This window comes from Amblyomma mixtum, chromosome 10, assembly GCF_055824585.1.
Source record: "Amblyomma mixtum isolate Tamu chromosome 10, ASM5582458v1, whole genome shotgun sequence".
Taxonomy (NCBI): Eukaryota; Metazoa; Arthropoda; class Arachnida; order Ixodida; family Ixodidae; genus Amblyomma; species Amblyomma mixtum.
The window spans coordinates 165,501,990-165,574,078 of NC_143021.1; the positions used below are offsets into that span (position 1 = coordinate 165,501,990).

General features: G+C 48.5%; 1 protein-coding gene and 1 pseudogene across 1 annotated transcript; both read right to left on the minus strand.

Annotated features, from left to right (window-relative positions):
• Positions 1 to 13,235: 13,235 nt before the first annotated feature.
• LOC149327633 (neprilysin-4-like) lies at positions 13,236 to 48,317 on the minus strand (annotated as a pseudogene).
• On the minus strand, positions 14,271 to 18,306 carry LOC149327634 (uncharacterized). The gene is made up of 4 exons (XM_089563473.1): positions 17,289 to 18,306; positions 16,746 to 16,985; positions 16,073 to 16,340; positions 14,271 to 14,587 (listed from the first exon to the last, which is right to left on the minus strand). Exons 1-4 carry the CDS (start codon positions 18,144 to 18,146, stop codon positions 14,271 to 14,273), a joined length of 1,683 nt encoding a protein of 560 aa, XP_089419599.1. The 5' UTR covers positions 18,147 to 18,306.
• Positions 48,318 to 72,089: the final 23,772 nt, after the last annotated feature.

Consider the following 72,089-nt stretch of genomic DNA (forward strand, 5'->3'; position numbering starts at 1 on the left):
CCATTCCTGTCGTCACACAGTGCAAAGTTCTTGGCTTCCCTTTGCATGCAGCCAAGAATGCGCAAGCCCTCTACCGCGCTGTCACCACCTACCACTCGGTAACTCACCTCCTGCGGCGCGTGGTCACTCGACGCTCAAGTCTCCACGAGGCTCACGCGTGCCGAGTTGCCCACGCGCTGGCCCTCAACAAGGTCTTGTACTTTGCACAGTACGCTTCCTTCACTCAGACTCGACTCAACGCTCTTCAGACTGCCCTTGTGGGCCTCTACAAGGCAGCGCTCAACGTCCCTATCACTACGTCTACCACTAAGCTCTTTGCCACAGGCCTCATCCATCGTCTTCGTTCTCTTAGTCTCCATCGTGACTCGCAGCTTGCCCGGCTTTCCCTTACCCGTCAGGGTCAGTGGTTATTGAATCAAGCGGGTATCTCGCCCATTCCAATCTCCCCGTTTACCTCTCCTATTCCCAACCCCGCACCCAATCTTCGTATCCTTCCCCTCCCGACCAACACGTCCCCCGTCCTGCACGCCGGCCGTCGTCTTGCGGCCGCGCAGCTCCATTCCCCTCTCTTTGACATCCAGGGTGTAGCCTACACGGATGCCTCCTTCGTGGCTCCTCGAGGTTCCTGCGGCTACGCCCTGTACCATCCACACCTCTCTGCTCCTGAAACCCACACCAGCAGCCCGTATCTACACCCTCCAGACGCATTATCCCTCAAGGTCCTCGCCATTGCGCATGCTGCTCAGCAGTCGGGTTCCTTCCCCCCACCCTTTCTATCCATCACCACCTGGCTCGACTGGCTTGGCGCTGAAGGGGAAGAAGAACAGCGGCTTCTGGTCGCCCAGGCGGTCGACATGCTCGGCATATAAATTATGGTCGAATAAAAGTATTTTACTACTATTACTACTACTACTACTACTACTACTACTACTACTACTACTACTACTACTACTACTACTACTACTACTACTACTACTACTTATATCCTAACTATACAGCTTGACTTCACCAAAAAAGCTAAAAATTACCGTGCCCGAATTACTGGCTGGGATAATCTTGGAAAGCACTGAGAGACCAAACATTAGAATCCCCCTTTAACCTCGACACACGGATGACAGAGCTGAAACAGGATGTCCAGGCATTGACGCAAACGGTACACGCCACCCCCGAGACTCACGTTGCAGATGGTCGCTTAGTGCACCTACTCCAAGCTCAAAAGAGTATCCTCACACGCTGGAAAACCCAGACACAGAATCGGAAACTTAAGCTAAAATTGGCGCAACTACAAAAACAAATAGAAGAGCACACTGCCGCACTCAATAAATCTAACTGGCACCAATAATGTGAAGGATTACCAGGTAATCTCTCCTCTACTAGGGCCTGGAATCCTCTCCTCCATACGATAGACCCCACTGAAGCTAAAAAGCAAAGCCGGCTTGCACTCAAAAGACTTACCCATCAAAATTGACAAAATCATCAAGCAGTGCTACGTCAACTTCAATTAACTTATATCAATGTGGGCCAAGCTGCATCATATCCCGACTATGTAGGCTCCGATCAACCCTCCCTTGAAGCCCCCATTATGGAGGTTGAAGTCAGAGCAGCCCTTATAAAGCTCCGAAACTCAACACCTTGGAAGGACAAAATCACAAATGTCATGCTCAGAAATCTAGATGACCTTTCAATTTCCCTTCTCACCGACTGCTTCAATGAGTGCTGGGAAATGGGGGCGCTACCTGCTGAATGGAAGCATGGAAAAATAATCTTCATCCCTAAACCAAAAAAGCCCCTTAATGCAAAAATATCCGTTCAATTTCGCTGCCTTCGTGCCTGGGGAAAGTGAGCATGTCATCCTCACCCGGCTCACGCAACACATGGAATCCCATGGACTATATCCCCATACTATGGTAGGATTTTGAACCCATCTCTCGGCACAGGACGCCCTGATGCAGATTTCGAACGCTATCCTCAAGGACATGTCACATTACACCAGACCAATCCTGGCAGTCGACATCACCAAAGCATTTGACAAAGTTACGCACAGCGCCATCCTGCAGGGCATCCAAGAGCTGCAGTTGGGGGGGAGGGGGCCTAAGACCTACAACTATATCCGGATCTTCTTAAAAGATCGCACCGCCTCCCTATATAGATGATATACAGGCCCCCTCGTTCACCCTTGGTAACATCGCTACCCCGCAAAGGGCGGTGTTATCTCCCTTCCTCTTCAACCTCACCCTCATCCCCCTGGCCAAGGCTCTCAGCCGCATCCCGCACTTAGGACACACACTTTATGCGGATGATTTAACGGTTTGGACCAGATACGACTCGGATGGCGAAATAGAATCGACCCTCAGGAAGCAGCCACAACTATAGCTGCTCAAGCGGGAAGCATTGGGCTTGAATTCTCCCCCACAAAGTTAGCACTTTTCATAATGCGCCCGCGGAGCGTCTCTACCACCCCCCTCACAATTTACCTACATGACACCCCCATACCGCAAACATCTACCCTCCGCATTATTTGCCTGCATATACAGGACTCGGGGAAAAACAACCCTACCCTGAAAGCACTTAAAACAGTCCACGTACTCCGTCATCCATCTTCTTAGAAGGGATTCACATTCACGATCCGGCCTTGATGAAGCATACAATCTCAAGGTGCTGCATGCCTGTCTGCTTAGTCGCATTCTTTACGCCACTCCTTACCTGAACATCTCCTGTGCGGATAAAGGTAAGATCAATACTCTAATCCGCATGGCTACCAAAGCAGCGCTGTACCTACCAAAGAGCACTAGCACAGACGGGCGCTTAAAGTTAGGAATTCACAACACTATACAAGAACTTATAGATGAACACCTCTACACAAAGTACCTTCGTTGTGGCTGGCATGGAAACCGGACGCTATATACTGGATTCTCTCGAAATTCGCATACCCGCACACACTACAGACTTCATCTCTCTCCCTCGCGCCGTACACAACGCGCTCATCCTAAAACCCCTTCCTAAGAATGTCCACCCTGAATACCACGCCGAGTCACGCGAGCCAAAGCTCTCCATAAAGAATATGGCACTTCAGAGGATGTGCGCTGGGTGGACGCCGCGTATGGTCCAGACCGTTGAGTAGCTGTGGCTTACCATCCACCAGCCACCCCGCTTACTCATTTCATAGACCCCCTCCACCTCCTCCCGGAAGAAGCAGAGGAAGCAGCTATAGCAATAGCCATTTCCCAAACCGAGGCGGCTATATTGTTAGTGATTCCAAAACAGCCATTCTTAACTTCGCCCGCGTACGCGTGCATCCCCCGTGTGGCAGATATTGAGAATGTGTACCCTGAATTCCGATAGGCGTATCGAGCTCGTTTGGATGCTGGCTCACTCTGGCAATCGTGGAAATGAGGCCGCCGATAACATAGCCTGAGAACTTATTTGCCGGGCAAATGGTGACCCCAGCCGGGATTCCTCGAGGCAGCGGGCACACACGTTCTCAGAACTGACTCAACAAGCACGACTTGCTTGTCGACTCTATCCACCTCCCCATTCCCAACAAATCCTCTGGAGGCGACTCCAGACCCGGACTCTTCCTAACCCTTAGCTTCTGTCCTACTTCCGCCCCGTTTCCCCCGAGTGCACTATCTGTGGAGAAGCGCACGCCACCTTGGACCACATCCTCTTCGGCTGCCCTGCCGATCCTCCCCCGGAAGGACAGCCCGCCATCGGAACATGGGAGGAATGGGAGGTCCTTCTTCCATCGCAGGAGCCGAACACGCAACTTCGCTGTGTGAACCGGGGTGCCCGTGCCATGGAGCTGCGTGCCCTGGACACATGCGCGTATGTGATGGCTGTGGGGTGGCGCTGAGACCTTGCACAGTCCAAACTCGCTTGCATAATAAGTTTTCCATCCATCCATGCATAACCAGCGTAAAGTGACGCTGCGGCCTATTGCTGCTGTGCTGCGTGTCTGCCACGAGGTTGTCAGCGCTAATGCATGAAGCGCACATCTCTCCTCACGATCCCCACGTACCTCAAAGCGCGATTGACGTGTTCACCGACCACTCTCGTGGAAGAGGGCGTACGTATTCCATCCCAGTGGAGATGCGCCCTCCACGTGCGCCCTCTTCCCGCGAACATGAACCGTGAGGACAATAATGGCCGGCGCCTGGCGTGGGCGGAAGCCCTGGCCCGCCACTATGGATCGAAACCCGGCGTATTCTACGTGGATGCCTCCGGCCCCCACCATGGGGAATGGTTCACGGCCGCAGTCGTCCACGAATCCAAAACAGTGAACGGCCTTACTTTCCGAGCCCGTGACATAACACATGCGGAGGAAGTCGCCATTGCGTTGGCTGCATCTCATTTCAATTAAAAAAAAATTATTTCCAACTCGAGAGGGGCATGTCGGAACGTCGAGCAGGGCTGGGTACCGTATCTAGCCTACCGCATTCTCCAAAACAGCGTCTATATCAGGGACCCCGCTCACCGGCGTATCGTTTGGGCTCCTGCTCACGTGGGCCTTGAGGGAAATGAGGCAGCTGACGCCGCCTCCCGCGCGCTCTCTGATCGGACATTCCCCTCCGACCCCGACGATCAGGAACTCGAATTCAGTCCAGCTTACTCGTTTAGACATTTCTTTACTTTATCAATCTGGCCATAGTCTTTATCCCCGCCCGTGTAAAGGTCTCTCAAAGGCGGAGGAGCGGCTTCTGCTTCGCCTATATACAAATACTTTGCTGTGCCCCGCAGCTCTAAGACACTTTGACCCTTCTTTCTCTGGCAGCTGTCCGCACTGTGCGGAGAAGTCTTCGGACATCTACCACATGGTGTGGGCCTGCCCCTCCAACCCTGCTATCCCCCTCACCCCAACCCAACCTGGGAGGACTGGGAGGCGACCCTGCTCGGCTGCTCTGACCTGCAGGCCCAACGGGCCCTGGTCGCGCGAGCCCGGGCAGCGGCTGACGCCACTGGGGTCCCGAACTAGGGACCTCCACCTAGTACTTGTGAGGGCTGGCCCCCTCTGGGTCAGCTCATGCCTGACCTCGCGAAGTTTATGTGTAAATAAATGTTTTCCACCACCACCATCCAGGAGGCCAGTTATGTGCCCATCCTTTCCTCAAAATCATCAGAGTGAGGAACGTTTTCAACGAAAACGCCTACGAACACAATGAACTTCGATGAACTTCGATGGTGCTACGTTTCTGCCACAACATTCTCTCTTTATTGTTTCACTCCCACCTTCATCCCTTTCCTTACGGCGAGGTTCATGTGTCCACCTAGATATTTGAGACGGATACTGCGCAATTTCCTTTCCTCAAAAACCAACTGTTAGTGCCAACGCATCCAGTGCACATCTGTTACTTCAGAAACGTAGCTTAAAGCGCGACTGATGTGTCCAGTCTCCCAAGGGGCCACTTATGCGCATTTCCTTTGCAGTCGAACCTTCCGCTCTTCATCGGTTTCGGCTGCCCGTTTAGCACGTTTAAGCTCCTTAACGATTGCTAAATTTCCCGCACGTTTGGAAATGGCGACCGGGCGATCAGATTCTGCCCAACGTCTGCGAGTACCCATCTCCGAGGACGTCGGCTCCGGCTGACTTGCTAAGTTCATGCCGAGACACTGGACAGGGAGCGCGGAGCGGTCCGCGCAGCGCTGCGGCGACGGCAGAGCGCACGGCTGCAGCTGCTGTGAGTCACGTGGTGCACAACGGGGTTGCCTCCGCAGCTCCGCTTCTCCTGTTCAACACCGTTCAAGAAGCAGGCACTGCGGAATTGGCACAGCTAGGCCAGTAAAGTTTCCGCGTGTTTGGAGCGAAACCTCCACTGCTCGCGTACAAACCTTGAAGGCTATGTCCGACGCATGTATGACGATCAGACGGCCTCAATTATTATAAAACATTTGGTGCGGTTTAGCTACTGCAAAACTTGGTTAGGCACCGAAGGGTATGGCGTATCGGGCAACTATACGCAGCTGGGAGTCTGTAGAAGGCGTTCTAGACATTGGATAGGCAGCGCGCCTTCCTTCCGCCTGGTTTACTTTGTTGATCGAGAGAGTTTGCTCACCGAATGAACGTGGCGCCTATTTCTGCAGTTCCGCGATTCCGCCACAAGGTTGTCAGCACTAAAGAATAGAGCTCACATCTCTCTCGCCACCCCATTTACTTCGAAGGCCCTGTTCAGGCGCCCACTGACCCTGGGACCCAGTTAAAATGATCGCTCTAATATGTTAAAGCCAACCAACACAGTGAATACCGACGGCCTATCGTTTCTGTGCTGCGTTTCGGCCACAACGTTGTCAGTGCCAACGCTGCAGCGCACATCTGTCACTATAGTCACGTAGCTTAAAGCCCGACTGAATTGACCGCGGCACCAGGGGCCCAGTAATGCGCCTTTCCAATGCTTTCGAAGCTCCCGCTCGTCACATGTTCCGTAGCTTAACGCGCGACTACGGTTGTCCCAGGGGGCGGAGGGGGGGAGGGGGAAGTTATGCGCCGTTCTTTTGCTTTCGAAGCAGCCGCTCTTCATCAGTTTCGCAGCTTCAAACGCGACTCAGATGTTCACTGTCCCAAGGGACCAGTTATGCTTTCCTTTGGTTTATGTGTTAGCAACCTGGCGTGGACTTTGATCCCTCGAAGCGAAGTGCTGCTGTCCCGTCCATTTTATGAAGAGGCACGAGCAGAGCAGAAGAAAAATGGGACGGCTTCGCTAACCCTGGTTAAGGAAGCGAAAGTCACGCTTGCATAACCAGCGTGAAATCACGCTGCGGTCTATTGCTGCAGTGCCGCGTGCATGCCACAACGAAGTCAGCGCTGACGTATGTAGCCCACATCTCTCTGACCATGCGCCGCGGTGGCTCAGTGGTTACGGTGCTTAGCTACTGACCCGAAAGACGCAGGTTCGATCACCGAAAGATATCTAATTTGGATAAACATTGCTCAAAAACGAGAAAAACTGGATGATGACGTCACATCAGACGAAAGATGGCGAAGCAGTGTGATCCGCCGACAAGCAACAACTGCCGACGAGCTGCACATGCGCAGCGTGACGTCACCGCTTCCTCTCGCCACGCTCCTCTCCTCTGTTGAGAAATGAATTCAAGCTCAGCAAATTCAAATCAGTGCAATGTGTGAAACACCTTTCGCATTCCCACACTTGAGAGATATCTAAGTGCCTCAAACGAATTTTTTGCGTCAACGGCGGCTGCTATTTACGTAGTTAACACGGCTGGAGTGGTGACGTTGCGCACGTAATTATGCGGGCTGAAACGAGAGCCTACAAGATCGCCCATAAACCACTCACAATCGTCGTGAGTGAAAATGGCGGCCGTTTCGCGTGAGCAACGGTGTGTTAGGGTACTTGAAGGCGCTGTTGACGTGCGGGACTGCACAGTGGCTTGGCGACGAACTCGCGGTTGAAGTGACAGGTGCGCGGGTGAATGCGCTGTCATTACAGCGGCAGGTGCTGTGCGCGCTCGCTGCGCTTCTTCGCCACCGGTTGGTTTCGTGGTTTCAAGGCACCATAAGTGATGAACACGTCGGCGGAGCCCAACCGAGTGTGAGCAAGTGTTTACAGCGGGTGGTGGAGACCACTGTCTGCGTTGGGTCTCAGAAGGGGTGTGTTCGCTTCCCGGCGAGACCCAAAGAGAAGGCGGCGGTGAAGGAGGGCTTCCTTCGCTTAAACTTTCACCGTGGCAGCATCCTCGGCGTAGTCGGGTGTGTTGATGGCACACTCATGTCCATCAAGGTGCCGCTGGGCAGTGGAATCTATGCTGCAAACATGATACTGAGAAGACATCGGCCACTGTTTATGATCGCGTGAGTTCGGTTACTAGTACGGGCCTGGGCAACAAAAGTAAGTTCGTGCTGTACACGACTTTCCTGAGGTCTGTGCGCGAACGTGCGCATTCTCGCCGTGCACACGCGCTGGCCCGAATCCTTCCACGACGCGTTCGTCCGAGGCGCAGGAAGGCCTGCTGGTTGAACGACGGCGAGTTTTTCTGGGTAAGCAGTAAACAAGGCGTGTAAACCGTCGGGCGACATGTCACATATGTTGAGCTGCAGCACTCTGCGTTTGCCCGTATCTGCTAGTCCTGCTAGTTACCTCAATGCAGATAATTTACAATAGGATACAGTGCAATGTAACCGTTTTGGCATTTATAACAGCAGCAAAAACATAGGATACATATAATATTGTTGAAATACACGCTATTTCTTGTCTAAGAACCAAGGCAAAGTGCACCTGACGGCGCTTGTGTTCTATCAGTGTGATGGTAAGAGACTGACCTTACAGCAATGATCACTTATACATCTCAATCCTGGGTTGTCTGCATGCTCACGAAGGTCATGTTCAGCAGAGTGTGTGGGCTACCTGACATGAGTCCTCCATTGTATATTAGAACGTCCTGTAAGGCTGTTCAGATCACCGAGAAAAGACATGCTTAGGCAGGATTGAAGAGCGCACACAGGACGAGGACGCGCTCGAGTCTTGTCGCTTCTTTCATGTGTCCTCAACCTGTGTGCGCTGTTCAATCCTTCCATGCACCAACTCTCCGCACTTTTGAAGCATATTCTTAACTGCGTCATTTTTTGCTATGCAGGAGACGTCTACCCACTTTTGAAACTGGGGGAAAAAAACCACCTAGGCGCAAATGATTTCACGACACAAAAAGAGACGAGGAGACAACGGACAGGTGGGATTTTTTCCCAAGTTTAAAGATGGACAACCAACTAGCCCGTCAACATGCCTTACTGGTCTACCCACTGGAGCCAGCAATTTCTGCTTGAACGAATGGCACTGGCGTGGTGCTTTCAAAGACACCGGACGCACCACTGCCAGTGGAAGTGAACAGTAATCATCAGCACCGTGCGTGCCGCACTTCACAACCTCTATTTGGAGGTGTGCGCCCATGTCAGCAGAGGGTGCAGGTGGCACTGCCACTGACCCAAGTAACAAAGGGCTACCTCTACATGCTGGCTACGTAGTTGAGACAGTATCACTCCTAACCTACCTCCAGGGGAGAGCAATGCACAACTGCATTTTCTGCCTCTTTAGGACGACCCGTCTCCATAGGCAGGCATGCCTAGGAAGGGTGTGCGACAGTTGCGATGGCAACTCTAGGGACAACTCACCATGCTGGTATGACGACACACTCTCCGCATATTTCCGTGCAGCATCCGCCTTGTTATCAACCGGAAGAGCGTAACACGGCTACACCCTGGACTGCGTTACCGATAAAACACAGCGCCACCGCTGCGTCGCCCGAGGCATGCTTCGCCCACGGTGGCTACAAAAACGGGCTGCCCGTCTGGCAAGGGCGGCTTTTTTCCTTGCGCTTCCGAGACGAGCGTAGCGTTGCTGTGCTCGTTCGCTGCCACCGCTAACCGAATAAACAGTTATGTTGGGATTCGTCCTTCAGCAGAAACGACATCCCACATCTGGTTACCCGGTCCACGGACAATAACCCATCGCCATGAACTAGCAAGAGCAACTGCTTCAGAAACGACACGGCGAACTCAACGCTTCCGTGCAGCGGCATCCCGCCAGCTCCGCCGAGGACGTCAAAACCCCGGCATACGGCATCCCGCACGCCGCCCTACACGGCGTCTGGCGTGCCGCTGTCAAGCTACCGCGGTTTTGGGCCGACTCGCCCGAGGTATGGTTCACCCAAGTCGAGGCCCAGTTCTCCCTAGCACACATCACGCAAGACCAGAGCCGCTGCGGTAATGTCGTCGCCCACCTCGATGTCCGCTACGCCTTCGATGTCAGGGATATCGTTGCCAATCCAGCAACGGCCAACCTTTAGGAACACCTCCTGACTGAACTCATCCGCCGCCTATAGCTCTCGGAAGGCCAGAACGTGCGATAACTACTGTCCACAGAACTTGCCGAGCGCAAGCCTTCGCAGCTCGTCCGCTGCATGCGCGGTCTAGCGGGCAACATGGAAGTGCAGGACTCCTTACTGCAAGCACTTTGGCTTCAAAGACTTCCACCGCACGTCCAGGAAATTCTGCAGGCTCAGCTTACGCTACCTCTCGACCAACTTGCCGAGATCGCTGATGGGGTCATCCAGGTCTCTTTGCCACTTTTGTCGCCCGTCGTCCAGGCTGTCGCCGCACCGCTGAACACCACGGAGCTTGCGCATCGCATCCACGATATCAAACGACAGCTCAGCTCCCTTCAACGACGCCTCGATCGACACTTGCCGGCGCGCCACTCGCAAAGCCATGACCGTAACACCACCCCGTCGCGGCAGCCTGGTGACGACAAACGGTGCTACTACCATCGACGCTTCGGGGACAGAGCACGACAATGTCGAACACCCTGCTCCGCTGGACGTCGGGGAAACGCCAACGGCAACTCGTAGACACGGCTGCGAGCTGCCAACCTGAGTGCCGTCGCATCTTCGTCACCGACCAAATTACAAAGCAGCAGTTCCTTTCGACAGCTGTTCTGACATCTGCTACCCACGAGCCCACCTTGAAGGTAACCGCCCTCCTACATCTTTTGAGCGCGGCACGGAAAACTTGTCCGCAATCAAGACTTACGGCTGGCTCCGCCTGCACGTCCATTTTAAAAACCTACGCCGTGGCCCTTATTGGAATCTTGTCATCACCGACATCATCTAGCCAGTCATCAGCTCAGACTTTTTGGCTCACTACAGCCTCCTTCTGGACTGCCGCCATGACTGTCTAATCGACGCGACAGCGGGATATTTTTCGCCAGGACAGCGAACGACTACCCACCAGCCAAGCATCAAAGTACTCGGGGGTGAAAATCATTCACCGTACCACGCCATCGTCGCCGAACTTCCCGGTTTGACGCGCCCTCGCGGGTTGCCACGTGATGTGCAGCATACCACTGTGCACTACATCCGGACCACCCCAGGCCCCCAGGTTTTCTGCCGACCGGTCGCCTTGCCCTGGAACGCATGCGCATAGCCGAAGCAGAGTTCGAAGCCGTGCTCCGTGAGGGAATCGCCCGCCGCTCCGACGGCCCACGGGCCTCGCCACTTCGCCTTGTCCCGAAGAAGACCGAAGGCTGGCGGCCCTGTGGGGACTACCGCGCCGTCAACGCCGGCACCATTCCGAACAGGTACCCCGTTCACCACATACAGGACTTCGCCCATCGCATTTATGGCTTCCACGTTTTCTTCGTGCTAGACTTGGTGAAGGCCTACACGCAGATACCCGTCAACCTAGACGACGTCCCGAAAACCACAATCATTACCCCTTTCGGCTTGTTCGAGTTTTCCTTCATGAGCTGAATACATTTGTCTCTGCTGAGCACTGTTTCAACAGGTTGCCTTTTGAGCCTAATAAGATGTCGCCTAAAACGAGGGATATCCTTGAACCTGTACGCGCACTCCTCTGAGATGTCACCGCTTCATGCTGTCTGCTCCGAATTCACCAACCAACTCGCCCCCAATACGTGCTTGGCACTCGAGTTGTGTTTCTTCATCCGCTGCCCGTAAGCGGTTTATTACGTCATAGCTTAATAAATCGTGATTGAAGATAACACCTAACACGTATTCCTTTAAGACGCCATAATCTCCAGTATGCTCAGATTACCTTGAGCCGCTTCACAGAAACAACATTGACACACAACAGAAAATTCAGAGCCGGGCCCTTTGGCGCTTATAGCGCTATGAGAGAGCTCGCACTGATAACATATCAGTTGTTATATGTAATGAAATTCAAGTCCTATGATCCAGATGCAAGTTCCTACACGTAACTTTTGTGATAAAGCCATGAACTATAATTTGACGCCGGCCCACGTTTAACAGCGCTCGCAAGCCGGAAGCGGTACACGCATTCGCTTTTTTTAATTTTTTCTTCGCCAGGATTTAGTTCGACCTTTCTTTATCTAACATAAATATTAGAACCGAAGTTATCCGATGAGCCTGCTCAATCGTCAAGTACGAAGCAAGAAATAAATAAATAGCAGAATTGACAGGCTGGTCAGATTGTATAATTACTCTACATTTTGTTCTTGCATTTCCTGCTGAAAAAATTAATGAACCTTCACTGAATATGCTGTTCACTGCCGTAATTCGTCGAGTACCGAGGGCCTTTCAATCAGCGCCGAAAAAGCGCGTTCAAATTCACCACACAAAACGTGCCTACTTATCCGTCTCGTTGACAACATATTCCGGCCACTTGGCCTGCTCTTCTGCACCACAATATTGAGGTTCAGATGCGCAGCGCGTGGAAATGCGTTGCGCGGTCGGCACACGGTCAGTAACCGCAGATGAATGCTTCAAAGGTTATAGTGTGCAAACATTGCGATGAGTTTTTTTAAATGTAAACTGACATTACATGCCGCGTTAACATGAACACTTTGGGACAAGTATCATAAGTCCATGGTTGCAGTCCGGCGCACAATGCACCCAGTAATCAACGGTGGCTCAACTTGAGCTGAAATACCACAGACATTTTATCTACACGGCTAGACGACGAGTAACTGGAGTCAAGAAATCAGTGTTATATGCGTTGCAGTCCTGCTATCTAAAAATGCGAAAAAAACGGTACACGTGCTGAAGGCAAAAAAATACTCGCCTTTCTGTAGCACCTGCAATAAAGTACCAATATTCTGTGAGTCATAGCAGAGGCCATTCCTACTTTGCCTACCAAGCTACCTACGGTGCCTCTCACTGAAAGCTTTTTGTGAACTTCCGCTGATTAGGCAGTTACTTTCACATTAATGCCGCCTGTATATGTACCGATGAAGCCAGAAATGAAGGCGGCCAAGTTGTCTCTGCAGGTTCATCAGTGACGACAGAAATGTTTCAGCAATGAGAAGCCAAAAGGTGCGTGATTAATGAAGGATCGTGTAGTAGGCAGCCCATTCCTTAGTTCAAAGTGGCGTCTTTTCGTGCTGCTGCACTACAATTATCGCAAACTGAACTATTTGCACTCTTTTAGCAGCATGTTGTCCCAGTCAATGTAAAATTATGAACGCCACCTGTGAAGTCGGCGAAAAGGCTGTGGTAATACTTTACTCGCACTAGTATACGTTACATCAGTTTAACTCGCGAAAATGTGATATATTTTATGCCCTACTGCTTTGCTGGAAGACACGGCCTGAAACTAGCCTCCAGTCGCAGCACATTTCGAGTGGTCACAATGAAAAATTTCGCGAATTCCATGCATAAGGCACGAAGGAGAAAGGTCACATATATCACAGGATGCGGCACCACTAAGAGGGCATCGTGAATGGAAACCGGAAGAGCAAACGGGCAAAGTCACGTGGTCATTCGAAAAAGGGGCACTTTTTGGTCGGGTTCATGTCTGAGCCCACGGGGCACCGGAAGGTTTTGGCGAAGGGAGCAAAGTTGGCCATCGCCTTGTTGCAGTCCCCGCCGTAGAGGTTATCAGCGTCCGCCTTTGCGCAGCTGAAGAGGCAGGCGGTGATGAAGAACACCTTCTGCTCGGTCAGCTCCTGCGACACAAGAGGGAACCCGCAAAACTTTGCGAATACGTTCTGCTGCGAGAGAGTGTCTGGGAGGATCTACGAGGCTATAGAAACAAAAACCAAATTATTGGCCGAGGATGTTTACAACATTCGATTAACTGCGAAAGCTCGGCCAAACACTGCTCTACTGATATTACATGCACGGATGATTGGAATGAGGCACACACATGATGACTGATTCAATCTGGTGACCTTTTTTAGCGGACATGCAAAAGTTGATTTTCCTCGGGCCAGAACCTCAGTGCTAAGTAGAAGACGACGATGAGTGCGCAGTGCCCCAGGACGAAATGCTCGTGTTAGGCACATGCAAGCGAGAGACGATTTTGCTATGCTTTCGACGTCCGGATTGGCGCTTTCGGCTGCAAAAGGCAAAGGTACGAAGCAGTGGGCTACAGAGTGCGGTTGTATCCTGTGTTCTCTTCTGCTGCTTTGTCTACTGCTTTTTTTTGTTGATTTAATATCTTATGACCTGGCCTATGATATACCCTCCTAAGCTAGTTGAAGGCTAAATATTCATTGCGCGAAAGTTTTGCATTTTTCTGTTTTTTTCTGTTTGTTTCGTGTGGCGCTGACCTCATAATTAGAACGCTCGGTTCCAATTGTTGTGTATCAGACGGACGCCAGGCTGGAACTGAACAAACGTTTATTGATACAGTGCCTTTTTATAGGCCGATGAACATGTGATCTGCCGACGACTGCTTGCGTGGCTGATAAGCGATACATGAAAATGCAGTGTTTAAAACATGCGCTTGCGCTATCAGTACACCACAATCCTTTCTCCTAAGATTATTTGCACAATCCAAAACTGACTAGCTAGACATCAATGCCATAACGCAAGACAGGTCGTCGAACACGCGTTGATCTTCGCGGCTCGACCGGTACTTGGGTGGCTTGGCCTGGACTCGCCCCAGGGGTTGCTTCTGGGTTAGCAGACAGCGGCTGTGGCTGCCTAGCTGTAGGAGGAAGCCTGGCGTGGTAGTCCTCACTTGTGGCTGGGTCAACTTCGAGCCGCGTCCAGGCGCTCCTCAACTGGTTGCGGTGCCTGTGATGACGCTCACCGTTGTTTAGCTGTACCACGTACGACACCGGACCTCTGACTGCCACAACCCTGGCAGCCTTCCACCTTGGACCTGGACAAAAGCTTTTAGCGTAGACCGCGTCACCGACACGAAACCTCTTAGTCTCCGGTCGTTGTAGCTCAGGCGCGTGTTGCCGGTCCGGATGGAGTCTGTCTAACGCTGACCTCAGTCTTCGTCCGAACATTAACTCTGCTGGAGATTTTCCCGTGACCGAATGTGGCGTCGTGTGTTGCTTAAACAAAAACCGGGAAATCTTGCACTGCGTCGAACCTTCCTGCTGTTTCTTCAATGCTTCTTTAACTTCTCTTACCATCCTCTCCGCCCTACCATTGCTGGCTGGGTGATAAGGTGCAGTGAAGATAGCACGTACGCCATTACACTTCAAAAACATTTGCAACTCTGTGCTAGTGAAAGCTGTGCCGTTATCTGAAACGATAACGTCAGGTACACCATGTGTCGCAAACATCTTCCTTAAGCTGTTGACGACAGCCGTAGCTTTCATGGATGGCATGATTTCGACTTCAGCCCAATTGCTGTACGCGTCTACCACGACTAAGAAAACTTCTCCTTTCACTGGGCCAGCGAAATCAATGTGCAGTCGACTCCAAGGCTGATCTGGCTTGATCCAAAAATGAACTGGAGCCTTGGGATCGCTTTGACGGTTACTCTGGCATGGCTGACAGTGCCGAACAAACTCCTCAATTTCGTGGTCCATCTTCGGCCACCACATGAGCCCTCTAGCTGATGCTTTCATGGCACTCATCCCTGGATGATTTGCATGCAGGAGCTGAAGCACATTCTCTCTTGCTGCGGTTGGAATTATGACACGATTCCCCCACAGTATGCAATCACGATGCAATGACAACTCCGACCGTCTCACCTCATAAGGCGCAAACTTGCTGTCCACTTGTGTTGACGGCCAGCCACTGAGTAGCCATTCCTTTACCCGGGATAGAACCGAGTCCTTTTTGATCAGCGCAGCAATGTCCGCCGCTTGCAGCGGTGCGCAGTCGACCGCTTCCAACAAGAGCACGTCCCCAGGCGGTCTTGGCTCGTCCTCGTCTCCCGGGGCTGGTAGACGACTGAGTGCATCGGCGTTGGAGTTGTCTTGGCCTCGTCTGTACTCAAGGTGGTAGTTATACGCAGACAACAGTAAAATCCAACGAAGCATTCTGGGCGACACAACTTCGGGCACTCGCTTGTTCGTGTTAAACAGGCCGAGTAATGGCTTGTGGTCTGTTATCACTGTAAATTCTCGCCCAGCTAGGTACTGGTGGAACTTTTTTACGCCAAAGACCACAGCCAAACCCTCTCTATCAATCTGAGCATAGTTGCGTTCACTGACGCCAAGAGTGCGAGAAGCATAAGCTATGGGCTGCTCCTTCCCGTCATCCGCACGATGGGCTAGCACTGCTCCCACCCCCACAGGCGATGCGTCGCAGCACAAAATTAAAGGACGCTTGCAATCGTAGGGCACAAGTACGGAGTCTGAGCTGAGTAAATTTTTCAGTCTCTCAAAAGCCCGCTGATGCTCACCTGTCCACTTCCATTCGTGGTCACGGTCGAGCAGTCGATAAAGCGGTTCGGCCGCTTCCGTCCTGCCCTTGAGGAAACTGCTGTAGAAATTCAGCAATCCCAAAAAGGCTTGCAGCTCCTTTTTGCTTGCGGGCGCAGGCGCTTGCCGGATGGCGTCCGTCTTGCTTCGGCTGGGATGTACTCCTGAGTCATCAATCCTGTGTCCCAAGAATTCGATGCTCGTTTGGTTAAATTCGCACTTGTCCTTGTTCACTCGTAGCTGTGCCTTCTGCAGACGCGATAGCACAGTCTCTAATCTCTCGGCGTGCTCTTCGGCGTTACATCCAGAGATTAATATGTCATCCAGATAAGCTTTCACTCCGGGAATGCCCGCTAACAGCGTGTCGATGACTCGTTGAAACACCCAAGGTGCGACCGAAATTCCAAACGGTAGCCGCTTAACCTTGTACAGTCCCTTTATCGTGTTAACTGTGAGCACCTCAGCCGTCTCGTCGTCTAGCGTAAGCTGCTGATAAGCTTGGGCTAGATCCAACTTGGTAAAAAACTTGCTTGAACTTAGAGCTGTCAGCATTTCAGCTGTAGTGGGCAAGGGGTATCCACTGCTCTTAATAGCTTTGTTTACGGTACTGCGATAGTCGCCGCAAAGACGTAAAGTTCCATCTTTTTTTCTTACCACTACCAGTGGTGTTGCCCAGTTGGAGTAGCTGACGGGCTCCCACACACCTTGTTGCACCAAGCGGTCCACTTCATTGGCCACGTCGTCCTTGAGGGCCAGTGGAACTGGTCGACTTTTGAGGAACACCGGTTGGGCGTCATCTTTCAGTTCGATGTGAACTGGCGGTCCGTTGAAGCCAGGAAGGTCCCTGCGAAACACTTCGGGAAATCGCGAAGGCACGTCCTCCACGTTTACTTGCTGTATTCCCCGCAAGCCAATACCTAACGGGTTAAACCAGTTTCGCCCAATCAGGCTGTTACCTTGCTTCTGTACTACGAGCAAAGGTAGCTTCGCCTTCCTGCCTTTGAATTCCACCAAGACACTTGCTTGACCCAGCACGGGTAACGCCTCCTTTGACCAGGTTACGATAGTTGTTCCAGAATCTTGCAGTGGTATTTTACCGTGATTCCTTTCAATAACCATGAACGTATCTTCACTCACAATTGAGCACGATGCGCCAGAATCAACCTCCATCGGAACTTTTTGCCCTGCAATCATTACTTGAACCATGAACTTCTGTTCTTGCTCATTCACTTCGCACAGGGAAAACAACGCACTCATTTCGTACACGCCCTTGCGCTTATCTCCTTTCTTCTTTTGCTCATACGCTGTCTTCCGAGAAGTTCTACTATCGTCTTTCGACCGACAAGCCTTAGCTATGTGTCCAACCCTTTTGCAGTTGAAGCATGTCGCCTTTCTAAAACGGCACAAATGTGGAGCGTGCTTACCGTTGCACCGGTAACAGCTGGACCCCTCCGCTGGGGTGCCTTGCTTCGCACGGGTTGCTTGTACCATTTCCTGGCCGTCCGTCTCGTATCGACCGTGCTTGCGTATGTCTCGCTGTTGCTTAGCGGTTGCTTCTGCAGTTGTGGCCAAGTCATACGCAACCTTAAACGTAAGGCTGTGTTCTGCGAGAAGTCGCTGCTGAACCCCTTCGTTCCGGAGTCCGCATACGAAACGATCCCGCATCATGACGTCCAACGGGAGTTGGGCGCTGCCAAAACCGCAGTCTTCGGCTAGCTTCCGTAGCGCCGTGACGTAGTCCGCAACCGTTTCCTCGGCAGCCTGGTTTCGCCTGTAGAACAAAAACCTTGCATACAGCTCCGAAGGCTTTGGATGCAGGTGCTTGCGAACGGCAGTCTTGATTTCTTCGTAGGTTGCTGCTGTCGGTCGTTGTGGCTTCACCAAAGTTACGATGAGCCCGTACACTTCTTCGCCGCAGCTGCTCAACAGGACTGCTCTTTTCTGCTCTTCTTTCGTTATCTGGTTCGCTTCGCAGAACATTTCCAGGCGCTCGACGTATTCGTCCCATGACGCGTTCGTGCCGAGACGATACTCGCCGATCCTTCCGACGGCCATCGCCGTCGCTGCCTCGTCGCCAACTGTTGTGTATCAGACGGACGCCAGGCTGGAACTGAACAAACGTTTATTGATACAGTGCCTTTTTATAGGCCGATGAACATGTGATCTGCCGACGACTGCTTGCGTGGCTGATAAGCGATACATGAAAATGCAGTGTTTAAAACATGCGCTTGCGCTATCAGTACACCACACATTGCGCGAAAGTTTTGCATTTTTCTGTTTTTTTCTGTTTGTTTCGTGTGGCGCTGACCTCATAATTAGAACGCTCGGTTCCAATTGTTCAGATCTTTAAGCCTTCAGCGCCAGTTTGTGCAAAACGTGAATAAGTAGGTAGCTTAAGAGCGTGGTCACAGCAATTGCGAAGCTGAAGTGGGGACAGCCTGCCATTGACCAGCTATCTCGCCACTTTACAATAACTACAGCAATCACGCCACTTTACAACAATTATTTCCAGGAAGCGGGAAGGATGTGCGAACAGAACGTGCTATTAAAAGCCAAACAGACACAGTCAACAGAAGTGATGAGATGGCTTGGGGAAACGGTGCTGTTAGGATACACATATGAAGGAAGCCAAGAGTCGCTGAAAGAAAGGGCAGCATGTTGCCTTCTTCACTTCCAGCCCAACGTACTTACGCAAGTTATTTCTTACTGACAAGCCCGAAAGACAAAGTAAAACGACGCTATTTTAATTTCTCTTGTTCCGTTCCATACACACAAACAAAAAAAGCTACAGAGAATGTTTACTACATTCGAATCGGAGCGAAAGGACCCATTTGTGCTACGTAGAAGACGACAGTGAGCAGGCAGTGCAGTGGGACGGTGCAGATGGAAGTTGATGAAGACAACGCTCTCCAATGCACAGCGCGAGACTGTGGTGCAGTTCAACAAACGTTGAGTTCAACACGACGCGTGTTGGCTGTGGCGATAGCCTAGTGGCCTCGCTCAGCGTTCCTTAAAGGATATCTGTTCACGCAGCCACGGGTTCGACTCACTCATGGATATTTATTAAATTTCTTTTTCTCTTTTTCATGGTTTGACCACTAACTCAGCTGAAGGTCAGAAAAAGGCACCCGACTATCAAATCACGAGATCCGTTAGTGAAGCTTTCGCTTTAAAAAACTGATACTATTACGTCGTTGAGAGCAGATGTATGCGTGAAATGCACAGCACAAAAATCTTACCACCAGCAAAGACGGCTCACAGATACCGATAGCTGCACACAAGTCTTTGGGAGCGTCGCCCACCAGCCACTTCACTTCTTCTTCCTTGAGCTACTCTTTAAGAGCCACAGCACGCCTTGATTTCTTTCGCGCGTTTTGCGTAAGGCGACCCGCGCGACTGTCGCTCGCCGTGTGCTAAAGAAGATGGGCTGGCACGAGCACGGGCTACACAAAACGCTGGGATATTCGTTGCGGCTGACACCGCCAGCACCGCCTCCGCCGACCACCGCGTCGAAGAACCAAGCATTGAGCTGGTTAGTGGCCCGGGGGATAGATGAAGCCACGGGATCTGTGTTTTAGGATTTGCGCGCAAGCTAGGGTTTGCAAGCTAGGTGACGCGGAGCTACCGCAGCGGAGCTGTCACTTAGCTTACCAAGTGCCACCAGGACTGCACTTTCGCCTCTCAGGCTGCACTAGTTTTTGTGGTTGACCTAGCACCAAGCGGAGTTAAAGCTTCGCCAAAGTTCGTTTGTATCCGCCGCGGTGGCTCAGTGGTTATGGTGCTCGGCTGCTGACCCGAAAGACGCGGGTTCGATCCCGGCCGCGGCGGTTGAATTTCTTTGAAGGAGAAATTCTAGAGGCCCGTGTACTGTGCGATGTCAGTGCACGTTAAAGAACCCCACGTGGTCGAAATTTCCAGAGCCCTCCACTACGGCGTCTCCATAGCCTTAGTTGTTTTGGGGACGTTAAACCCTATAACCCAAACCAAAGTTCTATCTGTGCTCGCGTACGTGTTCTCTGTTCTGGCGCCAAGGTAACTCTACTGCCACGTATCATTGTAGTGTACGTTCGTTTGCGCTCAAGGCCGCACGGAAGGTGTGTTATCAATTTTCTTCGTGCCGCGAGAATCGACCGGGCAAATCTCGGTTGATTACAGCCATGAGGAGCCGCATCTGCGTTTTTCCAGATTACTGTAGATGATTTTGACCTATTATCTCGAAGTTTCCTTGCCGGCTTTAAAGTGAGCGATGCCGCGAGCGGCGGGCATTCGTAGTTCGCCGACTGACGAACACGTTTGTTGCTTACGCCGCAGCCGAGTGATTCAGTTCTTTTGCGGGCTCAAGTCAGCCCAAATAAAGAGCTTCGTTTACAAGTCTTGTTGCTTTCTTCTTGACCGCTGGACTGCCATTACTACAACGTGACATCTGGTGGAGGTGCTGGGTAGCGTTTCATGTACCGGTCACCCCCTCCAAATCGTGACGCCAGCCCTCTGAGTCATTCACCGAAGGGCCTGAGTTCAGTCCACCGCGCAAGCCGACGTCGTCTGCTAGGGGACGCACCTCAGTTCGGGACTCTAACGGAGTCTACCCGGAAGCGAAACCAAACAGCAACGTCCGCCATGAGCTTTGTCCAGACGTCGACTCCAATCATACTGCAGCGGCCCCGGGTGCCACCAACCTTCGACGCTTCGCCTGGAGCCGACCCCGAAGAATGGCTGGAACAGTTCGACTAGGCAGCTATCTTTAACAACTGGGACGATGTCATGAAATTTAGGTACGTCTCCTACGCCTTGAAGGAACCAACAAGATTCTGGTTTGAGAATGAGGAAGCTAACCTTACGAACTGGGAAACCTTCAAGGAGCAGCTTCTGAAGATTTTCACAAACATCGTGAGAAAGGAGACAGCCCAGCAGCTGCAACAGTCTCGCATACAAGATACAAACGAGACCATTGCAGTGTGCACTGAGGAGATGAAGCGTCTCTTCCGGCGTGTCGACGCGAGAATGAGGAAGAAAAGGTAAAGCTTCTTATGCGAGGAGTTAAAGAGCAACTCTTTGCCGGCGTCGTACGAAGCCCACCTAAAACCGTCGCGTAATTTTCAGAAGACTTATCCGTCGTGGAAAAAAAATCTTGATGCCAGAGCCCGCCAGTATGACCGCCAGCAGCGCGTTTTCTCAGCAAGCTGCCTGGACACCGCTAACGACGACAAGCTGCGGAAGGTTATGCGTCAAGTTTTGCGAGAAGAGCTCCGACGATTGCTGCCAACGGGACGCAGCCGCAGCTTACAGCGCTCACTGACGTCATCTGGGACGAGGTTCAACAGGCCTTGCGTGTGACGCCGAGAACCACGCAGCATCTGCAGCCCCCAGCCATAAGTTGCGCCGCAGCAGTGCGCCGTCCTGCACCTCGACGACCGTGCCCAAGCCACTATCGCCCTCAGCCAGCTGCGCCGGACCGCCGCCCTCTCGCTCCAACCCGCCCGTCCTACGAGCGTCGCACACGGCCGAGGAAATGCGAAGAGTGGAGAACTCACGACCAGCGCCGCACACTATGCTTCCACTGTGGCGAAGGCGGTCACATCCTCCGGCACCGCCCATGCAGAAGAATGGGTATCCGAGGGTTCTCTTACGATGCCCCGCTCGAGGAGTTTTTGCGTCGGGAAGAATGCTCATCGCCGAGCCGCCTATCACCTCCCTGTCTCCATCGTCACCGCGCTTTGTATGTCCTTGCCGAGGTTACGCCGTGTGTGGACGCTCCCCCAGCGCCTGAAGGTTAAACTGAATAAAGCCGCCTCTGGGGGTGAGGTTGCTTCTGAGCGCAAGAACAAAGATCCTCCACCGACGAAAACGCAAGAACATGCCTCACATACGACGACACGGCCAGACCTGAAGCTTTTACCGCTGCCCAGAGAATTAACGTCGGAGTACGCCCACCGCAGCCTCACTACTCGACGAAGCCGAGATCGGGCACCGATGACAACGTGCAATACGAGAACGCGAACAAGTGACCTTGAAGTTACGGTCGACGGTCACGCGGTTACTGCCTTGGTCGACACGGGAGCTGACTACTCCGTCATAAGCTGGCCACTGGCTGTCCGACCCAGAAAAGTAACAACAACTTGGGATGGCCCCTGATCCGCACCGCAGGTGGTAACGTTATTATGCTGTGAGGACGCTGCACAGCGAGACTTAGAGTAAATGGGCGAAGCTATGCTACAACATTCCTGGTCCTACAGCAATGCTCGCGAGGCATGATTTTGGGAATGGACTTCCTGAATGAACATCGGGCGATCATCAACCTTCGATCTAAGTCGATCAGGCTTTCCATGGACAAAACCATACCTGCTGCGACATGCGCAACTCCTCACGCTGCCTAAACGTCCTCGACGAAGCATTGAGCATGCCGAGCCGATCGAGTGTCGTCGCCTGCATATGTACTGGAGTCACCGAAGATGCCGATGGCGTCGTCGAGGGGAACACCCAGTTATTCCTGGATCGAGGACTAGGCGTCGCAAGGGGAGTCGCCCTGGGAGAGTGGGCAGGACGGCAGCAGCCTTTACAAGATGCCTAATCGTTGCACGTTCGTCGCGCAGATCCTCACCGCTGTTGCTGTTTCGCTTTTTTGCGACTTCGACTCAAGAGCGCCGGCGCAACCATCAAGCTTGCGGCACGTGGATGGGACCACCAGTTTTGCTGCGGACTGCCATGTCACCCTTGTTGGTGATATACCTGGCGTGCTCCCTTGGGCACCTGAGGGCTTCCCACGTGCCTGTCTGCATCGTGCAGTCACCATCGGCCCTTGGTCTGCGTCCATTCTACCTCGGACTATAAATCGGACCGCACCGGCTACCGCTTCAGTGAGCAGGACGGCAGAGGCCTTTACAAGATGCCTAATCTTTGCATATTTTTCGTGTAGGTATGTTACCACAAGAGTGTTCACTGCGTTCGATCTCATGATCGTTGTTTGATGCTGTTTTCCTGCCCACAGAGATTTGCTAGCTTCTGTTCAAATGCTGTATTTTGCTTCTCTCGCCTTCTACAAACGGGTACGTTGAATAAAACCTAGGCCTCCCTAAACGATCACTCTCAGCTAGCTCGTCTAAACATCTTAGCGGGAAGCGGGCAACGCGTTCCAATACTGACTTGTCTTCCGCTCTGGAGGTGGGAGACGTGCTTTCTCAGCTCTCGCAACTGCTTGCTGGTCAAAAACGAATCGCTAGTGACATTACAGATATTAAGAAATCTTTTTCCGCTCGTCTTGATGATCTTGAAGCTCGTGTCTCATCATTCGAATCATCTGCAACTCTTTCAGCCTCTGAGTGTTCGAGCGCTAACCTGCGTTCGGACATTACCTCCTTAAAAAACAATATCCAACCTGGTTGTAAAGAATGAAGACATGGAGAACCGGTCAAGGCGGAACGATCTTGTTGTGCATGGTCTATAAGAGAGTCCTTATGAAGATGGCAACAGTTTATTGTATAAAATCTGCAAAATATTTACTGAAAAGCTTCGCATAGAATGTCCGCGCATTGAGCGTTGTCATCGCATCGGCAGACCCAGTGATGGACGTACACGTCCTGTCATACTAAGGATCCTTGACTTTAGTTAGAAGATCGTTGCCATGAAGAACCTATCGAAACTCAAAGGGGAAGATTTTTACATCACAGAGGATTTCTCTTCGAGTGTCCGCCCCTTCGTAAGAATATATGGAATGCATTTTCCTCGCTTCGTGATGGTGGTACGAAAGTGAAGCTTCGGTACGACCACGCTTTCATTGATGGTGTCAGGTACACATGGGATGAAGCCTCGAGTAGCTTGAAACAGGACCCCCACAAGATGTGACCGAATCTTCTCAGCCTCCTTTGTTGTCGTGCCACGAAACTAACGAATCTACTGAGCTCCCTCCGTTACCACGTTGACGTTCACCTAGCTCTCCAACCAGTCTCGTTGTCTTAAATCTTCATGCTAGAAGGATCCCAAACTCCCTTATTTCGCGCTTGTGTCCTCTCATGACCCTCACACTATTGGCATCACTAAAACCTGACAACACCCTGACATACTCGTACATGACTGAATTTACCCCACCTGGTTACCTTGATATCCGTGCCGACAGGCATGAGGGTAAAGGCGGTGGTGTAGCTTTACTTTTGCGTTCATATCTTAGACTTTCTGTACTACCTGCTCCTTACAACACAGAGTAAATTTGGTGCAAGCTTTATTTAGAAAAACAAACTGTTATTAATCGCGTTTTTTACCGAACCCCTGGAACCTCTGCTGATGTACTGCACTCTGTTGGCCAGTTCATACATAGCTTTTCAGTATCACACATCATGTTCATGGGTGATTTCAACGTGCCAGGTATACACTGGCCATCGATGTGTTATTCTGGCGTGAAGCTTCTTTAGCAAAAGAGATGGTGGATACATCGTTCTCGGTTGGACTCACTCAAATAGTTACGCTTCCCACCAGGGTAAATTCACTGCTAGGCTTAATCTACCTAAGCCACAACCTAATAGAGACCGGGTTTCAGTGTACGGTTGTCGATGGTATTTCTGACCATGCAGCAGTTCTCCTTACCCTGCCCCGCTTCTCTAGTAACACCAGAGTACACCTTCACGTCATTTCTGGATATCCATCATTCTGACGACATCTCCGTAATCGACAAACTGGCTCAGTGCTTCGACTCCTTCTGCGGGCTCAGCCGTGACGGCGACCGTAATGACCTTGCTGAATATTTGGAAAAAAATTTTAGACTGCACATTAAACTGCCTGTTCCCGTCAAAACGAAGAAAGGAAATCCTGCTCTCCCTTGGATTAATCGCGATGTTTTGCAGATGTCACGTCGTGTGGCCCGGCTGAGGCGCATGACACGTAACAGTAACCCTGACGCTGGTGCTCGATTTAAAGCTGCGAAAAACAAACTTCGGAATAAAATGCATTCTGCTAAAGATTTATACTTCCGCGTTCAGCTCCAAGGGCTGCTAAGAGATAACCCTCGTAAATTTTGGCGCTCTGTTCTACCCTCAAACATTTCATCCACCTCATTCGTTATTAATGAAGAAATTGTGACTGACCCTGTTCAAATATCCGATGCGTTTAATGCCTACTTTCCCTGTCTTTTCACGTGATAATAACATGATTCCATCCTTCAGTCTTCCTAATCATGATCATTCTATCTCTGATATCACGGTTAGCACTCCGAGAATTTTAAATCTTATCTTGTGCCTTCACACAAAAAAATGCGCTGGACTGGACTGTATCTCAAACATCTTCCTCGCACGTTATTCCCTTTGGTCACCTTGATATCTCTAAATTATTTTTCAAAAATTTCTATCTACTGGCATTGTATCTTCCTCATAGAAACTCGCCAATGTGCTCCCTGTCTATCAATCCGGCAACAAACAACTTGTTTCTAACTATAGGCCGATCTTTTTAACTGCAAATTCATGTAAGATCCAAGACCACATTATTTGTAAACACATTATGGAATTTCTTGAAGCAACTAATCTTCTTCATAGGGCTCAACACGGGTTTAGTGAGGGGTTTAGTACAGGGACTCAGTTAACCGAATTTGCACATGACATTCTTATCAGCATAGATGCCGGTAACCAAACTGATGCCATAGTCATCGATTTCTCAAAAGCTTTCGACACAGTCCTTCACTCTAATTATTATGCGAACTAAAAGTAATTCTCAGTGACTCTCAACTCGTTGACTGGATTGCCAAATTCCTCTTGCACGGCTCCTAGTTTGTTCGCTTCAACTCCGTCGATTCTTCCTTAGCCGATGTAAACTCAGGTGTTCCCCAAGGCTCTGTCATTGGCCTTTTGCTGTTTTTGCTCTACATTAATGATTTACCTGACAGTATATCAATAAATCACCTTTATTTCCTTTGAGAAGGAGGAGTACGGGACTAAAGGCTCGGACAGCTTGACGAGGTCCCGACCCCTTACTAGTTGGCAAACAGCAAGATGACGGCCAGTCATACATCAAAGTTACAAAACATAGAAGTATCAAAGACACACTGAAGGTGGCAAACACAAAAGAAACACAAACAACAATGCCAGTACAAATAACTAACAGTATAAACAGAAGCTGTCGCGAACAAAATGGAATTCTTATTTTAGTCCTGCAAAAAAAACAAGTTGGCAACAGCGTTTGACGGTGTCGTTTCGGTTACAGGTAGGATCAAACTCCGCACGGTTTAGTAAATTTAGCAATGAAGGCAGCGTGTAAGCTATTGTTCATCGTAGGATGTCCTAGGGGTGGGCACGGACCATATATCTTTGTATCTGGTTTGACGATCACTTGTGTTCACCTGTAGTCTTGCAAGACGAATTGCATAATCCATATGAAATTTAATGAAAGCTTTATAGCGTACAATCAACCTATAATTGTATAAACAAAACACATGAAGAATATCAAACTTAAAAAAAAGAGGCTTCGTGGAGAAAGTGTAATGTACATCAGCAATATAACGCACGGCTCTTTTATGCAGTAAATGTAGCCTGCGCAAATTGGTCACACCAGTTGTGCCTCACATCATGTTACAGTACTGCATGAGAGATAGCACTAAAGCATTGTAAAGCACAAGATTCACTTTATAGTGAAAGATCCGTCTATACGCCGATGATTGCGTACTGTACCACACTATCAACTCTGTCAATGATCGCCTCCTTCTGAATGAGTCTTTTGGTATGTTCCGTGACTGGTGCAATACGTGGCAGATGAACATCAATTTCAGCAAAACAGTTGTCACGTCTTTCACCAACCGCCTATCACCTTCTAATTACGACTATGCCTCACTGCAAAGGGTTCATGCCTATAAATATCTTGGCGTCATTTTTTCTCATAATATGACATGGTCAAAACACATCGATTACATCACAGCTAAAGCTCTTAAAAAGGTAGGTTACTTGAGGCGCACAGTACGGGATGCTCCTAAAGAGGCTAAATTGCTCATGTACAAAACTCTAATTCGCCCTATTCGTGAACACGCTTCTAATGTTTGGAATCCATACAAGCAATACGAAATTGAGCAAATAAAATCTGTACAACGAAAAGCTGTAGGATTTATTTTCCACCGCTACGACTTTCATTTTTTACCCTCACCTGTGATGTCTTCCTTAAACTTAAGCCCGCTCGCATCCCGCCGGAAAACTGAGTCCTTAAAACTCCTCCGCTCAATAGTCGATTCTGGTAATTGCCTTTCAGAGGGTAAGCATATCTCGTTTTCAAAACCATCTGCAACCAGGAGCCATTACGATCTTAATATCCAACCTTTTTTTGCCCGCACTAACGTTTTCAAATACAGCTTTTTTCCGTAAGCCGCCACGGTGGCTCAGTGGTTACGTTGCTCGGCTGCTGACCCGAAAGACGCGGGTTGGATCCCGGCCGCGGCGGTTGAATTTCCTTGGAGGAGAAATACTAGAGGCCCGTGTACTGTGCGATGTCAGTGCACGTTAAAGAACCCCAGGTGGTCGAAATTTCCGGAGCCTTCCACTACGGCGTCTGTCATAGCCTTAGTCCATTTGGGACGTTAAATCCCATAAAACCAAAACCAAACAGCTTTTTTCCGCGCACTGTGGAGAATTGAAATTCTCTGCATGGCAACATTCGTGCATTATCAATTTGTGATTTTCCGTCTGCAATTGAGTCGTAGCATTGTAGGGTGCTGTTTTCAGCGTTTATATATGTAATGCTTCTCTTGTACCCTTGTATGAGTGAATTTGTTCCACATTTTATGCACCCACTCCTGCTATTGCCCTAGAGTGGGGCTACAGTATTTTGAAATAAATCAATCCGAAATGGCCAAGCCCTGGTGCTGCTAACTAATTTCACCAAAGAGTACCGGGATCTAAACAAAGGTACAACGATTGCTTTTCTCGACGTGCAGGCAGACATCAGAGACGCAATTGCCCTCCCTGATCAACCCGTAGAACCATCTGACCGGAGCCAACAACGTACGTTTGATATCAACCGAGCATCGCCATGGAGCAGACAAGACCAAATACGCAGCCTTCTTCAAAGGTACAGTGATTGCTGCTCATCAGCATCGAATGTGCGACGAACCCGGCTTGCCAAGCACCGCACTGTCACAGACCAACACGCCCACCCACTGCGAAAGAGCCCCTACCGCGTATCACCGCTAGAACGCCAAGCTATCCGCAAGCAAGTTGAGGAAATGCTTCGTGACGATGTCATCAGGCCATCAAGGAGCCCCTACGGAGCACTAGTCGTACTAACGAAAAGAAAAGACGGCACCCTTCGCTTTTGCGTCGAATACCGCCGCCTGAACAGCATTAAGAAGAAGGACGTCTAACCCCTCCCCTGCATGGACGACACATTTTATCGGCAGTGCAACGCTAAGTACTTCTCATTGATGGACCTGAAGAGCGGCTACTGGCAAATTGAAGTCGACGAAAGAGATCGCGAGAAGACTGCGCTCATCACTCCAGACAGACTCTTCTAGTTCAAGGTGATGCAATTCGGCCTCTGCTCTGCCCCAGCGACGTTCCAGCCAGTAATGGATACAGTGCTCGCAGGCTTGAAGTGGCAAATTTGTCTAGTCTACTTAGATGACGTTGTTGTCTTCTCCTCAAACTTTGAAGACCACCTCAGAAGGCTTCGGATAGTGCTGGAAACAACCAAGTCTTCAGGCCTAACACTGGAACCAGAGAAGTGCCACTTCGCCTACGAGGAGCTGCTGTTCCTTGGTGACGTCGTAAGCAAGGATGGAGTTCGCCCGGACACTCAGAAGACGGCTGCGATCGCAGAGTTTCCACAGCCTAATGACAAGAAAGCTATACACAGATTCCTTGGATTGTGCGCTTATTACCGGCGATTCGTCAGGAAGTTTCCGCGCATCGCTGAACCTTTCACCCAACTTACCAAGGCTGACGTGCCTTTTAAATGGGAAACACCGCAAGTGGGTGCTTTCGAAGAGCTGAAGCGCCCTTTACAGTCGCCTCCTGTGCTCGGGCACTTTGATGAAAACGCCGAAACCTAAATTCATGCCGATGCAAGCAGTGTGGGCTTAGGAATAGTCCTCGTTCAGAAAAATGGTAGACAGGAGAAAGTTATCGCGTTGGCTTCCCGTTCACTGTCGAAAGCCGAGGCCAACTTTTGGACCACCGAAAAAGAATGCCTCGCCATTAATTGGTCCATTTCGAAATTTCGCCCCTACCTGTACGTACGACCATTCAAGGTTGTGAGTGATCGCCATGATCTGTGCTGGCTAGCCAATTTGAAAGATCCCTCCGGCCGCCTTGCTCGTTGTAGCCTGCCCCTTCAAGAATTCGACATAACTGAGTCAACAAATCTGGCCGCAAGTATTCCGATGCAGACTGCTTGCCGCGAGCCCCCGTCGACGCAGCACCAGAAGAAGAAGACGGCGACGCTTTCCTAGGACCGGTAAGCGCCAGCAGTTTCGCGCAGCAGCTGTGCTCGGATCCTGAGTTGCAAAGCCTAGGTGATTATCTATCTGAAGGGCAAGACTACATCGCCTCCCCGTAGGTTCAAGCGCCAGTTGTCGTCCTTCGTCTTTCACAATAATGTCCTCCTGTAGAAAACCTTCGCGCCGAACAGGGCAGTGCATCTTCTTGTAGTACCCAAAAATCTCAGGCAAGAAATTATGCACGCACGTCATGATGGGCCGACTGCAAGGCATCTCTGGATTGCTCGCACGTTCCACAGCATCCAGGAGAAGTAGTGTTGGCCGCGGCTAGCTGCTGACATTCCCCCTAAACGTGAAAACGGGCCGTGAGTGTCATCGACGCGAAACGTCTCCGATTACGCCAGCCGCACTCCTGAGGCCCATAGCACCTCCAACTAAGCCCTTTCAGGAAATAGGCATGGACTTCCTTGGCCCCTTTCCGACTTCATCATCAGGTAACAAGGGGATCATCGTGGCCACCGACTACATGACCCGCTACGCCGAAGCAAAAGCATTGCCTAATGGTACCGCAACAAAAGTCGCAAAATTTTTTGTCGAAAGAATTTTCCTGCGACATGACGCCCCCGAAGTGCTCATCACAGACTGAGGAACGGCGTTTACAGCAGTGCTGACGGAAGCCATTTTAAACTACAGTCAGACATGCCATCGGAGGACAATTGAATATCATCCGCAAACCAACGGACTCCCAGAGCGTCTGAACAAAGCCATCGCAGACATGCCCTCCGTGTACACCGCCGTCGAACACAACACGTGGGACACCATTCTGCCCTACGTGATCTTCGCCTACAACACTGCCGTCCAGGAGACAACCAGGTTTGCCCCATTCTAGCTTGTAAACGGCAGGGAGCCCACGACAACACTCGACGCAATGCTCCCGCACGTTTCAGACGAAGACAACCTCTACGTCGCCGTCTACCTTCATCGCGCCGAGGAAGCCTGAATACTTGCGCGGCTTCGCATTAAAGACCAGCAGAGCACAGACGTCCGACGCTACAATCTGCGCCGACGAGACACGCATTACAAGCCGGTGATATTGTTTGGATATGGACGCCAATTCGCCGCCGTGGATTGAGTGAAAACTTGCTGCGACGCTATTTTGGCCCAAACAGGGTTCTCCGTCGCATGGGTGACCTCGACTATGAAGTCATCCCCGACGGCACGACCCTATCTCAGCGACGACGTACACGCCCGGAAGTCGTATATGCCGTACGCCTTAAACCATGTTACGAACGCTAAAGGACACGAGGTTTGCATTCTCCGTGTTTATTTCCATTTTTGAAGGACCGAGGCGATGCTTCTTTGGGAGGTGGGTAGTGACACGTATCATTGTAGTGCCCGTTTGTTCCCGCCCGAGGACGCAGGAAAGGAGTGTTATCATTTTTGTTCGTGACGCAAGAAGCGACCAGGCTAATCTCGATTGATAACATTTATGAAGAACTTCATCTACGTTTTTCCAGATTACTATAGATGATCTTGACCTATTATCCAGAAGTTTCCTTGCCGGCTTTAAATTGAGCGATGCCCCGAGCGGCGGGCATTCGTAGTTCGACGATTGACGAGCACGTTTGTTGCTTGCGCCGCTGCCGAGTGATTCAGTTCTTTTGCTGGCGCAAGTCAGCCCAAATAAAGAGCTTCGTTTACAAGTCTTTCTGCTGTCTTCCTGACCACTGGACTGCCGTCACTACAACGTGACACTACCAAAAATCACCCGCAGCGCGCCGACAACGGAAGCTAAAAGCATTTCATGCTTAATACATGAAGGCAACGTAAGTGCTTGATTTTGTGACCCGATGCTACTTTCATATGCAGTTAAAGTATTTGTATCGGCACCGTCGTCAACAATTTGACACCTTCTATTCGGAATGCTTGCATAAAGTGTTCACTTTCTAGGTAAGTGATCACTTGTCGCCCGTCAAACACAGCCCTTGTCCTGAGCTACGTGGCGCTGTCTTATCGCGTCGCATCTAAACGTAGATCATCTTGCTTGCGATAAGTGCACTTGGGGACAGTGGGTTCTAAAAAGATAGAGCTGTAGAAATTTTAATTTGGAAGCCCAGTCCAGCGCTCCCAGCTGTGTGTGAGGCAGTGATCTACGAGCACATCATGGCCGCCGTGACGTTCCTGGAGCCGCTTAGTTCCAGGAAAGGCACATGTGACGTTGTCACAAAGTGCGTGCATGCTTGTCCTCCTTTATTGTTTTGCGACCGAAGTGGCCACGGCTGGCCACGGCGCCGGTTCTTCGCAAACATGTCGAGACGCGGTGGCGATAATTTTGCACCCCTCGCGGGGCCAGTTGACCGCTCGCGACACTGGAGGATCAAGGCCGCTCCGCCCCCTCCCCGGGATTATGGTCGGGAAACGAGCGATTACACGAGGTGGGGACGGGAAGTGGCCGGTTGAAGGCCCCAGCACCGTTCCCGACCTTGGCAGGGTAGCATATCTTTCCTCGTTAGGACCGTACCTTTCCCTCGCGTCCCCTTCAGTTTCTTCCGTTTATTGTCCCCCATTTTCAACATCTGCGAATTGTTTGCACACTGTGCTTTGAGTTGTTGTTTAGTTGTTGTTTGTCACGAGAACGCAGTGGCGGGAAAACCGCGAGCCGGGCAGTTGGCTTGGAGATTTCGGTGCGTGCGGACGTGTGTGAGGTCAGCCAGGGAAGCGTTCGGCAAGCGAGCTAAGGCGGGTGTCTGGCGCGTAGAGCGCGGCGACGGCGGCCCCGACGACGCGTGGAAGACACGTGGCCCAAGTTCGTCCGTAGCCCGATGCTCCCTGCGACCGGACCTTGCCACTACGCAGCTAAGCCACCGTTTCTCACCACTCGCTTTACTCTTTTCTTTTGTCCTGTCACTCTTTCTTCTCGTAACCTTTTCTACTGCATTGTTTGTTGTTGTAACGTGCCGTATAGTAATCGCCCTGATGTTTCCTTCTATGTGTTAATTGTATTGTTTGTGTTCTCATTCTTTGTTTATATTCGCCTCGCGCCTGTGTATTTCCGCAATTTTGCTTGGTTTGTTTTGTAACCGTTTGTTCTTACCCAAGTAAAAGGGCTGCTAAAGAAACTTGCCTACGCCTCATGCCTCCGGTCAACGGCTAATCAGGCGTGGCCCCTATCGCCGGTCAGCAGTCGATCCTCATCTTTTGCACGCGGGGTGGAGAAGTTTGCGGCTCCTCCCTCTCCGAAATTACGGAGAGTCCAATGGTGGGCAGGTTGGCTCGATTAATTATAATTTCAGCGCCAACCAAACATCAAGCAGTCCACAATATCGCGACAGACGTGCCGTTCCAGTCAGCATGCCACGGGCATGCTGCATGCAGGCATAACAGAGGTCTTCGTTGCTTTTTGTTGCGAAAGCAACATTACGCGAGTCCCCGAGCCATTTCACGGAGCTGACGAAATGCCATACTGCGCACGCGCGAGGAGCAGCGACGTCACATGGCGCACAGCTAGCGCGCCGCCGCCGTCGCTGCGCGGGTGCCTCAGAGGCGCCGCCACCGCGCTCGCCAGTGGCGCATGAGCAGAAGCGGCGCATAGGTAGCGTGCCCGGGCCGCCGCCGCTGCCGCGCGCTCTCCATCCCCCCACTCTTTCTTTACGTACAATCCTCCAGAGCTAAACCACTGCCAATTTTTTTCTTCACTCAAGGCAACTTGTGGTACGTTGCGCGACGAAGCGATTGCAGGGTGGTTCATCTAAAATTTTTACGCACTTTTTAAAAATAAGCTTTTTGAGTTAGATGACCGATGTTTTCGGCATAGTATCGTCAGCAGTGAAGCATATCAGAATACAGAATACGGAAAAGTAGACTGCCATCAACATTCCTGGCTCCGAATGCCTGTCCGTGTCACGCATGTGGTTCCTTCAATAAAGTCAAGCACTTATCACATCACGAAAACGTATATTGACCAAGGCACCACGCGCTACGGACATGAATTTATCGGAAACTCCTCTGGAATGAAATGTGTGTGCGTGTTTGTGTGCGCGTGTGTGTGCGCGTGTGTGTGCGCGTGTGTGTGTGTCAGTGTGTGCGCGTGTGTGTCAGTGTGTGTGTATGTGTTCCGGCGTTTAGTGCTATGCCCGAAGTACGGCCACTGGACACCCTTGTGGGGTATGATTCAACACGGGCCAAGCGGGCATTTCTGTAGAGCTTTTTTTCTCTGTCTTTGATCTATATTTTTGTGGGGGGAGGTGGGGAGGGGTAACACAAGCGCATTCTCTAAGCCCTTCAAGAAACGGCAGTCAGTGAGTGTGTGTGTGTTCTGGTGTTTAGTTCTATGCCCTAATTACAGCCACTGGACTACCTTGTGCAGTGCCATTTATCACGGGCCAAGCAGGCGGTTTTGTAAAGCTTTTTTCCTCTGTCTTTGATCTGTTTTCTTATGGGGGGGGGGTTAACACAAGCGCATTTTCTAAGCCCTTCAGGAAACGTCAGTCAGTGAGTGTGTGTGTGTTCCGGTGTTTAGTGCTATGCCCGAAGTACAGCCACTGGACACCCTTGTGGAGGTGTCATTTATCACGGGCCAAGCAGGCGTTTTTGTAAAGCTTTTTTCTCTGTCTTTGATCTGTTTTTTATGGGGGGGGGGGGTTAACACAAGCGCACTCTCTAAGCCCTTCAGGAAACGTCAGTCAGTGAGTGTGTGTGTCTTCCGGTGTTTAGTGCTGTGCCCGAAGTACAGCCACTGGACACCCTTGTGGAGTGTCATTTATGACGGGCCAAGCAGGCATTTTTGTAAAGCTTTTTTCCTCTGTCTTTGATCTGTTTTTTATGGGGGGGGGGGGGGGTTAACACAAGCGCATTCTCTAAGCCCTTCAGGAAACGTCAGTCAGTGAGTGTGTGTGTGTGTTCCGGTGTTTAGTGCTATGCCCGAAGTACAGCAACTGGACACCCTTGTGGAGTGTCATTTATCACGGGCCAAGCAGGCGTTTTTGTACAGCTTTTTTTCTCTGTCTTTGATCTGTTTTTTTTATGGGGGGGGGTTAACACAAGCGCATTTTCTAAGGCCTTCAGGAAACGTCAGTCAGTGAGTGTGTGTGTGTGTCAGCGTTCCGGTGTTTAGTGCTATGCCCGAAGTACAGCCACTGGACACCCTAGTGGAGCGTCATTCATCACGGGCTAAGCGGGCGTTTTTGTACAGCTTTTTTCTCTGTCTTTGATCTGTTTTTTTATGGGGGGTTACACAAGCGCATTCTCTATGCCCTTCAGGAAATGTCAGTCAGTGAGTGTGTGTGTGCGTGTGTGTGTGCGTGTGTGTGCGTGTATACACACAGACACGGGGCAAACTTCGATGAAGCTCGGAAAGCCGCCGCGGTGCCTCAGCGGTTATGGCGCTCTATTGCTGATCCGAACAACGCGGGTTCTATCCCGGCCGCGGCGGTCGAATTTGCATGGAGGCAAAATTCTAGACGCCCGTGTACTGTGCGATGTCAGTGCATGTTAAAGCACCTCAGGCAGACGAAATTTCCGTGGCCCTTCCCTACGATGTCGCTATAGCATGAGTCGCTCTGGAGCGTTAAAAACTCCAAAAAACCATTATTCATGGGACGTTGCTCGGGAAGAGCATCCTGCGTTTTGCATGTCCCACCGATTGCAGTACATGCATTTCATAGCAGTGTTACATTGCTTAACCGCTGTACCACTGGGCTAAGATTGGTATGAGGAATCTTGTGGATCTATCAATGCTAAATAGAGAATGACAAATTCGTCGTATATAGTCATTAACCCATTATCGCTATCCAAACAACGTTTAGCCCTGAAGAGTGGGTCCGAACAGGGGAACCAATGTAAATACCAAAGTTCTAGCACACCTAATTTCGATATAGGCTAACTACGCAAACCGACAGTAATTTTTAACAGCTTGGAGCTCGCGAGAACCCATGAAGGTCTCGCTTTTGTAAGGCGTTTGTCTGGGCTGTGTGCTGCGCAAGAAAAGTGATTGGCTGTTTGGATGCCGCAACTAAATGTTCAAGAAGCGCTTCAGTGCCCTCTCTGTACAGTATGAGTTCCACCAACCTGCTTGTTTTTTTTTGTTTTTTACTAGTCAAACGGAGAACATTCGTCAGCACAACTCATCACTTGTTCATTTCGCTTATCCCCGGCACACTAGTATCCTCCGCAAACGTCCTATACCGTTCTAATCATAGAGTTTCTTACTATTACCTAGAGGGAAAGCTGGCAGCCCGTCTATGGGAGTTATCATGGCGACCCCTCGAGACCACTTCAGCCACCATGAGCGCTCAAAGCATCATGGGGCGGTGAGCTACTTGTTTCGGAACTGCAACTTTTGGCCAAAAAATAATAAAAAAATAAAGGTGTTTGATAACTACAAACGTCCTAACATTCAATATTTTGTCTAATGATGGCAACAAACGAGCAGAATAGCGTTTAAGTGCAAAGTTTGCCCAAAATAAGAGACAACTCGCTCTCCTATTGGCCAAGTAATGAACACAATAAAAACTAATATTTCGTAATTAACGGGCGCACTTTTAAAAGTAAATATGTTTTCAAAAAAATGTTTTTGCTTAAACGTTATAACAGGCTTTTAATGGCATTTCGGAAAAGTGAAATCTTTTATTGGCGTCGTGTGTCGTCGCGTTTTCATTACTATGGGTTTTGCACACTGCGTTCGCGCGAAAGTCGTCTGAGCACACACGAACAACGTTTTCGGAATGAAACCTCTTAGTAGTGCCACTCCGTGTTCCCGAAAAACTACGACTGTCTCGCAACAAGTAGCTCACCGCCCCATGATGCTTTGAGCGTCCATGGTGGCTGAAGTGCAGCGCCGCCAGCTTTCCCTCTAGGCAATAGTAAGAAACTCTATGGTTCGAATGGCCCCTCGGTTATCTAAGTAGGACACTAGTGAATGTCACGTCCCGGTGAGTCATCAGTTTCATACCTCCGACAGCTGGGTGTCGCTCTTGTTACGGGCTCGCGTGAAAGCGGCGAACGCCACCTCCATCGCTGGAATCTCGGGGAACACGCTTGCCTCGCCGCTGGGCAGACAGCCGAGCACGCGTACGGCGAAGAGGGGCTTCACCGTCTCGCTCAGCCACGACGACACGATGTTTCCGCGGGGGTCAACCTGCCAGCAAAAAACAGTTTTTGTTTTTGTCCAAAAGACGCGCTTTGTCCAAGAGGTGCCCTCGGGGTGTCTATTGCCAACGGCCACCCTCGGTCATCATGGCCGTCAAAGCGTCCTCGAACTTCTTTGCTCCCGAGACCCGTATGATATCTATTTCGCGGCTACCTTCCACGCGAGTCTTGAAAGCCTGATCTGCCTAGGTATTTTCGTCACCATCGCCATTATGCGCTCATTTCTGACAGTTCTTTTCTTCATACTTGTAAAGTTTCTGGAACGCACCAACGTAGACATTATTTAGCTCATCATATGGCGTCAATAAGAGAGAAATGCTTTATACCTGTACTCCGCCTCATGAAACCGGAAAGACATGTCAACTACACAATCCATGCAGCTATAAGGAGGAAGTAGTTTTCAGGATTAGTGCAAAATGTCGTCTGGGCATTGTCAGAAAATCCTGACTTTTGACCTTTCGTTCCCCTTTCCTCGAGGAATGTCCTGCACGTCCCATAATGCACAAAATCCATTAAATCTATCCCCTAGTTCGCTCAGTAGCTAGCGGCATCTAGATCACGCCGATATTCCGTTAACACCTCCATCAACTTATCACAACATGAAATAAGGAATGTTAGATTTTTTGTCGTTCGAACTTCTACTTGCCGCAGCTTCCCGTACCTTGCCTTCCACAAGCTGCGAGTATTTTTGAGCGCTTGCTTCCTTTTCTGTTGTTTTAGACACAAAATGATTCCGCGCGTTATAAAGGTCAGCCTTAGAAAAACAGCACCTCGAACATCAGCTCGAAGAACAGTAGCTAGATGATTTATGATATTAACATAAATGCATTCCAACTCGCTCAGCCCAACATTTTTCTTCGTCGAGAGCCTTAACTAATCCACGTTCATGCGGCTAACTAGCAGTGCTTTCATGTCGTCCTTCGAACAGATATCTTTCAAGGATACATTGCCTTCATTATGCATGGGCAGGCTTTCAACCAGCCAATCGATGCGCGCACCGAACTTACCTGCACGCCCTCCGTATCCAAAGCTCGGAGCAACTCTTTGGCGTAGAAATACCCCAGGCCGCCGTACAGCATTGCCTTGGTACCGTCCTTGTAGTAAACAGGCGGCGCCAGGGCTCCCAGGGAGAGCGACAGATAGTTGGTCACATGCACGTACTCGATGTACGGCTGCTCGTCGCTGCCGCGGATTCGCAGCTCTTGAAGGCCGGCGTCGGAACCAACAAGACCTCGCAGGGAGCGCCGAGTGGCGATCCAGTAATGGGCGAACGAGGAGGCACTGTCTGCGAAATCGTCGTACACCTCTTCCAGTCCGTAACGTAAGAGTAGCGCAAAACCAGGACGACGGACACAAGGGGAGAGAACACACACCAACAACACAGGCGCTAACTTCCGACTGACGAAGAAAACCAAACCCAACCAAACTTCCGACTGACTTCGTGAGTCGGAAGTTTGGTTGGGTTTGGTTTTCTTCGTCACTCGGAAGTTAGCGCCTGTGTTGTTGGTGTGTGTTCTCTCCCCTTGTGTCCGTCGTCCTAGTTTTGCGCTACTCTTACGTTATGGATCAATACCGACTTGCCCAAATTTCCACCCTGGTGAACCTCTTCCAGTCGCTGCTTCGTGATGAAATCCTTGTCCGGCCACAGCACCCTGCGCATCTTCTTCAGCTTATCGGCGGCCATCTGCCGGGTCTGATTGTCCAGCCACGACGCAGCCAGACTCTTCTCCATGGCCATCTGCGAGAAGCCGGTGGTCGCCGTGTATGCTTCCGTCGTAATCACAGCGCATTGCAAACAACCAGTCACTATAGCACGCTTCGGTTACCACTTGCCAGCTGGCACGAAATGCGTAGCAGTACTTTCTTCACGTATATGCGTACACAAGGCTCACAAACAAACCTCTCTAGTTTCAGCTCAGTACAGCGGTAATCTCTAACGCCGGCAAACTTGATAAGCGCCCTTTTCCGTTCGGCGTCCATTGTGCCGCAGTACGACAGCGCTTTCTACACAAAGGTAACGTTCTTCGGTCTTCCCTCTCCAACATCAACGTTCCATCGAGTTATGGCAGAAGCGTTAAATGGTAAAGCACGACATGCAGAATAACGCAACCGCACACACGGAAAAAAAATTGAACCTACTCTGAGGCAGCGATCGAGCGTTAAATGGTAAAGCACGACATGCAGAATAACGCAGCAGCACACACGGAAAAAAAATTCAACCGACTCTGAGGCAGCGATCGAGTACCGAGCGAGAGCTCCGAGTTTTTCCAGTGGTACATAAAGCGTTTAGCAATTGTAATAACGAATTTGTGTATGCATTTTTTAGTGACGACACAACGTGGCCCCTTATGTGCATCCGTTAATGCAACCCATACGTAGCACCGCCTATCGATCGGATATTGCATCGTGATCACGTGGCGTGTATCCGTGATCTGATATATCTGCTACAAATTCGTTATATCGACATTTTACATTGCAAACGACATTCTCCTAGATACATAACAAGACGACTAGTCATTTGAGACCACCCGAAACGTTCTTCGTCGAATGGTTCGGCCGCAGTGCCCGTTTGAATGATCACGGAAATTGTTTGGGATATCAAAGTTCGTCGGTACGAATTCCTATCGCTCAAGTAGCACTTTTGTTCTTCATAAAATGCCGGGTCGTTTGATACCACTCCGAACCTTCTGCGTCAACTAAGTGGTCCACAATCTATATACGAATCGTGGTGCTAAGTGACCCTACTTCAATATTCCAAATGTACAGCGAAATGAAAGTAGTTTCATTTCGCTGTTTGCGGCACCCGAGTGCATCTGATGGTATACGTTGCACCCGACGTAGTTGTACGGTAAGCTACCCTGGTGGGCACCACCTTAGTTTTATAGTATGGCGGCCGTCTTAGTAACGTGGTATGTGTATACATTGTTGTCATCCGATGGTTAGCTTTGCTTCCGCTGTTTTGAAAAACGACCTTCGATTTCAGAATAACGCGAACTTGAGGAACGCCAGTAGTAGAGCTAAAGCTCTAAAATTCAGGAGGCACTTTGGCTCTCTAAACTGGTGCAAGGCGAAAGCGTTTCCTGGGGCACTGGGTTTTATTGTTGTTTTCTTTTCTGATTTTTAATTTTGTTTCGTTCTTATCTTTATTTTATTTCTGTTCCTTTTGTTATTTTCATTTTTTATTCATTTTTATTTATTTTTTTATTTTTACTCCTTCATTTCTTTTATTATATTTATAAGACCCAAGCATTCACTAGATAAGCCTTTATTCATGGTCAAAACCTGCGCCTTTGTGGCGGAGTGGTGGCGTACCGCTTCAAATGCCGAAGGCCCATGTTCGATTCCCGTCCTCAACACAGTTTTTGTTAAAGTAGTGACGCCGAAATGCGGGAAAATCTGCCGACACGGCTGCTAAAGACAGTATGAGGCATTAAACGCTTTCGCCTTAAAAACACACAGGAGTTGCTAGACATACATCCTTCGTTCGAGTTCGTTCTCGCCCGGGTTTCCTCTTGCGCTTCAATATATTGTCACGTTGTAGTGACGGCAGTCCAGTGGTCAGGAAGACACCAACTAGTCTTGGAAACGACGCTCTTTATTTGGGCTGACTTGCGCCCGCAAAAGAACTGAATCACTCGGCGGCGGCGTAAGCAACAAACGTGCTCGTCGGTCGTCGAACTACTAATGGCCGCTGCTCGCGGCATCGTTCAATTTAAAGCCCGCAAGGAAACTTCGAGACAACAGGTCGAGATCATCTAGAGTAATCTGGAAACACGTAGATACAGCTGTTCATGGCTGTGAACAATCGAGATTAGACCGGTCGCTTCTCGCGTCACGAACAAAAATGATAACACCCCGCGGCCTTGCGCGAACGAACGGACGCTACAAAGATATGTGGCATTACCCCCCTCCCAAAGAAGCATCGTCTCGATGCTTTAAAATGAAAAGAAAACGGAGAATGCGAACTTCGAGTCCTTTAGCGTTCATAATATGGCTTCAGGCGTACGACATGTACAACTTCCGGGCGTGTGCGGCGTCGCTGAGGTGCTGTCGTGCCGTCGGGGATGACTTCATAGTCGAGGTCACCGATGCGACGGAGAACCCTGTACGGGCCAAAGTAGCGTCTCAGCTACTTTTCACTCAATCCACGGCGGCGAACTGGCGTCCATATCCAAACACGATCACCTGGCTTGTAATGCGTGGCTCGTCGGCGCAGATTGTAGCGTCGGGCATCGGTGTGCGGCTGGTCCTGAATGCCAAGCCGCGCAGGTCTTCGGGCTTCCTCGGCGCGATGAAGGTAGGCGGTGACGTCGAGGTTGTCTTCGTCAGAAACGTGCGGGAGCATTGAGTCGAGTGTTGTCGTGGGCTTCCTGCCGTATACCAGCTGGAATGGGGTAAACCTGGTTGTCTCCTGGACGGCAGTATTATAGGCGAAGATCACGTAGGGCAGAATGGAGTCCCACGTCTTGTGTTCGGCGTCGATGTACATGGAGAGCATGTATGCGATGATCTTGTTCAGACGGTCTGTGAGTCCGTTGGTTTGTGGATGATAGGCAGTTGTCCTCCGATGGCTTGTCTGGCTGTAGTTTAAAATGGCTTGCGTCAGCTCCACTGTAAATGCCGTACCTCTGTCTGTGATGAGCACTTCGGGGGCGCCGTGTCGCAGGAGAATTTGTTCGACAAAAAATTTTGCAACTTCTGTTGCGGTACCGCTAGGCAACGCTTTTGCTTCGGCGTAGCGGGTCACGTAGTCGGTGGCCACGATGATTCACTTGTTCCCTGATGATGAAGTCGGAAAGCGGCCGAGGAGGTCCATCCTAATTTGCTGAAAGGGCTTAGTTGGAGGTGGTATGGGGTTCAGGAGTCCGGCTGGTCTAATTAGGGCGTTTTGCGTCGCTGCCACTCACGGCACGTTTTCATGTCATGGGAAACGTCGGTAGCTAGCCGTTGCCAATAGTACTTCTCCTGGATGTGGTGCAACGTGCGAGCAATCCCGAGATGCCCTGCAGTCGGCTCATCATCACATGCCTGCATAATTTCTTGCCTGAGATTTTTGGGCACGACAAGAAGATGCGCTGTCCTGTTGGGCGCGAAGTTCTTCTTCAGGAGGACATTATTGTGAAGGACAAAGGACGACAGTTGGCGCTTAAACCCTCGGGGAGGCGATGCGGTCTTGCCTTTCAAATAATCAACTAGGCTTTGCAACTCAGGATCCGAGCGCTGCTGCTGCGCGAAACTGCGGGCGCTTACCGGTCCTAGGAAAGGATCGTCGTCTTCCTCTTCCGGTGCTGCGTCTACGGGGGCTCGCGATAGGCAGTCTGCATCGGAATGCTTGCGGCCAGATTTGTAGACTACAGTTATGTCGAATTCTTGAAGAGGCAGGCTCCAACGAGCAAGGCGGCCGGAGGGGTCTTCCAAATTGGCCAGCCAGCACAGAGCATGGTGATCGCTCACAACCTTGAATGGTCGTCCGTATAGGTAGGGGCGAAATTTGGACGTGGCCCAAATAATGGCGAGACATTCTTTCTCTGTCGTCGAATAGTTGGCTTCGGTTCTCGACAGTGAACGGCAAGCGTACGCGATAACTTTCTCCTGTGTGCCATTTTTCTGAACGAGGACCGGTCCTAAGCCCACACTGCTTGCATCGGTATGAACTTCGGTTTCGGCGTTTTCATCGAAGTGCCCGAGCAAAGGAGAGGACTGTAAGCGGCGTTAAAGCTCCTTGGAAGCTTCCTCTTGCGGCCTTTCCCATTTAAAAGGCACCTCAGCCTTGGTAAGTTGGGTCAAAGGTTCAGCGATGCGCGAAAAGTTCTTGACGAATCACCGGCAATAAGCGCACAATCCAAGGAAGCTGGGTATAGCTTTCTTGACATTAGGTTGCGTAAACTCTGCGATCTAAGCCGTCTTCTCGGGTTCTGGGCGAACTCCATCCTTGCTTACAACGTGACCAAGGAACAGCAGCTCCTCGTAGGCGAAGTGGCACTTCTCTGGTTTCAGGGTCAAGCCTGAAGACTTGATCGTTTCCAGCACTATCCGAAGCCTTCTGAGGTAGTCTTCAAAGCTTCAGGAGAAGACAACAACGTCATCTAAGTAGAGACAAGGCAAATCTGCCACTTCAAGCCTGCAAGCACCGTATCCATTACTCGCTGGAACCTCGCTGTGGCAGAGCAGATGTCAAATGGCATCACCTTGAACTCGAAGAGTCCGTCTGGCGTGATGAACGCAGACTTTTCGCGATCTCTTTCGTCGACTTCAATTTGCCAGTAGCCGCTCTTCAGGTCCATCGATGAGAAGTACTTAGCGTTGCACAGCCGGTCCAATGTATCGTCGATGCGGGGGAGGGGGTAGACATCCTTCTTCGTAATGCTGTTCAAGCGGCGGTAATCGACGCAAAAGCGAAGGGTGCCGTCTTTCGTTTTCACTAGGACGACTGGTGCTGCCCAGTTGCTCCTTGATGGCTGGATAACGTCGTCACGAAGCATTTCATCAACTTGCTTGCGGATAGCTTGGCGTTCTAGCGGCGATACGCGGTAGGGGCTCAGTCGCAGTGGCCGGGCGTGTTCATCTGTGACAATGCGGTGCTTGGCAAGCCTGGTTCGTCGCACCTTCGATTCTGATGAGAAGCAATCGCTGTACTTTTGAAGAAGACTGCGTATTTGGTCTTGTCTGCTCCGTGGTAATGCTTGGTTGATATCAAACGTTGGTTGATGGCGTTGGTCAGATGGTTCTACGAGTTGGTCGGGTAGGGCAAATATGTCTCTGATGCCTGCCAGCTCGTTGAGGAAAGCGATCGTCGTACCTTTGTTTAGATGCCAGTATTCTTCGGTGAAGTTGGTTAGCAACACCTGGGCTTGGCCATTTCGATTTGGGCGACTCCCCTTGCGACGGCCAGTCCTCGATCCAGGAGTAGCTAGGGGTTCCCCTCGATGACGCCTTCGGTAGTTTCGATGTCTCCAGTACCTATACAGGCGAGAACACTTGATCGGGGTGGCACGCTCAATGCTTCGTCGAGGACGTTTAAGGCAACGTGATGAGTCGCTGTCGTCGCTGCAGATATGGCTTTGTCCGTGGAAAGCTTGATCGACTTAGATCGAAGGTCGATGATCGCTCGATGTTCATTCAGGAAGTCCATTCCCAAAATCACGTCTCGCGAGCATTGCTGTAGAATCAGGAAGGTTGTCCCATAGGTTCTCCCGTTTACAGTAACTCTCGCGGTGCAGCGTCCTGACGGCGTAATCAGGTTGCCACCTGCGGTGCGGTTCAGTGGGCCATCTCAAGTTGCTGTTACCTTCCTGAGTCGGACAGCGAGTGGGACGCTCATGACAGAGTAGTCAGCTCCCGTGTCGACCAGGGCAGTAACCGCGTGACCGTCGACCGTAAATTCAAGATCACTTGTTCGCGTTCTCGTATTGTACGTTGTCTTCGGTGTCCGATCTCGACTTCGTCAAGTAGGGAGGCTGCGGTGGGCGTACTGCGACGTTACTTCACTGGGCAGCGGTAAAACCTTCAACTCTGGCCGCGTCGTCGTCGTCGTCGTCGGTGTTGTCGTCGTAGTTGAGGCATGGTCTTGAGTACTCGTCGATGGAGGATCTTTGTCATTGTGCTTAGAAGCAACCTCACCTCGAGAAGCTGTTTTATTCAGTTTACCCTTCGGGGGTTGGGGAGCGTCCACGCACGGCGTATCCTCGGCTAGGAGATACAAAGTGCTGGGACGATGGCGACGGGGAACGTGACAGGCGGCTCGGCGATGAGCATTCTTCCCGACGCAAAAACTCTTCGATTTCGGCTGGTCGCTGGCCGGGTCGCGGTCGTGGGGCGTCGTAAGAGAACCCTCGGATGCCCAGTCTTCTGTATGGGCAGTGTCGGAGGATGTGACCGGCTTCGCCACAGTGGAAGCATAGTGGGCTGCGCTGGTCGGGAGTTCTCCACTCGTCGCGTTTCCTCGGCTGTGTGCGACGCTCGTAGGACGGGCGGATTGGGGCGAGAGTGCGGCGGTCCAACGCAGCTGGTTGAGTGCGATAGGGGCTTGGGTCCCGTCGTCGAGGTGCAGGATGGCGCACAGCTGCGGCGTAAGTCATGGCTGGGGGCTGCAGAGGCTGCGTGGGTGTCGGCGTCACACCCAAGGCCTGTTGAACCTCATCCCGGACGAGGTCAGTGAGCGATGAAAGCTGCGGCTGCGTTCCCGTTGGCAGCAACCGTCGCAGCTCTTCTCGCACAACTTGACGGATAACCTCCCGCAGGTTTTCGTTGTTAGCGGTGTCCAGGCAGTTTGATGAGAAAACGCGCTGCTGGCGGTCTTACTGGCGGGCTTGGGCATCAAGTGTTTTTTCCATCGTGGATGCCTCTTCTACGAATTCCGCGATGCTTTTTTGGGGGGTTACGGACGAGGCCGGTAAAGAGTTGTTCTTTAACTAATCGCATAAGCACCTTGACCTTTTTTCTTCCTTCATGCTCGAGTCGGCACGCCGGAAAAGACGCTTCATCTCCTCAGTGTACACTGCAACGGTCTCGTTTGGGTGTTGTATGCGAGACTGTAGCAGCTGCTGGGCTCTCTCCTTTCTCACGACATTTGTGAAAGTCTTGAGAAGCTGCTTCTTGAAGGTTTCTCAATCCGTAAGGCTAGCGTCCTCATTCTCAAACCAGATTCTTGCTTGTCCCTCCAAGGCGAAGAAGACGTACCTAATTTTCATGGCGCCGTCCCAGTTGTTAAAGAGAGCCACACGGTCGAACTGTTCGAGCCATTCTTCGGGGTCGGCGCCAGGCGAAGCGTCGAAGGTTGGTGGCACCCGGGGCTGGTGAAAAATTACTGTAGTCGTAGTCTGGGGCAAGCTCATGGTGGACGTTGCTACTGGCTTTCGCTTCTGAGTAGGGTCCGGCAGAGTCCCGAACTCAGGTGCATCCCCTAGCAGACATCGGCTTGCGCGGTGAACTGGAGTCACGTCCTCCGGTGAATTGCTCAAAGGGCTGGCGTCACGACTTGCAGGGGGTGACCGGTACATGGAAGGCTACCCAACACCTCCACCAGATGTCACGTTGTAGTGACGGCAGTCCAGTGGTCAGGAAGACACCAACTAGTCTTGGAAACGAAGCTCTTTATTTGGGCTGACTTGGGCCCGCAAAAGAACTAAACAGCACGGCAGTGGCGTGAGCAACAAATGTGTTCGTCAGTCGTCGAACTACGAATGCCCGCCGCTCGCGGCATCGCTCAATTTAAATCCGCCAAGCAAACTTCCAGATAACAGGTTAAGATCATCTAGAGTAATCTGGAAACACGTAGATACAGCTGTTCATGGCTGTGAACAATCGAGATTAGACCGGTCGCTTCTCGCGTCACGAACAAAAATGATAACACCCCGCGGCCTTGCGCGAACGAACGGACGCTACAAAGAACGGACGCTACAGTCTTGGAAACGAAGCTCTTTATTTGGGCTGACTTGCGCCCGCAAAATAACTGAATCACTCGGCGGCGTCTTAAGCAACAAACGTGCTCGTCCGTCGTCGAACTGCGAATGGCCGCTGTTCGCGTCATCGTTAAATTTAAAGCCCGCAAGGAAACTGCGAGATAACAGGTCGAGATCATCTAGAGTAATCTGGAAACACGTAGATACAGCTGTTCGTGGCTGTGAACAATCGAGATTAGACAGGTCGCTTCTCGCGTCACGAACAAAAATGATAACACCCCGCGGCCTTGCGCGAACGAACAGACGCTACAAAGATATGTGGCAATACGTAATCTGCCACCAACAAGCCAAAACTGCCGCTTGGCAATACATGTTTTCTCTACTTACCTGACGCTGCCATCATCCCTTTTAGTCTCCATTGTCTAAAAGCTTTCAAGACACATCAATTAATATTCTTTTCGCTACACATCACGCGACCCCACTAGGCACTTTTAAGTGTCAATATCTCAGTTCTCTTGCGAAGGGTCTAGGTCACTGCGTTACGATTGCTCATACATCAAATGAAAGAAATGTACTCCTTTGTGACCTATAGAGCTAGATGTAGAGGGTAGGCACATTCTCCATTTATTTCCTTGCCCTGTTTATTATCATGAATGACAATCTGATGGCACTGTGATCCCTATCAACAAGTGCCAATTATGATAGTGTTGTGATCTTTGTCTACAATTGCCCTTACAAATACACTGCGTGCCATGACCTGCAAGCCGGAGTACTATAAAAAAAATTGGGGGGGGGGGGGGCACTTAAGCTCCGCATTAAGGGCATTACGCGATAGCTTTGGTGGGTTTACGCCCATGTATGCGTAATTGGCGATTCTCGACTTCACATTCCAAGATACATGGGAATCCTCATTCTGCTCCTGCCGAAATGGTACAGTTGTTAAGCGATGGTTCAGCGATGGCAGGTGGTACTATCGGTGGGGCTTGTACGGCCCAGGTTGCTCCTCGTGGACAGCTTCCCATAACCAGTCATTAATGCCACTACCAACTGGCACGGTGGTCCGTTTAATCACAAACAGGTGGGCAGGTTGTGATAACTCACAGGGTCACGTGACCTAGGTGCCCACCTAGCTTGCTTCTCAGGAAATGTTTCGCTGATAACGACGTGGACACCGAATTTTACGCACAACGGGAGTCTTAACACTGTCGCGGTAAAACTGTTTTGGTCAGACCTTTCTTCAACTAGCCAAGCGCGCTCCAATTAAATATTTTCCCGGTCACCAGGAGGGTGACTTCGCAAGAGCCTCATACCTACTGTATGACGGAGGCTGTTTCTGCACTGCCTCTACAGCTTTAGGCAATTCGTCTCACCCGTCACAGGCTGACTCGCTTTGTGACCAATTCCTGTAAGCAGTAATGGTTATCTATCCAAGGCAACCTTCAACATACCTTCAGCATGCCTGCCAGGTGACCGTCGATGCGGCGAGGCTCCTCCCCCGAAAAGTGCGCAACCACGGCGGCGGAGGACACCAGCAGCTTGTAGCTGGCCTAGACCTGGGCGGCGCAGAAGCGGAGCCGCTCTTCTCTCGCTCGCAGGGTGCTGCCATGGAGGATGAGCAGGACGGCGCCCGGGTTGGCGACGGCTGCGTATGCGCACAGGAACAGCCACGCCAGGTGGCACCGCACGGTGATGTCTCTGGTGTTCTCGAAAATCTTTAGTACAGCGTCCAGCAGGACCATGTCGCTGAAAAGCATCAGGTCGTCCATCGTCAACGGCGTATCGATAGCCAGCATGGTGTCAATAGTATCTTTAATGTGTGCCGCCTTAGCCAGCTTCGAGTGGCTTTTCAATTCGCGCAGCGGGAACACAGCTGGAACGCCGGCCTCCCACGTCGACGACCGGACGAGGGTGTGGAATACGTACTGGATGATCTTGTAGTCCTCCTCGATCCTCCCAGAAGGCGGCAGTCCATTTGTGGCATTAGCAAAAAGTTTAAAAATGTCAGTGTAAACTTTTTTAAAGTGTTTTTTCGGTATTTGTCCGAAGAGAGCTCTCCAGAATGGCATCACGCCGCTAGGAGTAAACAAGATGCGCCGCTTCTGGTGGTCCTTCTCTGCTATCGGGAGCAGCTTCAGCGAAAACCAAAGATTTACATTCCAATTGAAGTACCTTGAGAGAAGCCCACATATGTTCGGGATCTTCGGGCCATGCGAGGCCGTGCTCGCGCATAAATTCTTTGACGACGCTGACTTGCAAGTCCGTCTCCGCCAAGCAGCTGTTGAACATGGCTGCCGCCTTCCTCAGCACCGGCGGCTGGTCGGCACTCTTTTCTACTGTATCGGGCAGCTTGCTTAGCCACGACATTTCCATGTCAGTGAGCACGGAGCGGGACAGCTCAGCGAACTCCTTGCGGGGCATCCATCGGCCGCAGACGTGGGCAGCGAAATCGTGGCAGGGGTCCCCGCTCCTGTCCAGCTGGCTCTCAATGAGACTCCTGCCGTAAGAGTTGGAGAAATTGGCCTTGAAGTCCCCAGATAAGCGGTAAACACTGCTATTAAGTGTGGTAAGTTTTCAGAACAGCATGCGTCAAAATAAAGTACAAAAGCAGCACAGAGAAAAAATGACGCAGTGAAAAACAACACCGGTAAAAGACAGCGCACGCCAAAACAGCACGGTGACAATATAGCACCGCGAAAAAATAGCACGACGACAGAACAGCGCAAGGAGAAAATAGCGCCCGCCAAAATAGCACGGTGACAAAATAGCACGGCGAAAAATAGCACGGCGACAGACCAGCACACGCCGAAACAGCACGGTGACAAAAAAGCACAGCGAAAAAATAGCACGGCGAGAAAAAAGCACAGGGAAAGAACAGCACGCGCCAAAACAGCATGGTGAGAAAATAGCATAGCGCAAGAATACCACGGCGACAGAACAGCGCGAGGAAACAACAGCACGGCTACAAAACAGCACAGCGTAGTACGATGGAACACTGCTGCGTGGTTGAATTATCATAGCCATAAGCGCAGACGGTAAATCAACACATACGGCTGCGACCTTTGAAGTTCATGCTTGCTCGATCACAGGCTCAATAAGGAACAGGGTAGGGTAATGTTCGCGATTTCAAATTTTCACTTTTTTCTGGCGGGTAATAGAATGGCTACCACTGAAGTTTTTCTGGAAGCATCGATTCTGCGGGTTGACCATCGTGGTGCTGAATTCTGGCAAATGCATCCGACGTAGGTCTCTGGGTGTACCACAATTTCGCATCCTTCATTGCCCAATTGGGCTTGAAGTTTGGGAGCGTGCAGCAAAAACAAAAATAACACGGGGAACGATATGGTAATACAGAGTTTTGCTTCACTAAAGACAGCAGGATAAGCCGGTCATAAGTAATTTATTTGATGATCGCTTTTTAATGGAAGGAAGTTCGGCTCGATATCTGAATTCTATGGCATGAAACTGAAATTAGATGTCTATTATCCTTTACACACTTTCGTTTGTCTTTTATTTTCTTTGTTGCAGTTGTCAGGTGCCATTTCAATGCTTTGGAACTTGAAAACTTGGCGCCAGAACGGTACGAAGCAGAAAACAAAAATGATAATACATCACTGTGAATTCGAACAAAAGACGCGCTAAGCTTCCCGATGCCTTGGAGCACTGGCTATTGCAGCAGCCTCTCGCTCTCCCTCTTCTAACATCTAGCCTGTCTAGCTATCCTTTAGAAGTCGTCATTACCGCTTTATGCTAGCTATGCCCGCTGGAGGCCGGGCGAGGGCTATGACATGTAAAAAAATTGGCTGGTGGTTTAGCATGGTCTAACCTGGTGAAAACCGATAGCTTCATCTTCGGTCTCTTCTGCACGTCGCCGTGTCAGGATATTGTGGGCGGCTTGGTATTTGGTTGGCGCCGAAATAAAAATTAATCGGGCCAACCTGCCCACCAATGCACTCTTCGTAAGTTCGGAGGGGGAGGAGCGACAAACTACTTCACCCCGCGTGCAAAATATGAGGCTCGAATGCTGACCGGCGATAGAGGCCACGCCTGATTAGCCGTTGACCGGAGGCATAGACAAGTTCTTTACCAAGCACCTTTATTCTTGCGCAAAGAAGCACAACAAAAAGTTACAAAACACAATCCAACAAAATAGCGGCAATACACAGGTGTGACGCAACTTACAAACACAGGATGAGACCACAAACAACAATTAAAAGAAACTCAAGGCGATTACTATACAGCACGTTACGACAACAAAGCAATACTGTACAAAAGGTTACGTCAAGAAAGGGCGACAATACAAAGAAAAGAGTAAAGCGAGTGGGGAGAAACGGTGGCTTAGCTGCGGGGTGGCAGGGTCCGGCCGCAGGGAGCCTCGGGCTGCGGAGGCGCGCAGGGGTATGGGGGGTTCCGGATACGAGCGAACTTGGGCCACGCGTCTTCGGGGCCGCCGTCGCTGCGCTCTACGCGTCAGACACCGCCTTAGCTCGCTTGCCGACCACTTCCATGGCTGACCTCACACGCGTCCTCACGCACCAAAATCTCCAGGCCAACTGCCCGGCTCACGGTTTTTCCGCCACCGCGTTCTCGTGACAAACAGCAAAAACAAACAAACAAACAAACGAATCCTCAAGGCCCAGTGCGCCAACGATTTGCAGATGTTAAAAACGGGGGGGGGCAGAAACACGTAGAGATTGAGAAGGAACGCGAAGGAAAGTTACGGTCCTAACGAGAACCCCTCGAAGGTCGGGAATGGAGCTGGGGCATTCAACCGGCCGGTTCCCGTCCCTACATCGTGCACGCGTCCGCTTCCCGGCGATAATCCTGGGGAGGGGGCGGAGTAGCCTTGACCCTCCAGCCGTCGCGAGCGGTCAACTGCCCCTGCGAGGGGTGCAAAATCGTCGCCACCGCATTGCGAAATGCCTGCGAACCACCGGCGCCGTGGGCACCTCGGTCGCAAAAGAAAAAAGAAAGAAAAGGCATGCACGCACTTTGTGACACGCACGTCGCCGCATGGTTTCATTCCAATGGCGGTCTCAGCTTCCTTCAGCCGAGCCGACTCGTCCATCTCTAGCCGGGGCAGCACCGCCAAACGCCTCTTTTATACTGTGACGCCCATGAAAAGGCCTATTCTACCTATTCCTATTCTACATGGTCGGCGTTGCTGACTAAGCCGAAGATGAGGAGAACGAGGTTGGTAGCGTCTCGTGCTCGGCAAGCGGACCCAGCTGCTTTCAGTCCTCCGTCCCGGTCTTAATAAACCCAGGGCGTAACATCTTGGTGGAGGTGCGGGGTTTACTGGTTCCCCGACGACGGATCCTCTGCTGCAACCTCGCCGGAGTCGTCGCATTGTTGGTCTGCCGCCTTCTGTGCTCATGATGTCCCTGGACGGCGACGCTCCGATGTCTGTGCCCAGCAGTTCATGGCCTCATTTCCGAGACCCACGGCCGTTCGCAGGCTCAACCAGCGAAGACGTGGATGAATGGCTTACCCACTACCAACGGGTGAGCCGCTACAATAAGTGGAACTCTTCTGCACGACTTGCCAGCGTCGTCTTTTCCCTGACCGACACGGCCCTAACGTGGTATGACAACCACGAGGATTCATTTACGACATGGGACCGCTTTGTAGAGGAGCTAAAGAAGTGTTTCGGCGACTCTGTCACGAAGAAGAAGCGGGCTGAACAAGCGCTTGCGCAAACAGCCTCGCCTCCTCTAGGCTCTTTTGCGCATGCGCAGCTGGCGGAGCGCCGCTGCCCACACGGCCGCCGCAGCCACGCTACATGCACGAAGTGCCAGGCAAGGCGAGGCCCCATCCCAGCTGCGGCGGTTGCCATCACAACGGCTCTGCTCTCCAGCACCGACACGGCTGAGGCGCAGCCACGCTGACGGCATGAAACCTGCCGCAGTGAAGCTATAAAGCGAAATCAAGCGAGAGACGCCATGCTTAGTGACTAACAGTTGAAATACGTAGCGGCTGCGTGTGGCGTCACGTAATGTATGAAGAGCAGCCGAGACAACCGAATATAGCTAGCAAATAAGACAAGACGAACTACTCGGGACATATGTCCTCAGAGCGGTTGCGCGGGCCAATTCTATCTCTGACTTGCACAGATTCGGCTTAGATAATGCACAAAGAAATTAGATAATTGAAGCCGAGTGTGAGGCCGCGCTTCATTAAAGCCCTCATCTTTAGTTTAGCTTGAGGCCACTGCGCGCCTCCGGTCTCGGCAAAGCCACCAACTCCGCACCCGCGCGTCCCCCGCAAAACTACACAAAAGCCCGGAGGTGACTGCCCGCTTTACAGCGTCGCTATGTAGGCCGACTCTAGAATTGTTGACCGCGTGTGCCAGTGGGGCAAAGCGCGCCAGAGTATTCCTGTACCATTCCGCGGAAACGTGCGAACCTGTTACAGTTCCGCGATGGGCCCTTTTGTTTACTGGCATTATTGTCAACACCGATACATCGCGGGGCTCGTTTCCTACCTCTGCCGCTACACACTCCCTAGACTATTCAGCGAGTGACTCGCCCTGTCGTTCACCTATAAGTTTTTTTATAGGACTCGTCATCCTTGGATAAGCGACATGCGGGTGCAGTGGCGAGAGTGGAAAGGGGGAGAGAGTGGGGAGAGGGCGAGGAGTCCCTCGCAGAGAGGGTTTCCTGACTGTTTTCTTTCATCATTATCATCATCACCAGCCTGATTACACCCACTGCTGGGCAAACGCCTCTCCCATGTCTCTCCATTTAACCCTGTCCTTTGTCAGTTGCCGCCACTGTATCCCCGCAAATCTCTTAATCTCATCTCCTACCTAACTTTCTGCCGTCCCCTGCTAGGCTTGCTTTCTCTTGGAATCCACTCCGTTACCCTTAAGGACCAGCGTTTATTTTGCCTTCGCATTACATGCCCTGCCCAAGCCCATTTCTTCCTCTTGATTTCAACTAAGATGTCATTAACCCGCGTTTGTTCCCTCACCCACTCCGCCCTCTTCCGATCTCTTAACGTTACACCTATCATTTTCATTTCCATAGCTCACTGCGTTGTTCTTAACTTAAGCTGAACCCTCTTTGTTAGCCTCCACGTTTCTGCCCCATATGTGAGTACCGGTAGGATACAGCTGTTGTACGAGTATACTCTTCTCTTCAGGGATATCGGTAACCTACCATTCATGATCTGAGAGAACCTGCCATATGCGCTCCACCCCATTCTTATACTTCTAGTTATTTCCCTCTCATGATCCGGATCTGCGGTCACTACCTGCCCTAAGTAGACATATTCTCTTACTACTTCCAGCACCTCGCTACCAATTGCGAACTGCTGCTCCCTTGCTAGGCTGTTGAACAATACTTTGGTTTTCTGCATGTTAATTCTTAGCCACACCGTTCTGCTCTGCCTGTCTAACTGATTGATAATGCTTTGCAGTTCTTGTCCTGAGTGGCTTAGCAAGGCAATGTCATCAGCGAATCGCAAATTACTCAGGTATTCTCCATTAACTCTTATCCCCAACTGTTCCCATTCCGGTCCCCGGAATACCTCCTGTAAGCAGGCAGTGAAGAGCATTGGCGAGATCGTGTCTCCCTGGCTGACACATTTCCGTATTGGAATTTTAATGATGACTTTATGGAGAACTATAGTAGCTGTGCAATGGTATCTCTTCCAATATTTTCACATAACACTCTTCTACACCCCGATTCCGCAATGCCTGCATGACAGCTGAGGTTTCCACTGAGTCAAATGCTTTCTCGTAATCAATGTAGGATATATATAGGGGTTGGTTATATTCTGCGCATTTCTCTATCACCTGATTGATAGTGTGAATGTGGTCTATTGTCGAGTATCCTTTACGACAGCCTGATTGATCATTTGGTTGACTAAAGTCCAAGGTTGTCCTGACTCTGTTAGCGATTACCTCAGTAAATACCTTGTAGGCAACGGACAATAAGCTGATTGGTCTGTAATTCTTCAAGTCCTTGACGTCTCCTTTCTTATGAAGTAAGATAATGTTAGCGTGTTTCCAAGCTTCTGGTACTCTCGAGGTCACAAGGCATTGCGTATACAGGGTGGCTACTTTTTGTAGCACAATCTCTCCTCCGTCCTTCAACAAATCTGCTGTTACCTGATCCTCACCAGCTGCTTTCCCTCTTTGCATTGCTCCTAAGGATTTCTTTACTTCCTCCTTCGTTACTGGCAGGACGTCCCGTTGCTGTGCTTGACTGCCTCCCTCAGTAAGTTGATGATTACATTCGCTACTGTATAGATTTGTGTAGAACTCTTCGGCTAATTGAACTATCTTATCGATATTATCATCATCATCATCATCAGCTGATGACATTGCCCTGTTTGTCTTTTAGCGCATACATCTGGTTTTTACCTATGCCCAGTTTTCTCCTCACTGATGCAGTGATGCAGCGATGGCGTAGAGGTAGAGCATCCACCTTGCGTGCAAGAGGACCGGGGTTCGAATCCCGGTGCCACGCAATTCTCCACCGGATTAAAAAAAAACTCCGCGTGTCGATGGAATTGCATAACCAGGCTTGGAGCGCGGCCTGATTTCGGTGACCAGAACCGAGAACGCACTTCCTCACCAGAACAGGATTTGGCCACCCTGGTGTAGTACTTGGCCACAACCTTGTATGAACAAACCAATTAACTCTCGGCCCTCAGTCCCCAGCGGCTGCGGAGCAACTGACCAAGGCGGCGGTCAGATCTGTGACGCAGCGGAGGGTGCTAAGAATCTCTGGCTCCGGACAGACCGCCGTCGGAAACTCACTCTGGCAAACGTTTAACGCAAGAAACTTATCAAGTGAGTCTAGCTTAGCAGTGCTATTGGAGGAATTAGCCGGTATTAAATGGGATGTCATAGGGCTTAGTGAGGCTAGGAGGACAGATGAGGCGTATACAGTACTAAAGGTCGGGCATGTACTGTGCTATCGTGGATTAGCAGATAGGCGAGAACTAGGTGTGGGATTCCTCATTAATCAGGAATGTTTTCTTTATGTGTTTCTTTTTTTAAAAAAAAACATGCCCAGGGCTTAAGGTTGTGAACCTTCAAGGGCTGTGGTTACTGTATATTGAACTTTCATTGGTTAACGAAGTCTAGGGCGGGCATTGAAAGACGACTGCCCTAACTTTTGTATGTGTGAAGCATATAAATAGGCGAGCAACAGCACTGGACGGCAGTCTGAGGAAGGACTCCGCGCTCGGCACGTACTTCTACAAGTACTCAGGCTTCAACCGAGACCTCCGGTCGATAAGCAAGGTTTTGTACAGTGTTTTCTCAGTGTGAGATCAGTTCCTTTTAGTCGCAGTTTGCTCAACTCGTCTGTGTGACTGTGTCTGCAACTTTTCTCTTTTTGTTTTGTCCTTGTACATTGATGTAAATATCTGTACATATATTTCCTCGCCTCGTCTTCATCATCTGCACCGTTGACAGCATCCTCCTTCGTAACCACGCTTGGAGAGGCCTGTGCCTCTCCGAAGAAAGAAAAGAACCGTCTTGAATTTACTCCAAGCAAGCAAGGACTACATGACCGCTACTAGTGTCATATGAAAATATGAGCGGTGACTGAAAGAGAATCTAACGCATTTCTTCAGCCATGTTTAGATTTTTCATTATCTCAACTCATCATGCAACGCACACGGCGCTCTGTCACATGCTCCAGCCTACTTGATCTCATCTTTACTAATATTCCTGCCATTTGCACCAACATCAGCTACATTAATGGGCTCTCAAATCATGACGTCATTACTGGAAACATTGTTTTTTTCAGAGAGAAGTAGGAAGATGACTAATAAGAAAATTAAATCGTATAGCACATCTAACTTTGATGGAATGAATGCTGAACTATCTCTCTTTGCTGACGTGTTTCTTACTGGCTTCTCGTCCCGAACAGTTCAACAAAACTGGATTGCGTTCAAAAATGTGTTCTCTGCCCTCGTTGATAAGTGTATACCCACCATAACAATTAGGAATCGCAGTTCTGCACCATGGTTCGACAAGAAACTTCGACGCTTAAGCAACAAAAAAAAGTGATTGATTATACAGGCAAGCCGTCAAGATCAATCCCACATCATCGTGGCTTAAATACAAACAGTGCGACAAAGAATATCAGGCTTTACTTAAATCCTCTCGTCGACTTTTTTAACCATGACCTATCATTTATGCTGAGTAACGACCTTTGAAATTTTAGCAAGTAATAAACCCCAGTAGCCTTCCTGAAGTTACGCTAACTGGTCACACAGGCGTCACTGTTCCCGAGTCAGACTGCGCACAGATACTAAACAACAATTTTTCGTCTGTATTCACCCGCGAGGACGTCACTTCATGCCCAAACATAGGTACGCTTTTAGATATCATCATGCAGCAGATTTGTATCAACGAGTCCGGTATCATGTCACTACTTAATAATCGCAAATTGTCGTCTGCATCTGACCACGTTGGCTTCAACAACAAGCTGTTAAAAAGCACATCACAAAGCATTTCGGGAATTTCATGCGCACTTTTTTCACAGACATTGTCATCTGACCGGATTCCAAATGACTGGCGCACAGCCAAGGTCATACCAATTTTTAAAGCTGGCGATCGCACATCTCCTCTTAACTATCGACCCATTCTACTAACTAGTACCGTCTGCAAACTACTAGAGCACATCATACATTCGCAAATCATAGCATACCTAGAAGAGCATAACACAATCTCCCAATACCAGCACGGCTTTCGCAAGGGATATTCATGCGATGGGCAGTTAGCGGGATTTACTAATGACTTGCTATCCTGTATTGACGTCGGCAACCAGGTGGATGCCATATTCCTGAATTTTTCTAAAGCTTTTGACCGCGTTGTTCACCACAGGCCAATAGCGAAACTAAAACATCTTAACATTAACGCACAAGCGTGCTTGGTCTATTGCTTTTTCTAATATATATCAATGATTTCCCTAACTGCATCTCGTCGCGAGTAAGACTATTTGCCGATGACTGTGTTATTTACCGTAAAATTACTACTGAAACTAACCAACAAGCGTTGCAATCAGGCCTAAAGGCGAATAATGTGTGGTGTTCTGACTGGCAAATGACCCTAAATCGCACCAAAACTAAGTGCATGTCATTTACACGTTCCTCTTCCTGCATTCTAACCTCATACCTTATAGATAACAATACAGTCAAGCTTACTACCACATACAAATACTTAGGAGTTAATTTTCAAACGGATCTAACATGGCATCATCACATCAACATTACTCTTGCAAGTGCTAATCGCTCACTCGGAATCATGAAGCACACACTAAGGCAAGCACCCTCACACTTAAAAAAGCTCGCATACAACACCTTAAACAGGACTAAAATTGAATATGCATGTGCAATCTGGGACCAGAGCCGGGATTACATCATACGTAACATTGAATCCCTGCAAAGCCATGCTGTTCGCTTCATTTTTTAAGAATATTCCCCGTACACCAGTGTTACATCTTTAAACAACCGTGCCGAATTAGATCCCCTACCACTACGATAAAAACACGCTCCCCTATCTCTGTTTCACAAGCTTTATCACCACGACATTTTACACGACGACTTCTTTCATCCACCTTGCTTCATTTTCTCTCGTCGTGATCATCCCTACAAAGCCAATCGCCCAGTGCGTAAGTAATCTCTTTACGCGCAATCATTCATACCTAGAACCACAAGTGACTGGAATAATCTGCCATCAGATATTGCTACTAAGGTTCACCAAGACAAATTTCACAAAATGCTGCTAACTCACATCAGAATGGGGCGTCCCTGTGCACCACTTTATCTTTACAGAGTTAATAATTCTTTTTTGCTGTCTCGAATACCACTACCTTCTTTCAATTTTTTTTTCTATCCTTAATCTGCGCTGTAAGTGGTTTGTTTTGCTGCGTTCTTTTTGTATTCTTAATCGCAGCTCTTTGCGTCTTTTAGCTTTTATTGCCCTGTATTTTGTTGGAGTTGTTTGGTTTTTATTTATTTTTCTGTGCTTCAAAAACGGTGCCCGTATTTTAATTTTCTCTCTTTTCTGCACCTTCTATTGTGAACAAATTGTCGTCAAAGTGCTTCGTGTGTCCCCCCTATGTAATATCCTCCCCGGAGGGCCTTTTGGGTATTTGAATGAATGAATGAATGAATGAATGAATGAATGAATGAATGAATGAATGAATGAATGAATGAATGAATGAATGAATGAATGAATGAATGAATGAATGAATGAATGAATGAATGAATGAATGAATGAATAACACGCCCCGCTAGCCGCCTGTCGTTCCTGTGTTTTGGTATGGTTGTAGCAGGCGACAGCGCTGGACCGGAAGGAGGACTCGACTGCAGCGCTGTTAGTTCTTGTGACCTTCCGCCGCTGGCCGGTGACCTGGCAGGCCGGTCAGTACCCTTTTTAGGGGGTCGATGGCGACTCTGGATGCAGGGGTAGGTAGAAGTGGAGCAGAAAGTGTAACAATGGCGGCTGAGCCCGAAAAAATGGCCACTAGGAGGTCCAGGAAGAAAACTACTCAAAAGAAATTTTACACCAACATCAGTTGCATAAACACGCAAGGGGGTAGAAAGAGAGCAAAATGGTTAGAAATAGAACACCAGTTAAAAGACGAAGAAGTAAGCGCGTACGCGCTATGCGAGACACATCTGAGGGATTAAGAAAATCTACCGTTTTTCGATGGCTATGTCTGGGAAGGGTGCAACAGAACAATAACGGAGAAGAAGGGAGGAGGAGGAGGTACGCAGATACATCAAGGAACAAATTGGCAAAGAAAAAAACTAAATGAACATATCTGAGCATCGGGTAAAACTGACAGTAAAAAGACACGGCTAGGCAAGCGATAATTAATTTAGGAACAGGGGACAAATGCAGGCAAGAAAACAAGGACCTGGTTAAGTGTCTCAATGACGATACAGAACAGTTTGGAGACGATGCCGATATTGTTCTGCTGGGTGATATGAATGGCCACATCGTGGATCGGTATGAATACACAGATTGTACCCAGAAATTACTGCTCGACTTGTGTGAGCGGAACAACCTCGTTATTCTGAATAGAGAAACTAAGTGTGAGGGACAAAGCACGTGGGAATACCGCAACAGGCAGACGACCATTGACTACTACCTAATATCTCAGCGCATCTATAACAAGCTCGCAATAATAGAAATAGAGGAAGAAGGGAAGTACAGCCGTATTAGTCTACAGTTAGGAGCCCTGATCAGAAGAGAAATGCAGAGAAGTAAAAAAAAGAACGCGAAATTAAACGACGAACAAATAGTGCTAACAGCAGCCGACAGAGGGGATGCAATAGAGAAACGCCCCATACGAAGAGTAGGATTATAATCAGTTGGAACTACTCATCAGCACAAAGCTTAAAAGGAGTAAACCGCTGGAGAGGAAAGAGGAAGCCACGGAGCTTGTGAAATATGGAAATTGAGGAGGCCATCGAACAACGACGAGTGGCTTCAAGAGTGCGCAGAAAAGCAAAGAAGGCGCAGTTATCTGAACATAAAATAGACCAAAAATGGGAATGTTATCAACAAAGGAACAGCAAGTTCAGGTCCTCGTCCAGGCTAAAATAAAGCAGTCCTCTGAACAATGGCTGGCTGAAGTTCGCGATGAAAATAAAGGGGGGCCAAGAAATCCTGGAACCACATAAGCTGGTTGGGTAAAACAATTCAAAGAAAGCAGGAACAGGTTCAAAATTCTGACGGAAAATGTTTAGAGGCAGACGATGCTGTGAACTACATTACGTCAATTATAGCAGCGTCATTTAGCAACGACATTAGGGTAATCTCCCCAAGTGAGAGACCAACACACGACAGCACAATAGAGAACAGCTTAGAACTGACAAATCTTAAATGGAAAAAGGCGGAAGCAAGTATACCAATATGCGCATCCGCAGGGTAAGAAGAAATTACAATCAAGCTGATTAATGAACTTGGCCCAAGAAGCAAGGCAACGCTGATAAAAGCATTGAAGACTGTCATAACAAATACGCAAATTCCGCACAGCCGGAGAGAAAGTAAAATGAAATTTGATTTTAAAGGTAAAGAAGATAAGATAAACATAAAATCCTTCAGACCGATTGCGATAAAAGCCGTTATATACAGGCTGGCAATCGAGGCAGTGATCTTTAAATACAGTCATGGGTAGAAAGTAATAAAATAGTCGGAGAACTTCAGAACGGGTTGAGAAGGAGTAGGCGCTTAGATGATAGCCTGTTCGTGCTTTCCCAATGCATAGAAATAGCTAAGGCGGAAAACAGACCTCTGTATTTAGTCTTCCTGGACATAAGCGGTACATACGACAACGTGAACAGTGAATTGCTGTGGAACATATAAAAGGGGATGGTATCGGCCATGAGGTAATCGATTTTTCTGCAGAAAATGTACCGAGATAATAAACTTGAAATTACATGGGAAGAGATAAAAAGTACAACAACTTTGGAGGGACAAAAAGGTTTAAGCCAAGGTTGTCCTCTATCACCGCTGCTGTTATGCTTTAAATGACAGGTATTGAAAGAAGTCTACAAGAAATGTCGTACAAATTAAGAGGAAAGGTTGTTGAGAAACGGCTCTCGGGTTTATTGTATGCGGACAATATTGTACTGTTAGCAGATGGCCAGGAAGATTTGCAAACTCTGGCTAATTGTTTTTGAGACGGAGGAGACGCTCTAGGTTTCTGTTTTAGTGCAACTAAGATAGGTGATATCATTTTTAATGTGCTTACAACACAAGGATATGAAATACCCACAGTAGCCGAAAACAAATATCTGGGGATACGGGTAAACAAAAGGCAGTAATACGGAAATAGTAAAAGGCAGTAATACACGGAAAAGCACGAACAGCGTCTTAAGACGAAAGGGTGAAGAGATGCTGGGATAATGAAACAAGGCGTTATTGGAGTGCAAAAAATATGCAGTACTGAGTGGTATTTGGAAAGGAATAATAGCCTCGGGGCTTCCTTTCAGGAATGTGATTCTGTGCTGAATGGCAGAAGTTCAGTCTTGATTCGAAGTAAATCAGAGAGCCGCTGGAAGATTAACACTAAGTGCCCACGGCAAAACGACAAACGATGCAGTACTGGTAGTATAGGCTGGGCATCGTTCAGAGCACGAGATGCTCAGCGTAAAATACGATATAAAGAACGCCTGAGGAAACTGCACGATAACAGGTGGGCGGCTAAGGTATTTAAATACTTATACAGAAAGAGCGTCGACTCACAATGGCGGAAAAGAAGTAGGAAACTAACCAGTACGCGTATGCTGGACACGAGGACGGAGAAAGAAAGAGCATTAAACGACAGGTTAAAAACGCGGAAGGTAAAATTGGATTAATTCAATGGAAAAGAAACAGTGTAGAATAATATCGATTCTGCAAAAGGCAGATCAGGGAGGAAACTTTCTATGATAACTCAAGAGACAGCGCCGTACTCTTTGAAGCAAGGTGAGGGTGTCTTAGAATGCGCAGCAACGAAAAAAAATTAACGATGATGATGACACATGTGCAGTGTGTGGTAGTCTGTAGACACAATTGAACACCTGATGCTCAGATGTGATGGTATCCATCCGGATGTCGATGCAGGCACCGTCACTCTTCCTGAGGCCCTATGGTTTAGAGATAACAATGGTTATGTAGCCAGCTGATGATGATGTGAATGAATGTGCAGTGCGAGTTGGCAAAAAGCGGTTGGAAGATTGGTGGCTCAAAAGCAGAGAGCCGACGTACGGTTAGAAGTGCAGAAAACCTATTGAAAGACAACGGCGAATTTTAATAACTACTTACAATTTAGTGAAACAAACAAAAGATAGCCGAGCATGGTGGCAACTGCCACCGCCCTTTTCAAACGGGACGCTACTATATTCCATCTATGGGGGATGGGAAGTTGCGGAACTCCGCGGCACTCGGTTGCACCAAAAGACGATGACTTTCAGATTGTGGACCACTTATTTGACTTCGTTTTAATTGTGCTATACGGTTCTGCGAGTTATGGAGCACAAAAGTACTAGTTTAGTGAGAGTTAGTACCGACGACCTTTGACGTCTCTAACCACAATTTCCGTGAACTTTCTAAAGTGAACTGCGGCCGAAACATTCGACGAGAATGTTCGGGTTGGTGTCAAACGAAACGATTTGTTTTCTTGTGCTGTATACGTTGGTAGCAAAATGTAGACGTAGAATACTGGAGTGGTGTCAAACGATTTCTTTTCTTGTGCTGCATACGTTGGTAGCAAAATGTAGACGTAGAATACTGGAGTGGTGTCAAACGATTTCTTTTCTTGTGCTGCATACGTTGGTAGCAAAATGTAGACGTAGAATACTGGAGTGGTGTCAAACGATTTCTTTTCTTGTGCTGCATACGTTGGTAGCAAAATGTAGACGTAGAATACTGGAGTGGTGTCAAACGATTTCTTTTCTTGTGCTGCATACGTTGGTAGCAAAATGTAGACGTAGAATACTGGAGTGGTGTCAAACGATTTCTTTTGTTGTGCTGTATACGTTGGTAGCAATATTTGGATGTAAAATGTTCGGGGTGTTGTCAAACGATTTGTTTTATGGTGCTGTATACGTTGATAGCAAAATGTGAACGTAGAATGTTCGGTGTGTTGTCAAACGATTTGTTTTCTTGTGCTGTATATCTTGGTAGCAATATTTGAACGTAGAATGTTCGCGCTGTTGTCAAACGATATCTTTTCTTGTACTGTATGCGTTGGTAGCAATATTTGGATGTAGAATGTTCGGGGTGTTATCAATCGATTTATTTTCTTGTGCTGTATACGTTGGTAGCAATATTTGAACGTAGAATGCTCAGGGTGTTGTCAAACGTTTTGTTTTCGTGTGCTGTATATGTTAGTAGCAAAATGTGGGCGTAGAATATTGGGGTGGTCTCAAACGATTTCTTTTCTTGTGTTGTATACATTGGTAGCAATATTTGAACGTAGAATGTTCGGGGTGTTGTCAAACGATTTGTTTTCTTCCGCTCTATACGTTGGTAGCCAAATATGAACGTAGAATGTTCGGTGTGTTGTCAAACAATTTTTTTCTTGTGCTGTATACCTTGGTAGCAATATTTGAACGTAGAATGTTCGCGCTGTTGCCAAACGATATGTTTTCTTGTACTGTATGCGTTGGTAGCAATATTTGGATGTAGAATGTTCGGGGTGTTATCAATCGATTTGTTTTCTTGTGCTGTATACGTTCGTAGCAATATTTGGGTGTAGAATGTTCGGGGTGTTGTCAAATGATTTGTTTTCGTGTGCTGTATATGTTAGTAGCAAAATGTGGACGTAGAATATTGGGGTGGTGTCAAACGATTTCTTTTCTTGTGTTGTATACATTGGTGGCAATATTTGAACGTAGAATGTTCGGTGTGTTGTCAAACGATTTGTTTTCTTGCGCTGTATACGTTGGTAGCAAAATGTGAACGTAGAATGTTCGGTGTGTTGTCAAACGATTTGTTTTCTTGTGCTGTATACCTTGGTAGCAATATTTTTACGTAGAATGTTCGCGCTGTTGTCAAACGATTTCTTTTCTTGTGCTGTATACGTTGGTAGCAATATTTGGGTGTAGAATGTTCGGGGTGTTGTCAAACGATTTGTTTTCTTGTGCTGTATACGTTGGTAGCAATATTTGGGTGTAGAATGTTCGGGGTGTTGTCAAACGATTTCTTTTCTTGTGCTGTATACGTTGGTAGCAATATTTGGGTGTAGAATGTTCAGGGGTGTTGTCAAATGATTTCTTTTCTTGTGCTGTATACGTTGGTAGCAATATTTGGGTGTAGAATGTTCGGGGTGTTGTCAAACGATTTCTTTTCTTGTGCTGTATACGTTGGTAGCAATATTTGGGTGTAGAATGTTCGGGGTGTTGTCAAAGGATTTCTTTTCTTGTGCTGTATACGTTGGTAGCAATATTTGGATGTAGAATGTTCGGGGTGTTGTCAAACGATTTGTTTTCTTGTGCTGTATACGTTGGTAGCAATACTTGGGTGTAGAATGTTCGGGGTGTTGTCAAACGATTTATTTTCTTGTGCTGTATATGTTGGTAGCAAAATGTGGATGCAGAATATTGGGGTGTTGTCAAACGATTTCTTTTCTTGTGCTGTATACATTGGTAGCAATATTTGAACGTAGAATGTTCGTGGGTGTAGTCAAACGATTTGTTTTCTTGTGCTGTATACGTTGGTAGCAAAATGTGGACGTAGAATATTGGGGTGCTGTCAAACGATTTCTTTTCTTGTGATGTATACGTTGGTACGGACATTTGAACGTAGAATGTTCGGGGTGTTGTCAAACGATTTCTTTTCTTGTGCTGTATACGTTGGTAGCAAAATGTGGACGTAGAATATAGGGGTGTTGTCAAACGATTTGTTTTCTTGTGCTCTATACGTTGGTAGCAACATGTGGATGTAGAACATTGGGGTGGTGTCAAACGATTTCTTTTTTTGTGCTGCATACGTTGGTAGCAATATTTGGATGTAGAATGTTCGGGGTGTTGTCAAACGATTTGTTTTATGGTGCTGTATACGTTGATAGCAAAATGTGAACGTAGAATGTTCGGTGTGTTGTCAAACGATTTGTTTTCTTGTGCTGTATACCTTGGTAGCTATTATTTAAACGTAGAATATTCGCGCTGTTGTCAAACGATTTCTTTTCTTGTGCTGTATACGTTGGTAGCAATATTTGGATGTAGAATGTTCGGGGTGTTGTCAAACGATTTATTTTCTTGTGCTGTATACGTTGGTAGCAATATTTGGGTGTAGAATGTTCGGGGTGTTGTCAAATGATTTGTTTTCGTGTGCTGTATATGTTAGTAGCAAAATGTGGACGTAGAATATTGGGGTGGTTTCAAACGATTTCTTTTCTTGTGTTGTATACATTGGTGGCAATATTTGAACGTAGAATGTTCGGTGTGTTGTCAAACGATTTGTTTTCTTGCGCTGTATACGTTGGTAGCAAAATGTGAACGTAGAATGTTCGGTGTGTTGTCAAACGATTTGTTTTCTTGTGCTGTATACCTTGGTAGCAATATTTTTACGTAGAATGTTCGCGCTGTTGTCAAACGATTTCTTTTCTTGTGCTGTATACGTTGGTAGCAATATTTGGGTGTAGAATGTTCGGGGTGTTGTCAAACGATTTGTTTTCTTGTGCTGTATACGTTGGTAGCAATATTTGGGTGTAGAATGTTCGGGGTGTTGTCAAACGATTTCTTTTCTTGTGCTGTATACGTTGGTAGCAATATTTGGGTGTAGAATGTTCAGGGGTGTTGTCAAATGATTTCTTTTCTTGTGCTGTATACGTTGGTAGCAATATTTGGGTGTAGAATGTTCGGGGTGTTGTCAAACGATTTCTTTTCTTGTGCTGTATACGTTGGTAGCAATATTTGGGTGTAGAATGTTCGGGGTGTTGTCAAAGGATTTCTTTTCTTGTGCTGTATACGTTGGTAGCAATATTTGGATGTAGAATGTTCGGGGTGTTGTCAAACGATTTGTTTTCTTGTGCTGTATACGTTGGTAGCAATACTTGGGTGTAGAATGTTCGGGGTGTTGTCAAACGATTTATTTTCTTGTGCTGTATATGTTGGTAGCAAAATGTGGATGCAGAATATTGGGGTGTTGTCAAACGATTTCTTTTCTTGTGCTGTATACATTGGTAGCAATATTTGAACGTAGAATGTTCGTGGGTGTAGTCAAACGATTTGTTTTCTTGTGCTGTATACGTTGGTAGCAAAATGTGGACGTAGAATATTGGGGTGCTGTCAAACGATTTCTTTTCTTGTGATGTATACGTTGGTACGGACATTTGAACGTAGAATGTTCGGGGTGTTGTCAAACGATTTCTTTTCTTGTGCTGTATACGTTGGTAGCAAAATGTGGACGTAGAATATAGGGGTGTTGTCAAACGATTTGTTTTCTTGTGCTCTATACGTTGGTAGCAACATGTGGATGTAGAACATTGGGGTGGTGTCAAACGATTTCTTTTTTTGTGCTGCATACGTTGGTAGCAATATTTGGATGTAGAATGTTCGGGGTGTTGTCAAACGATTTGTTTTATGGTGCTGTATACGTTGATAGCAAAATGTGAACGTAGAATGTTCGGTGTGTTGTCAAACGATTTGTTTTCTTGTGCTGTATACCTTGGTAGCTATTATTTAAACGTAGAATATTCGCGCTGTTGTCAAACGATTTCTTTTCTTGTGCTGTATACGTTGGTAGCAATATTTGGATGTAGAATGTTCGGGGTGTTGTCAAACGATTTATTTTCTTGTGCTGTATACGTTGGTAGCAATATTTGGGTGTAGAATGTTCGGGGTGTTGTCAAACGATTTGTTTTCTTGTGCTGTATACGTTGGTAGCAATATTTGAACGTAGAATGCTCAGGGTGTTGTCAAACGATTTGTTTTTTTGTGCTGTGTATGTTAGTAGCAATATGTGGACGTAGAATATTGGGGTGGTCTCAAACGATTTCTTTTCTTGTGTTGTATACATTGGTAGCAATATTTGAACGTAGAATGTTCGGGGTGTTGTTAAACGATTTGTTTTCTTGCGCTGTATACGTTGGTAGCAAAATAAGAACGTAGAATGTTCGGTGTGTTGTCAAACAATTTGTTTTCTTGTGCTGTATACCTTGGTAGCAATATTTGAACGTAGAATGTTCGCGCTGTTGTCAAACAATATCTTTTCTTGTACTGTATGCGTTGGTAGCAATATTTGGATGTAGAATGTTCGGGGTGTTATCAATCGATTTGTTTTCTTGTGCTGTATACGTTCGTAGCAATATTTGGGTGTAGAATGTTCGGGGTGTTGTCAAACGATTTGTTTTCTTGTGCTGTATACGTTGGTAGCAAAATGTGGACGTAGAATATTGGAGTGGTGTCAAACGATTTATTTTCTTGTGCTGTATACGTTGGTAGCAATATTTGAACGTAGAATGCTCGGGGTGTTGTCAAATGATTTTTTTTCGTGTGCTGTATATGTTAGTAGCAAAATGTGGACGTAGAATATTGGGGTGGTGTCAAACGATTTCTTTTCTTGTGCTGCATACGTTGGTAGCAAAATGTAGACGTAGAATACTGGAGTGGTGTCAAACGATTTCTTTTGTTGTGCTGTATACGTTGGTAGCAATATTTGGATGTAAAATGTTCGGGGTGTTGTCAAACGATTTGTTTTATGGTGCTGTATACGTTGATAGCAAAATGTGAACGTAGAATGTTCGGTGTGTTGTCAAACGATTTGTTTTCTTGTGCTGTATATCTTGGTAGCAATATTTGAACGTAGAATGTTCGCGCTGTTGTCAAACGATATCTTTTCTTGTACTGTATGCGTTGGTAGCAATATTTGGATGTAGAATGTTCGGGGTGTTATCAATCGATTTATTTTCTTGTGCTGTATACGTTGGTAGCAATATTTGAACGTAGAATGCTCAGGGTGTTGTCAAACGTTTTGTTTTCGTGTGCTGTATATGTTAGTAGCAAAATGTGGACGTAGAATATTGGGGTGGTCTCAAACGATTTCTTTTCTTGTGTTGTATACATTGGTAGCAATATTTGAACGTAGAATGTTCGGGGTGTTGTCAAACGATTTGTTTTCTTCCGCTGTATACGTTGGTAGCCAAATATGAACGTAGAATGTTCGGTGTGTTGTCAAACAATTTTTTTCTTGTGCTGTATAACTTGGTAGCAATATTTGAACGTAGAATGTTCGCGCTGTTGCCAAACGATATGTTTTCTTGTACTGTATGCGTTGGTAGCAATATTTGGATGTAGAATGTTCGGGGTGTTATCAATCGATTTGTTTTCTTGTGCTGTATACGTTCATAGCAATATTTGGGTGTAGAATGTTCGGGGTGTTGTCAAACGATTTGTTTTCTTGTGCTGTATACGTTGGTAGCAAAATGTGGACGTAGAATATTGGGGTGGTGTCAAACGATTTATTTTCTTGTGCTGTATACGTTGGTAGCAGTATTTGAACGTAGAATGCTCGGGGTGTTGTCAAATGATTTGTTTTCGTGTGCTGTATATGTTAGTAGCAAAATGTGGACGTAGAATATTGGGGTGGTGTCAAACTATTTCTTTTCTTGTGTTGTATACATTGGTGGCAATATTTGAACGTAGAATGTTCGGTGTGTTGTCAAACGATTTGTTTTCTTGCGCTGTATACGTTGGTAGCAAAATGTGAACGTAGAATGTTCGGTGTGTTGTCAAACGATTTGTTTTCTTGTGCTGTATACCTTGGTAGCAATATTTTTACGTAGAATGTTCGCGCTGTTGTCAAACGATTTCTTTTCTTGTGCTGTATACGTTGGTAGCAATATTTGGGTGTAGAATGTTCGGGGTGTTGTCAAACGATTTGTTTTCTTGTGCTGTATACGTTGGTAGCAATATTTGGGTGTAGAATGTTCGGGGTGTTGTCAAACGATTTCTTTTCTTGTGCTGTATACGTTGGTAGCAATATTGGGGTGTAGAATGTTCAGGGGTGTTGTCAAATGATTTCTTTTCTTGTGCTGTATACGTTGGTAGCAATATTTGGGTGTAGAATGTTCGGGGTGTTGTCAAACGATTTCTTTTCTTGTGCTGTATACGTTGGTAGCAATATTTGGGTGTAGAATGTTCGGGGTGTTGTCAAAGGATTTCTTTTCTTGTGCTGTATACGTTGGTAGCAATATTTGGATGTAGAATGTTCGGGGTGTTGTCAAACGATTTGTTTTCTTGTGCTGTATACGTTGGTAGCAATACTTGGGTGTAGAATGTTCGGGGTGTTGTCAAACGATTTATTTTCTTGTGCTGTATATGTTGGTAGCAAAATGTGGATGCAGAATATTGGGGTGTTGTCAAACGATTTCTTTTCTTGTGCTGTATACATTGGTAGCAATATTTGAACGTAGAATGTTCGTGGGTGTAGTCAAACGATTTGTTTTCTTGTGCTGTATACGTTGGTAGCAAAATGTGGACGTAGAATATTGGGGTGCTGTCAAACGATTTCTTTTCTTGTGATGTATACGTTGGTACGGACATTTGAACGTAGAATGTTCGGGGTGTTGTCAAACGATTTCTTTTCTTGTGCTGTATACGTTGGTAGCAAAATGTGGACGTAGAATATAGGGGTGTTGTCAAACGATTTCTTTTCTTGTGCTCTATACGTTGGTAGCAACATGTGGATGTAGAACATTGGGGTGGTGTCAAACGATTTCTTTTTTTTGTGCTGCATACGTTGGTAGCAAAATGTGAACGTAGAATGTTCGGTGTGTTGTCAAACGATTTGTTTTCTTGTGCTGTATACCTTGGTAGCTATTATTTAAACATAGAATATTCGCGCTGTTGTCAAACGATTTCTTTTCTTGTGCTGTATACGTTGGTAGCAATATTTGGATGTAGAATGTTCGGGGTGTTGTCAAACGATTTGTTTTCTTGTGCTGTATACGTTGGTAGCAATATTTGGGTGTAGAATGTTCGGGGTGTTGTCAAACGATTTGTTTTCTTGTGCTGTATACGTTGGTAGCAATATTTGAACGTAGAATGCTCAGGGTGTTGTCAAACGATTTGTTTTTTTGTGCTGTATATGTTAGTAGCAATATGTGGACGTAGAATATTGGGGTGGTCTCAAACGATTTCTTTTCTTGTGTTGTATACATTGGTAGCAATATTTGAACGTAGAATGTTCGGGGTGTTGTTAAACGATTTGTTTTCTTGCGCTGTATACGTTGGTAGCAAAATAAGAACGTAGAATGTTCGGTGTGTTGTCAAACAATTTGTTTTCTTGTGCTGTATACCTTGGTAGCAATATTTGAACGTAGAATGTTCGCGCTGTTGTCAAACATTATCTTTTCTTGTACTGTATGCGTTGGTAGCAATATTTGGATGTAGAATGTTCGGGGTGTTATCAATCGATTTGTTTTCTTGTGCTGTATACGTTCGTAGCAATATTTGGGTGTAGAATGTTCGGGGTGTTGTCAAACGATTTGTTTTCTTGTGCTGTATACGTTGGTAGCAAAATGTGGACGTAGAATATTGGAGTGGTGTCAAACGATTTATTTTCTTGTGCTGTATACGTTGGTAGCAATATTTGAACGTAGAATGCTCGGGGTGTTGTCAAATGATTTTTTTTCGTGTGCTGTATATGTTAGTAGCAAAATGTGGACGTAGAATATTTGGGTAGTGTCAAACGATTTCTTTTCTTGTGTTGTATACATTGGTGGCAATATTTGAACGTAGAATGTTCATTGTGTTGTCAAACGATTTGCTTTCTTGCGCTGTATACGTTGGTAGCAAAATGTGAACGTAGAATGTTCGGTGTGTTGTCAAACGATTTGTTTTCTTGTGCTGTATCCTTGGTAGCAATATTTGAACGTAGAATGTTCGCGCTGTTGTCAAACGATTTCTTTTCTTGTGCTGTATACGTTGGTAGCAATATTTGGATGTAGAATGTTCGGGGTGTTGTCAAACGATTTTTTTTCTTGTGCTGTATACATTGGTAGCAATATTTGGGTGTAGAATGTTCGGGGTGTTGTCAAACGATTTATTTTCTTGTGCTGTATATGTTGGTAGCAAAATGTGGATGTAGAATATTGGGGTGTTGTCAAACGATTTCTTTTCTTGTGCTGTATACATTGGTAGCAATATTTGAACGTAGAATGGTCGCGGGTGTAGTCAAACAATTTGTTTTCTTGTGCTGTATACGTTGGTAGCAAAATGTGGACGTGGAATATTGCGGTGCTGTCAAACGATTTCTTTTCTTGTGATGTATACGTTGGTACGAACATTTGAACGTAGAATATTCGGGGTGTTGTCAAACGATTTCTTTTCTTGTGCTGTATACGTTGGTAGCAAAATGTGGACGTAGAATATTGGGGTGTTGTCAAACGATTTGTTTTCTTGTGCTCTATACGTTGGTAGCCACATGTGGATGTAGAACATTGGGGTGATGTCAAACGATTTCTTTTGTCGTGCTGCATACGTTGTGGGGTTTAAATGGGGAAGATAAACACGTTCTCCCCGTTTAAGCGCGGCTGATACAGTTCAAAACCGCGCGGACCCCACCCCGTGGTCGCGTACGCTACTGAGCGCACGCCGACCACGGCGGGCCTTGCTCTACGGGAACAAAGGAACGACACACTGGCTGACACAAACAAGGCATTTATTGCTATAGCAACAATAACGCCAGCTAGCAACAAAATACACTAAGGAATCTAGGATGTCCGACTCACCAGCACGGCTACGAGCGAACGTCCGCCCACGGTAGGGCAAAGGGAAGCTCCGAGGCCCGACGGGACGAGGTGGCGGGAGTAAGTTCCAACCACGAGAGGCCCGCGGCACAGAGCGGAGCTTTGCGCGTGAACGTCCAACACGCTTCCCGATGCGGAGCAGAAGAGACCTCGCCTTCCCCCGCGCGCGAGCGGCCAAACACGCCATCCGTGGCGCTGCTGTCGCTGCGGCGCGAGCGCCCTCCCCTGTTAGCTAGAGTAACCAAACTAAAGGGAGTGCTTTTCGGGGGCAGCTAACAACAGTGGGGTGCAGTGCGGGAAAGTGAACGCAGGGGACGAAGGCGTCCCCACAACGTTGGTAGCAAAATTTGAACGTAGAATGTTCGGGGTGTTGTCAAAGGATTTCTTTTCTTGTGCTGTATACGTTGGTAGCAATATTTGGATGTAGAATGCTCGGGGTTCGCGTCAAACGATTTGTTTTCTTGTGCGGTATACGTTGGTAGGAAAACTTGATTTGTCATGTAAAATCGGGACATAACCAATTTGTATCGGATATATGTCGCCTTGCTGGGTGTATAGAAGGGATCGCGTTTGGTAGTCGTTAAAGAATGAATACACAAAATCGTTATAACAATGGCTAAACACTTTATGAAACAATGGAAAAACTAAGAGCTCACTCTCAATTCTCGATAGCTGCCTCAGCGTCGGTTCAATTTTTTTTATGTAACGTTTATGCCCCAGGCGCCTGCCTTTGGCTGATCATGAAAACAGCGTTGACTTTGAGAGTTGATAACAGCCTCTATTACTGAGGCATCTAGCAACCCACTGAAAACAGATTGCATGATGTATATGTTAGGGGGTCATA

Coding starts and splice junctions, on each gene's coding strand:
- LOC149327634 (XM_089563473.1), bottom strand. CDS start 18,146: ATGGCCGTCGGAAGGATCGGCGAGTATCGTCTCGGCACGAACGCGTCA. Junction 16,986..17,288: donor AACAGAAGTTCATGGTTCAA/GTAATGATTGCA, acceptor CGGGGAATACAG/CAAGTAAACGTGGAGGACGT. Junction 14,588..16,072: donor CCACGAATGGAAGTGGACAG/GTGAGCATCAGC, acceptor GCTTTTGTCCAG/GTCCAAGGTGGAAGGCTGCC.